Here is a 66,145-nt window from a genome sequence, read left to right on the forward strand (position 1 = left end):
GAGAAAAAACTCTTCAATCATTTTCCAATTTACTAGGATGAAGATATTCTTCTTTTCTTGCACACTTTTAACTTGAATGAGTAAAGAACCTAACTCTTGTCTGTGTATAGTTTCAATTTTTAAACAGCTTTCTCAATCTGATGTTTTTAGATCTGTTATAATTCCCTTCAGGACCTTGTTCATGGAAGCCTCTGGAAAAAACAGACTTAGAGGCAAAATGCCTGCTCAACCCAGTATTTTTCAAGGGACTTTTCAGAAGTAACTTCAAAAATTAATTTTAAAAACTGACACATTTCACTCTATGTTGTAACATTTTGAAAACTCAGTTTTAATAATTTATTTAGACCTTAAAAATGAACAGATAGATGAACTAAGACATATTGAGCTCAGACCTTAGGACTCTTCATTATTGACAGCATACATGGTAATTAGATCATCTGGTCCTGTCAGTCTCCATGACGCCTATAGACCGTGCAAGCCAAGTATGTAAAGTGCCAATGTGGAAAAAGACGATTTGGACATTTTATTTAATACAAAGCAACTGAAAGATGATCCTCTGCTGAAATGAACTCAGGGTGAATGCCTTTGTAGTGCATTAATGCCACCACGGCATTGTCTGCTTGCTTCCTGAACAAATAAGTCATCCATATGAAAATATTTTGTTGGCAGGAGCTAAATTCGTATCTAGCAAAGTTTTTAAAAGCTGGTAGTTAGCACACTGAGCTCTGAATTTGGGTGGGCAAGCCATCTTGAATGCTCTGGCATGGAAACCCTGCCCTGATAATCCCTGAGCTAAAAAAAAGATGCAGAACACAAAAGGCATCCCGACAGCGGGAACTGGCAACACTTTCCTTTTCTGTGACCAAACCAGGAAGATGCGTCATTGCTGAACCATCTCCACTTCTCCTCTCCCATCAGCCTTTGCTGCCTTGTAGAATTGTATCTCGCTGGTCTTCTCCAAGAAGAATTTAGAACTCTTTTTTTTTTTTTTTTTGAGAAGACCCAGAATGCCATGCTACTTTTCTGAATATGTGGAGACGGGGAGGTTTGATGCTGGTTATGTGCAGGAGAAGCAACCCCCCTCATGAACAGAATTGTGAAGTTACCACCCTCTGGCATTTTCCAGGATGTATGGGTAGAGGATGTGAGGTTGTAATACAGGTTTGTTGTATAAAATCTATAAAATACAAACAATCCTATTGAACGAATAAAACTTATCCATAATCTTACTACCCAAAGACCACTACTGTGGCATGTAATCTTCCAGATATATAACCCTGGAGGGGGAGGATAGATAGATGATACTACAAACCAAGACTTTATTCTTTTGTGATTTGCTTGTTTTGACTGTCAATCATTTATTAATACTCTCCCATGTCAATTAATACATTGCTACAAAATAATATTTAGTAGAAAAATAGTATTTTAGCAGGAGGGTGAGCCAAATTTATTTAATAAAGCCCTTACAGTTACACATTTGATTGTTGTCAATAGATTTTTGACAGGCAAATTTGTGCTGATCATCTTGCACAACATGTGCATAAATATTTGTACACTGCTTTGATTTTTTTCTTGGTATGAATTTACAAAATACGGAAGAGTATGCATATCTTCAAGCTCCTGGTATATGATTTCCTCTGAAAGACAGATGTGGTATCATAGGGACAGTGAGGAGTGCTCTTCCATATGGGATCACATTTACCATTGATCAGGGACAATCAACCAAATACGGGGTTTAATGTTTTGATAAATAAATATCTAATAGTTTAATAAAGAGAATCTGCTTAGGAAAAATAACACAAGTCTTTTGCTTTTGAGGGAAACTTCAGCTTTCCTAAACCTCACAGACTAACCTTAGCAAACACAGCCAATCCATTGGGCCAATGTACTGTGTACTTGGGTCTGATCATCTGTGACAGTTGAAGGTGGCTTGGGGAAATGGGTTCCCCATCTTTAACAGGTTTCAAAAGCTACCTCCCTGTCCTAGGGGGAAAAGGGGGAGCATGATCATCCTTCCTCAAATGGAATGTAAGGAATCCAGATCCATGCTCTCTCTTTCTACACTGAAGCCTCATCATAGACATGACAACTTTGAACCATGGACCTTCCAGTTATGGCTTCTATTCACAGAGTACAACTGCTTTGCTCTTCAGCACTTTTCCATGAATACACCCATGTTATCTCTCTCCTATATCATTTTTATAATCCTATATAAACTATATACCTCCTACATATATTCCTTCCTTGCCCTCTTTTACATTCCACACACGTTTCCTTATTACACAAAATTCCTCCATCTGTAGTTTATTCTCTGTCTGAGTCCCCTCCTAGATGACCTGGCTCTAAGAAAGGGCAAGAGCTAGAACACTCATGTTCTGGGAGTAACTTTGAGGATGGTAGGAAACACCTAAAAATGATTTAATATGCACAACACTGAGGGAGATTAAAGAATAGAAAGGACTCGACTTTTAATCCTTTTAAGTTTATTTTTTTAAGGTTAATTATTTATTTGAGAGAGAGAGAAAGAGCATGAGATGGGGAGGGACAGAGGGAGAGGGAGAAGCAGGCTCCCCGATGAGCAGGGAGCCTGATGTGGGGCTCGATCCCAGGACCCCAGGATCATGACTTGAGCCAAAGGCAGATGCTTAACTGACTGAGCCACCCAGGCACCCCTAATCCTTTTAAATTTAAAAGTTTATTTACATGAAACCATAATGATATATCACAGTACACCTACCAGGGTGGTACTGGTGAGGATGTAGAGAAATTGGGACCCACTGAACATTGCTGGTGGGAATGTAAAATGCTACAGCCACTATGGAAAATGGTTTGGCATCCCTCAAAAAGTTGAACATAAAACTACCATACGATCTAACAATTCCACAACTATGTATATACCCAAAGAATTGAAAGCAGGGACTCAACAGATACCTGTATGCCAATGTTTATTGCAACATTAGTCACAATAACCAAAAGGTAGAAATAACCCAAGTATCCATCAACAGATAAGTGAATAAACCAAATGTGGAATATACCTGTAGTGAAATATTGTTCAGCCATAAAAGCAAATGAAGTTCTGATATGTGCTGCAACATGGATAAACCTTGAAAATGTTATGCTAAGTAAATGTATCAGACACAAAAGTACACCTATTGTATAATTTCACTATAGGAAATATCTGAATTATACAAATTCTTAAAAACAGAAAGTAGAATAGAGGTTACCACAGACTGAGAGGAGGGAGGAATGGGGAGTTATTGCTTAATGGTTACAAAGTTTCTATTTGGGGTGATGAAAATGTTTTGGAAATAGATAGTGGTGATGGTTGCATAACATTGTAAATGTAATTAATGCCGCTGAATCATACACTTAAAAATGGTTTAAAATGTTATCACGATTTATATATACGTGTGTGCCTTATCACAATTTTTGAAAAATCAATAATGTAATGTGCTAAAAACCATTGAGCTGTACACTTTAAATGGGTAAATTGTATGGCATATGAATTATATCTCAATAAACTGTTTTTTTAACTTCTTTTCTAAAAATGCTCCATTTCTTCATCTGAATTACTATATTTAAGAGGAAGGCACAAATAAATTTGAAATATATTTTATAGTTTTTGGAATTATGTTTCAGGGGCTTATTTTCCTTTTTCCTAGGTACAGTTCCTGGTAGTATAGAAAAATGCCTTACCTGCACTGTGCTATATGTTGACTATATTTATTTACAAGAGTGTGCATTCCTGTATATAGTTGCTAAACTTACATTATTTGAATGAAACAACAGCTGATACTAATGGTTTCCATCAGAGCTGGGCTTCCTTCCTTGACAAGGTGAAAGCCAATGTCAATGAAACTAAGCAGAAATCAGCTAACCAGAGGCTGAGATAACAGCAGATCCTTCATTATTAAAATATATTCAGAAACAGTTGGGGGAAAATAATATATAGCCAGTTTTGCTCCATAGCGGAAAACAAGACCCAGCTTTTGGAGGAAATCTTTATTGTCCTTCAATATCAAGGATATGGAATAAGACCAGGAAAAAAGAATGACTCAGCCTTATGGTACAATTCATCTGTTTTGAGGATGAGTGAGAAGCTGCATGACCCTTCATCCTGCATTTATTGGATAGATCATTTAACATCTGACCTCTAGTTTCTCTTAACTTCCTACCTGCAGTTTTTCTTAGTTGAAATAAGAATAAAGAAATCAGGGTAACTGTGAAGATCAAATGAAATATTTTGTCAAGAGAGCCATCAGTGTTAGTTCTCAGCAATGAACTGGAAACATCAAGTGACATTCAGCCCATGAGAATTTGTACGATCTTTTCCAGATTCCCTAGGCAGGAGCTAAGATTTTATTTTCTCTTTCTTGCAACAAAGCCTTTAATTCCCTCCAACTGAGCCACACTACTGAATGGGAGCCGCGTGCCAAAAGATGGCCGCCATAAAGAACAGCTGCTCATCCTTCTTCTGTGAGTCAGACTCAACTCTTCTTGTCAGATAGTCATATTTATTGTCACAATGTATTCCTGTAGTAGTTTTCTATTGCTTCCATAACAAACTACCACAAACTTAGTGGTTTAACATAACACAAATTTATTGCCTTACAGTTCTCTAGGTCAGAAATTCTACATGGTTCTCACTGAGCTAAAATCAAATTATTGGCAGGATAAGTGCCTTTTTTGGTGGCTCTAGGAGTAAATCTGTCTCTTTAACTTTTCTAGTTTCTAGAGGTCACCAGCACTCCTTGGCTCATGGCCCCTTCCCTCCATCTTTACAGCTCACAGACATACAAATGGCCAACAGACATATGAAAAGGTGCTCATCTTCAGGGAAATGCAAGTCAAAACTACAATGAGATATCACATTGCACCTGTTATGATGACTATTATTGAGAAGACAAGGGTTCACAAGTGTTGCTGAGGGTATGGAGCACTATTAATGGGAATGAGACTGTAAATTGGGCACTATTGGTGGGAAGGTAAAGTGGTGCAGCCACTATGGAAAACAGTAGAGAACTTTCCCAAAAAATTAAAAATAGAACCACTATTTGATCCAGCAATCCCTCTCCTGGGTATATATATCCAAAGGAAATTAAATCAGTATCTCAAAGAGATAGCTGCACTCCCATGTTCATTGCAGCATTAATCATAATAGTCAGGATAGTGGAAACACCCTAAACATTTATCAGTGGATGAATAGATAAAGAAAATGTGGTCTATAATTTATACAATAGAATATTATTCACCCATAAAAAAGAAGGGAATCCTGTCTTTGTGACAGTGTGGATGAACCAGTGTGGGAGATATTATACTAACACAGTGGAATATTATTCACCCATAAAAAAGAAGGGAATCCTGTCTTTGTGACAATGTGGATGAACCAATGTGGGAGACATTATACTAAGTGAAAGAGTCCAAGCAGAAAGACGATACTGTATGATCTCACTCATAGATGGAATCTAAAAAAGTTGAACTCATGGAAGCAGAGAGTGGAATGGTTCTTTCCAAAGGCCAAGGGATGGAGGGAAATGGAGAAATGTTGGTCAAAGAGTACAAACTTTCAGTTATATGCTGAATAAATGCTGAGGATCTAATGTAAAGCATGCTTAATAATAATTATATGGTTAATATTACTGTATTATATTATTGATATTTGCTTAAAGAATAAATCCTTAGTGTTCTTACTATAAAAAAAAGTGGTAACTGTGAAATGATGGATTTCATGTGTTACCTTCATTGTGGTAATCATTTCACAACACATATATTAAATCATCACATTGTAGATCTTAAAAATTCACATTGTATAACTTAAATATGTATAATTTTTGTCAATCATACTTCAATAAAGCTGGGGGAAAATAGAAAACAAATTTTTAATTAAAAAAAAAATCAAGTGCATGATGGTACATCTCTCTGACCTTGCTTCTTCTGTCTTCTTTTGCTTTCTTCATCAGCTTTCTTTCTCAAACCACAGCCAGAAATGGTTATCTGCTTTTAAGGATTTATGTGGTTAGATTGGGCCCATCTGAGTCCTCTGGGATCATTTCCCAGCTCAAAATCTGCTCCTTTATTCACATTTGTAGAGTCCCTGTTGCCATGGGAGGTACCATATTGCTAGCTTCTGAGGATTAACTGTGGGCACCTTCCACCTCTTGATGTCCCTTCCAGTCATATGATCCTGTGCATCTGGATTTTCCTCCTTGTATAGCAGAAGAACAATCGTTGTCTCCGCACAAGTCCTTTTATAGTAACCTCTGACCTTTATAAAATGCCAGTTGACTATCTCAGGTTGCCCCCTTTATATGTCATGGTTCATTAATAATGGGTACTCCTTGTCTCACTTGGCCAGACTAGAGGAAATCCACAGCAAATCCTTGCTCCAAGCCTGTGAGTCAGGCTTCTACTGAAATTAAAGATGGATGCAAGACTCTTCTGGTTATCTTGCTAAACTCTTTATCTTCTCACTTTACAGAAGGCTAAGGACATTTGTGGAGACCCCTTTGCTTTGTTGCTAGTACTATGGATTCCTGGGACAGCAGAGTCTCAGCAGGGTTCTGGCTGTGAAGGATGTAGCCTCTCTCTCTGTATTTCTAGCACCACAGCTCTTCTCCCTGGCAGGATGGTCTACTGTGGGAGTCAAGGAGAGAATCCAAACTCCCAGTACATCCAGCAGAAACACCCAGGATTGTACCTTTGCAGGCAAAGAAAGGAATTGCTCCTAAACATACCTTTTCTGAGTAAGACAGACCGGAAATTAGATATAATTTATATAGTTTTGCTACTTACACTTTTTTTTTTTTTGCTACTTAACACTCTTAAAATGCCATTATCCACTCTAATTTCATGGAGGAAAACACACCAAATGTAAGAACATTTTTCTATTTTACCAAATAAATAAACGAACATAATTCACACTTATGTGTCTATCTCCCTCACAAGACTGTGGGCCCCTTCGGATCAGGAACAATGTCTTATTCAGTGGGTACTAGTTACCCACCACAATGCCAGGCACATAATAGGGACCTGGTAAAAGATGGTTGAATAAATAAATAACATATGTTGGTAAACAACCATCACTTACTTTTTTTATTAATTTATCAGTGACTAAACCTATTTATAAATAGATGATTTTGTTCAAAAATATTAAACAAGCACCTATTATGTTTCTGACACTGTGGTAGTTCTGGGGATAGAAACATGAAATAGATACATTGAAAGAAAATAAGTCCTAGAGATCTAATGCACAGTTTAGTGAACACAGCAAACAATATTGTTTCATAATTATACAACTTACAAAGAGGTTAGATCTTAAGTATCCCCACCATAGAAATGATAATTGTGTGAAACGATAGATGTGCAAATTATCGCTACATCAGCAATCATATCATAATACTTAAATGTATCAAACTAACATGTTTTACATCCTAAATTTACAGTGTTATGTGTCAAATACCTTTTAATAAAACTTTAAAATTAAAAATACATGAAACAGAGCTGCAGTCTGCCAGGTGTGAAAGAGGCAAAGACAAAGAACTGTATTATAAGGTGGGCAGTGCTATGAACAAAATACATCACAGCAGAGTTGAAAAGCCCTCAGTCGTGCCCAGCAAAGAGAGAGATGGTCAAAGAAGGATTCAGAGAGGAGGCTACGTTTGTGCTGGCTATTAAAGGACAAAGAGATAGAGCAAGGAGTTTAATGAAAATGAAGAAAGCGTGAGCAAGACCAAAGGTAGACAAGAACAGAGCTTGCTTAGAAAATGGCAAAGATGTGTGGAAAGACCAGAACATGGTGGAGCCAGCCAGTGAGCAGCAGGAAATGGTGCTGGAAAGGGGGTCAAGGCCAAGAGCACAGCGTCTTGAATGCAGGAGCTCTTGAATGCTTGTGCTCTACTCTGGCTGAATAACCCCCTTCAAGGCGTGTGTCCAGAAAAGAACACCACTGTATCTTGGAGAGATGATTAGTACAGGGGTGAGGCAGCTGGCCTGCAGGCAAGAAAGCTGGGGGATTATGGCCTAAACTAGGACAATGGATACGAGGAAGGGTTCCTGCTTCCAGAGACTCTCATAGTGCACACACCATTTCCAGGGCTCATGGATCTGTGTGTGAATGTGTGAGCTCAGGTTATTCTATGGTCTCATTCATGCGATCCCTACTACATCTCATAAAGCCAACCTTAAAATGAACTTTTCTATGCAAAAAAGCAAACACATGACTTTTCACAGTTGAAATCCTTGCATCTGCTTAGACATATACTTAATAAAGAAAGATTTTGTCCTTGTTTGCTCCAACCTTAATGTTGGCATCTGTGTGACACCATAAACTGAATTATCTCTGCTTTATGAGAAGAGAGATTAGCATCGTTGGGCAGAGTGTGACATTCTTCAACCATTTGCCACCACTCTGAAATGCCTGATGTCATATGGAGGTAAGGACATGGTACATTTGCTCCTAGTCATCTTTGCTGAGCTTACAGGCAGAAATGCCATTTGGAAGGTTTATATGTTTGACCAAGGAAAATAAATGCTTGCTTTTGGATGGAAAACGAACTTTACCCTTCATATTATAAAGTACATTGTAAATTACTGCAACTCTGTGACACAGAGTGACACCCAGTTTATCTGATTACTTCCATTTCCTGCCACATTATTCAATTTATAAAAAGTAAAACAAATTATCAAAACTTTACAAGACCAAGATACACTAGAGATTCCTTTTTGTCATCCCTAAAAAGCAAAATTGTGAGTTGTTATTGGTGTGGAAGAGAGAACATGAGTGATTTTTTTTCTTGTCTTTATTTTTCTTGTCTTTAATAAGTGGTATTCTAAAGCCACCCTTTGCATGTGTTAAATACATTACATTTTCATAAAAGAACCTTATGAATGAGCAGCACCAATTAAATTCTACCCGATCTGACTTTCAGAGGTAAGATCTCTTCTGGGGAGGTCCAGTTCTTCAAGCCAGGGCCCCTCACATTCCAGAAGAACCAAGGCCTCTCACCTTTTCCATGGTCCCTGCATAATCCTTTGTGAATTCAGAGTAACACCGTTTTCTCAGTGAGCAGAAATTCCGTGCTGCCAGTCTGGCTCAGCGATATTTAACTTGCAGTTTGTTTTGGGTTTTGTTTGGTTTTTGTTGGTGTTGTTTTGTTTTTTCAAAGCCATTACTTTTGGTTTGTGGGCAAAGGGCAAGTATGCTCACATTGCCCTTGGCCCTGGAAATCATTGCCTCCTACAGGGTCGCTTGGCAATGCTGTGTAAAATATTGATAAATGTCCGTATCCTTTGGGTTTAAATCAACTCCAGGAAATTTAAAGTAAGGAAACAAAAGGGGGAAGAGTAGCGTATGTACAAAGATGTTTATATTAATATGACACTAACTAGCAATGGGACTAGCATGTTCAACAATAGAGGAGTTGTAAATTATGATATAATCCGTGATATTTAAACTTTGCTTAGACAAGACGGTGAGGCCCTGAATTCATTGAAATGTTATACATAAGCTAAAAATGTCAATGGATTTAAAATATTTTAAAGAGCAACTACTCAAGATGAGGCAAGAAATAGGAGTAGGACCGAGGCCTTCTTGTTTGTGCCCTCACCCCCAAACCACCTCTGAAAAATTCACAGGGCACCGTGACGCAACGTGAAAACCACTGTGGCATCATTTCTTGTCACTAAAAATAAGTGCTTAGCCACAAAGACAAAATGTTTGAGACAATGCGTATAAAGTAAGGTTGAATGGGAAGAGTGCAATACATACACGCTATACATACTTATATACATACAATTGTATAAACGTGGATAATTAAGAAGATTGGAAAGATGGTGGAGAGATTAATATAATTGGCCTTATTGCTCAAGGCTGTTTTAGAAACTTACACCTCTCTTTAGTGGAAATGCGTCTATCAAAGTCATGATTAGCACTAATGCTTTAGGCAATGAACTTGGCCCTTCCTCAGCATTCCCATCTGTGAAATGGGAATCATTATGGTATTTGTGTTGTGGGGATACAGTGAGCCTCAAATGAGTTGTGTACAGTGCTCAGAACAGTGCCTCAAGAAATTTTAGCTGTCCGTGGTAGTATTGTCATTCCAGCACGCCCAGTCATAAAAATTTTTGAGGGAAAAAGAGAAAAATTCAGATTTAACCACCTGTCCATCTGCTTGATTTTCTGCTCAGCACAGTAAACGCCCACCCACACTGGCTATAGAAGGCTGCCCCTGAGCTAAGATCCGGCGCAGCTATAGAAATATCCCAGAAAACAGTGCCCAAGAGTGCGTGTATGTCCCTATTCCCCTACTTCTTACATACTTGATAAAAATAGCACTTTCCTTCTGGAGCCTGTAATGTGATTAACAAAATCAGCACACCTAAAATGCCATTCTTCTTGCATATATACTGAATTCAGGAATTTTTACTTTAGGCTGTATATTTTCATTTAATCTGATGTTCTGTACACACATAGATCAGAGAAGTTACTTTTAAAAGACTCCAACATTTAAGTACATTGACCAAATCTTTAACGGGAAGGAAAGATCCATATCTACACGGATGTTACCTGCCATATAAATATAGGGTCAGGAGGATGCGGTTGGCTAACATCCCCTCTCCACCCCCTCATTCAAACCTCTGATTTCTGAGGCTGATTCTGGTGTTTCAGCCTTCCATCAACGTAGCAGCTTCTTAAATACAGAAGTAGTATTTATTTTTGTATTAACTTCAATTGGTTAATCAGCAAACCCTACTGGGTTACTTGATGTCTAAATATGTTGATTAAAGCCTTACACTTTTAATATGGTTTTTAAAAAATGCTTCCAAGCTTATGTTTTCAATAAAACAATCTCTGGACCCCTCCTACCCCCACTCCTTTTTTTCTTTAGAACTTCTTAAACTTTCATTTGGAGAGTACCATGCATTAGCAGCGACATCTAGTGTCTGAATCGAAGAGGAATTTGGCACTCCTAGATTGTTCTTGTATCTCCCACATTGATAGATTGTACTCAAACAATAAGATGTATTGAGTATGCAAGGACCTGTCATAATTCCTTTAAGTACCTAATCTCATTTAAGATGCACAAAAATTTCTATGTTGATACTATTTTTGTGTGTGTATGCATGTGTGTACATGTGCGTGTGTGTGTGTGCACGTGTGTGTGTGTGTGTGCGCGTGCACGCGTGTGGATTAGGAAAGTAAGACCTGGAGAAGTGAAGACACTTGCCCATGCTCACTTGCCCAATGGCTCCCAAGCCATTGCACTTCATCCTCCTTCCTTCCTTCATGGCCACTGCCCTTAACCTCCAGTCTAAAAATATGCAGGAAAAAAGTGCTCAGATTTGACCTCAGTGATTCAGTTGCAAGAGGGTAGGACCAGAAACCCCAAAAGCTTCTCAAAAAGTAAAAGACATATCTTTAAGAAAAGACAAAGAAAAAATTACTTTTTAAAGTTTTTTTTAAAGATTTTATTTATTTATTTGACACAAAGAGAGAGAGAGAACACAAGCAGGGGGGGTGCAGAGGGAGAAACAGTCTCCCCGATGAGCAAGGAACCCAATATGAGACTCCATCCCAGAACTGCGGGACTCAATCCCAGCACCCTGGGATCATGACCTGAGCCTAAGGCAGACACTTAACCAACTGAGCCACGCAAGTGCCTCTACTTTTTTCTTATATGAGAAAGCAGTAACCTAATTTCTCTAGAATCCTAAATCCAGAAAAATCCTGTTCATGCTCCCATAACTTTTTTTTAATAAAATATGTTTTTGGATTCCCCTAATTGTAGGAATAGTCTCTGAGGAGTGGAGCCATGTAGGTGATGGAGGGTCATATAGGCGATCTAAGGGAAGAAAGCCGGACTGAGCAAGGCAGTAGATTGTCTTTAATGAAATCTCCCATCCTTGAAGGAACAGTGTAGTCTTGACCCAATAGAAAACCTAGAATTTAATGAGGATTGAAGAAAGAATACCAGCTAGTTTCCTAATGCCACTGTGAATCTCAACAAGAATGAGGCATGCCAAAGAGGAGAGTGTGGTAAAAATGACAGCAACATTTGTAAGTTTCGATAAGAAAGCTTTTAATAAATAAGACCTCGATATCCACTGATAGAGCGTAAGCATTGCTTGAAGACCTCAATCTAGTCCATTCCCTTTGCAAAGAAGGAGAACAACATTCACAAATGAGACTCTATGCCATTTGAAAACATAGAAAAGGACGACATATTTATAGAAGTGAAGAGTGACCCAGGATTAAAGCAGGCTTGACTCCAGGAAATTTACATCCAAACTTGCTTCCCCCTGGGGCCACTTCCCCTGATTCTGTGCTTCACAGAGGTAGACAACAGAGAGTAGGTTACAAAAATGTTTACTATTAATGAACGCTTCCTCAGCCTTCTCTCCCCTGGCAGGCGCACAGACAGGGACCGTGGAATCTCTATGGTGCCCAGAGGATTAAGCAATAACCAGAGCAGGTGGCAGAGATGCTCCCAGAGGGAATGGTGGCCAGAAGATGCACCTGGGGGGAGGAGAGAAAAGTGTGGGAACAAAATAGAAGAAAGGACACCGTGGGTTGACCTGTCTTACTCATGAGCACCAATGAAACACTCCCAGCAAATACTTAGAAGTAAAGGAGGAGTGGGAGTCTTTGGAAGGTACTGGAATCTGGCACTAGCGGAGGGGAGTAAAGCATGATCTCGCGTTTTAAAGACCGTTTGTGTCCAATCTGGCGGGCACTGGCCAGTCCGTGCCCTGGAAGGCAAATCGGCTTTTCTTTTCCAACAGCACCACCAGGTGGTCAACAGAAGGAACAACCCCCTGCTGTCTAAATCCCTTTTTCACCCTTTACGGAGATTATGCTCACATAAATTTTTCCTCTTAGATTTTCTTTAATGCCTGTAAAAATACTCCTTTTCTTCCTCTGTGTATTCTCCCTTTAGAACACCATTTTCTGCAAGAACTCCTTCTCACCATCCTCTCCTGTGCTTCTTTTTTCTTAGTGTGTGTCTCACTCCAGCAGTGTTCTGGAAGATACAGAGTCCAGGGCAAAGTGACCACCTGAGTTTGGAAATATGGCATCTATTAAATTGTGAGTGAGAGTCTTTGAGTGAATCAACTATCTGACAGTAAATTTATACCTTTGAACACTGCATGAAAACTTTTAGAAGACTTTTGAAGTACTAAAGCCCTATTGAAAATAGTCTGGGAACATACATGCATATATGTTGCTGCATCAGCTCAACACCTTAAAGGCTGCAATATCTTTTAAAAGTTTTTGGGCGCGCCTGGGCGGCTCTGTCTGTTAAGTGGCTGCCTTCAGCTCAGCTCATGATCTCAGGGTCCTGGGATCAGGCTCCCTGCTCAGTAGGGAGTCTGCTTGTCCCTCTCCCTCTGCCCCTTCCCCAGCTCATGCTCTCTTGTGCGTGGGCTCTCTCTCAAATAACTAAGTAAAATCTTTTTTAAAACCTTTAAGAAACAATGCACACTGTATAGAGTACCAAAGCTGACATATAATTTTACACCCAGTTTTCTACAGAAGCACAAAACTAATCCAGAAAATCAGAGATTATATTGTGAATCTCTATGCTATTTTATTTATTTTTCTTATTGAGATATAACTGATATAACATTGTATAAATTTTAGGTGCACAATGTGTTGATTTGACACATTTATATATTGCAATACAATTCCAGCCTTAGGTTTGCTAACACCTCTCTCACATTACATAATTATCATTTCTTTTTCTGTGGTGAGAACGTTTCAAGTCTAATCTTTCAGCCACTTTGAGATGTAGAGAGCAGGTGTGAGCGGCATTGTTGACTGTCATCACTAGACTGTGTATTAGCTCTCCAGAATGTATTCATCTTCTAGCTGCAAGTTTGGAAACTTTGACCAGCTATGCTATTTTATCTTTAAATTTTTTAAATCCTTAATTTTTTTAAACTGTGTTATTTTAAATATACATGAAAATATATTCATTTGTTCATTGAATAAATATTTATTGATGTCTAGCATGTGCCGATCACTATTTAGGTTTTAGAAACACTGGCTCACAAAATAAAAACCCTGTTCTTAGGAAGGTTACATTCTAGTAGGAGTGGCAGACAGATAACATTAGAAATAAATACTATTAGGTTAAGTGCTGTGACAAAAACAGCCAAGCAAGGTAAGGAGAAAGAGTAACAGGGCGCTACTTCAGAGAGTAGGGTCAGGGAAAGCCTCTTTAAGGAGGTGACACTAGAATGAATGAGGGAGGGATCTGTGGAAAGATCCGGGGAAGGGCATTCCAGGTGAAAAAAATATCAAATGTAAAGGCTTGAAAAGGCCTGTTGGCGAAAGAGTGAGTATCTGCACCAGAGTGCAGTGGGCGGGACAGTGGTAGGGACTGGGGACAAAGGCAGCCGGCACGGATTACATAGAGCCCATCGTCAGGACTTTGGCTGTTATCCAGAGTGAGAGGAAGTCGCTGAAGCATGGAGCTCAAGGCAATGAAGCCCTTTGAGCACTCTGGCCGCTATGTGGGGGAGTCTGCGGGGCCAAGACTGGAGGCAGGAGACCAGCTGGGAGCCATAGTCTAAGAGCAGAGCCCGTAGGACTTGCTAACAGGTTAACATGGCTTACAGAGAGGGGTGAGAGATGAATGTGTTTTGAGTAGCTGGTGGTGCCATTTAAGGGATGAGATGAGAGCCCTGGAGAGTAGGGGTTGCCGGGAAGAACACAGGATGGCACGTGGACTCGAGGGATCTGTTTGGACATGTCCGTTGTTAGATGCCGGTCAGAAATCCCATGGAGTTGTCGTCTAGGCCGTTGGATAAATTAGAATTTCAGGGGAAAGCTGAGGCTGGAGATACAAATATGGGTATCATCAGTATATTTAAATGTTGTTTATAAAGTCATAGGACTAGAAAAAAATCATCCAGAGAGAGAGTGAAATAAAGAGAGAACAGACTAGAAAAAAAGTCCCTGGGGAAGAGGGAAGAAACCAGGAGGTGTGTCTCAGAAGCAAAGTGAAGAGATAGAAGCACACATACACATACATACTTGTGGGTGTTTATGTGCAGGTGTGAACGTGTGTATGTATCTTTGTGTGTATGTTTGTGTGTGTGTGTGTATCCAGTGTATCCACATCTAGTAAATAATTAAATTCATAACTGAGCACTTAGTATTTCTCTGATTCCATGCCAAGACTAAAGGAGAATAAAGGAAAGGCGGAGAGAAGAAGATATTTTTTGGCTTTGATTTATGACTTAATTAGAGAATATTCACATGTAAGCTTTCCTAAATGACGTTATTACAGAACAACAGCATGTGATTAAATTTTGCCAAGTCTTTTGGAAGATACTGTCTGACCTGGTGATAAAATGACACGTTTATAATAAACATCAGTTATAGGGACTAATTAGAGAATTAACCTGTAATTGGACATCAGCAATTAATAGATATATCTGAGAGAGTTCCTTTATTAAAAATATTTAAATATTTAAACCTTCTCAATCTTACTGATTTTTAAGAAAGACACATTTTCATTGTATATGACAAGGAGTTTTTGCTTGGATAGGAATGAAGTGTATCCTCATAATAAAGAAAATAAATACAGCTCTCTTTTCCTTTCTTCCTTAATATTGGCTAGAAAGCCAGATTTGGCTCTCTATTTTCTTAATAGAATTAAGTAAAAGAATAATTGGGGCTCAAATTTCACACTCCTGTGATGAGTGAGCAAATTCAGCTTAAAGTGTGTCTCTGTGTAGTTGCAAATCACACAGAACCTTCCATTGTTTTAGGCAGGAGCACTTCAAGCTTGTGTTTGTCCAGGCTCCAGTTTCTAAAGGGAAAAACACAGAAAGCGTATCAACTACACAACAACAACAAAAAAAGGAGCAAATAGATGTGGATTTAGGAACTGTTGTTTCACTGCTTGATCTCAGGATGTCCGAGTGACAGATGGAGAAACCCAACACAGATTAGTCCCTATGCCAAGAGAAAAGGGCCCTGTTAGGGAAATGATATTCCAGAGACCCTTGGGGATCAGGGCTGCAGGAGTTTTATGGATCCCAAAGATTTTCATTATATAACAACCCTGAGATTGTCTTCAAAAGTTTTTATAACTGCACGACCTCTACTTAGTCATGGACTTGTGATTAGTCTGACTCATATTTCTCACAGCCAATGCCTGCCATCTGCATTCCTGATTTTATTCTTTTGCTTCTCGTCCCAGCTGGCTGAGAAAATGCTGCATCTACCTATATCAAAAGCTAACTTTCCCTAAAAGAAAATTCCCATGAAAAGAAACAGGATGAAACAAAGAAACAGGCTACATTGAAATCTTTTAGATATGTTGTCTCATTCTCTTTGTATTCTTTTTTATCCATTCAATGAGTAGATTTAAACAATACCATTTTCAATCCTTGGGAAGTTCTACAGAGACTTTCCCAACAAAAACTTGAGAATAAGGAAAGTAAATTTAAAATTCTATATATCAGCTAAATAGCTCTAAGAGTTGGGCTTTGTAATCTGTACATTATGGATAAGAACAGATATTTAAAGACTCTCCTTAAAGGGCAGAATGGCCCTCAGATCTGAAACTCTCACTTGGTGAATGTTGACATGTTGAAAGAAAGGATGTACCAAGTAGGGAAAAGGTTGATTTGTCACAAAAAAATAGAAAATCAATTCTACAGAGGTATATAATAATAGAGTTTATCCAAACACGATCCATTGTTAAGAAAACAGTAGCCAACAGATCAAGTATTTTAGTTCTCCTGGCCAAATTATCCATATTTGGGAGATAATGGCAGGGAGGTACAGCCAACAAAATTCTATTCTTATCGTCTAATTTTGAAAATCACCCCTTTTAGTGAGCTGGATGTGTTAAACTATTCCAGGTCTACTGATATAAGGCTTGTACTTCTTCTATTTATCTTCTTTGTCCTGAATTCCATACTCACTGAGCAAACTTCTGATTTGGTTTCCTATGTGTGGTGACCTTCCTAGTGGAATTCAATAAATACTCTTTGAATGTAGTCATGGTGATCCGAGTTCATATCAAATGCATACTACTCTTCATAAATTAATAACTTGACTTTTTTGCTTTATATAATCAAACTTGTGACCTCACTTATTATGAGTCTGCCCTTGAAAAGGGAATTCACTGCAGTGACAAAGTAGGCTTCTAACCTTGCAGACTTGAGGGCTTGGCTCTAGACCTGGAGAACTTTATTAAGGTGTATCAACCTAGGAGACTCCTTAGAAAGTAGCCATCTGGCCTACACGTGGCCACACATACCCTTCTGCATTGCTATGACCTGGCAAGAAAGCTGAATTGTAACTAATCTGCCAAGATAGGTTATTACTCTTTTCCAAGAGAAGTAGCAAGAACTGGAAGGCAGGGCCCTGAGGAGGTAACTCCCTAAGGGTAGAAGGAGGGATCAGGGGAAGGGGAAGGTCAATCAATGTAAAAAATGAGATTGGGAAAAGATAAAGAATCCTGGAGTTCATGGTCAGGACCATCCATAATACACAATAAGAAAAAGACAAAGGGCTGAGAAGAAATTTTTCAAAACTGAGGGCTTACAGCAGGAGAAGTGACAGCTTGCTAAGAGCAAGAGGAGGTGGGAAATTTCTGTTGGCAGAACCCAGGGAACTATGAGGCCGGGACTTCAGGTGACTACAGTAAGTCATTTGGACTTGAATTCAAGGAGTGAACCCAAACTTAGAGGAAATTATATTGTTCCTTCAGCACCGAAACAGAAATAAGTGCAAGTTGCTGGGCCTTAGATCTGATGTTGGGAAGTAAAGAGTACATCCAGAAGTGCCTGAAGTAGCATGAGTAATCCCATGTCAAATAATGTGAGACTAGAATTTGCCTTTTTACATCTCGGTAATATGTGTGCATATCCATATCTGTTTTTTTTTTTTTTTTTTTGCAGCATTAATAGAACTTAATCACTGTTCACTAGACCTGATCACACCTTGTTTGTTTGTTTGTTTGTTTGTTTGTTTGTTTGTTTGTTTGTTTAGATCACAACTCTTTTAGAGCAGAGACGTGCTGAGAAGAATGAAGGATGGGACACCGGATCAAGGCATGCTCCACAGGGGCGGCACTTAATCCTTTTGGTCTCAGGACCCTTTACCCTTGAAAGTATCTGCTTCTACAATTAATCTGTCAACTGTTTGGTTTGAACCACTTGAAGGAAATCCAGCTTCACACCAATACGTAGCTGGAAAATGGAGGAGTTGAGGCACCTGGGTGGCTCAGTCAGTTAAGCATTTGCCTTTGGCTCAGGTCATGATCTCGGGGTCCTGGGTTCAAGTCCCACATTGGGCTCCCTGCTCAACAGAGAGCCTGCTTCTCCCTCTGCCCCCCACTCCACTTGTTCTCTCTCTCTCTCTCAAATAAATAAGTAAATCTTAAAAAAAAAAAAAGAAAATGGAGGAGTATATTAATAGCCTTTTTGGATAATTGTGGATATTCTTCTTTAGTAAAACACCAAATTTAACAATGTTTTCTTAAATATTTTCTTAAAAGTTACATAAAAGTAAACTGTATGAATAAACTTTTCCTACTTTGTTCTACTAAAATTTATTGGTCTATCTTGCATTGTAAAGAGATATTTTATCTGTGCATGAATTTGTAACATCATGCACTGTTTATTTAGAAAATATTGGTTCACCAAGTTATGCATATCTTCAAAATGTTGGCACAATTTGTTATACAATATCAAAAAAACACATTTTTAAAAAAATTACCACTGGTCTCATCAAAAATGTCTTTGAGAAGCTGGCATGCTTACAGACCAGATATGTTTTTCAAAATCCTAATTTTCTCTTTAAAGTTCTAATTTTATCATTGCCAACAAATTTTAGTTGTTTTTCTTGAAATGAGAAGCTCACTTTGCTCATTTCCAAGAAAATATTTGTCAGTTATCCAAGTCTGAATATCCAGTTTGTCAGTTGCTCTTTTAAATAAAAATGATGCTCAATGAAAAAAGTGTCAGGGTACCTGGCTGGTTCAGTCAGTAGAGCACGTGACTCTTGATCTCCTGGTCGTGAGTTCAAGCCCCACTTTAGGCATAAAGCTTACTTAAAAAAAAAAAAAAAAAAAAAAGGTGTCTAATTCAGTTTGCAACTCAAACCATTGCATAAATGCTTTTCCGAAAGAAAACTACAGCAGAAGTTCTTGCAAATTTTCCATTATGTTACACCAAATAGTAAAAGAATGTGTACTCAGGAATTGAGAGTAACTATTAATCTCAACCTAATTTTCAATAATATGAGTACAATTATTAATTTTTATTTAACAACAAGGACATTCTTAAGAAAAATCGGCATTTTAAAACTATGTATGGTGGTAAAGAAAAAAAATGACTACTATCACCATTTACTGCCACAGCCTTGATTTATGCCAAGAAACCAGCGATTTTACTCATCAGTGCAAATGTCAAAGCAGTGAAAAAGGCAAGGGCAGAGAGGCACAGAATGAGAGAGAGAACCCCAAGCAGGCTCCACACCCATCGAGAGCCCGACACAGGGCTCCATCCCACACCCCCAAGATCCCGACTGAGCCACCCGGTTGCCCCATTATATTTTGGTACTATTATAAAATAAATTTGAGTGCACCGACCCCTTGGAAGTGTCTCAGGGGTCCCGGGGTTCTGCAAACCACTTCAAGCATTGCTGGTCCACGGCACAGGTTGTGGAAGAAAATTATCTGGTTGTCCAGATGATGGCAGTAGGTTTTAGTCAGAGGGAAGAGGAGGACTGCGGCGCTAACAAGGAAGGGCATGATGTGTCCGGAGACCATCCTGGGAGAGGGTATACCCATTTAATCACAATGCAACAACTATAATACACACCTCCACCCCCATTTATCTTGGACTCATTTCATAACTGATAAACTAACATTTCCTTAGGGAACAAATTGCTTGAGTTTTTAGGTCAGTAACCTGTGGGCTCTTGTTATTTCACTGAAGAAGAATGGATTTCAAGATGTGCTAATTTTACGTGTAATCAGAGCACTTATTACTCATTCATGTGTATATTTATGTACGTTTGTATTTATTTATTTTTGTAGATTTATTTATTTATTTTAGACGGGGCGGGGCAGAGGGGGAAGGAGAGAGAATCTCAAGCAGACTGCTCGCCGAGCGTGGAGCCCCACTCGGGTCTTGATATCACGACCGGGAGCTCAAGACCTGAGCCGAAACCGTAAGTTGGCTGCTTAACGGAGTGAGCCACCCCGGCGCCCCTCATGTGTTCATTTATTAATGCTTTCAACAAATACTTCTTGAGCCACCTGTAAAGACAAAGGCACTGTGAATTGTAGGCACGATCAATCCACATAGGTTGCTAGACAAAGAAGCCTGAGAGATGAGGACGAAAGCGAACAGAGACATCTCTGGCTCCTTGGAACTGGAGAGAAGCCAGTAACAAACAGACCACAATGATCAGAATCCAGTGTCTCTACCTGTGAGCCCTCTGTGGAACACCAACTGAATTGGGTCAACGAGTAGCTCCTCCTCACTGAAACTGCCAGGTTTGCCAATCCCAGGTTGGGTCCCTAGCTCTGACGATCCCCATCCTTCCTCATTCCTGGGGGAAAGTATCGATTTATCACTGTATCGAAGCACTAGCAGGAAAAACGTTTTAAAAATCTTGTGCCCTTATTGAAATGCTGACCTTGCATTTGGCTTGAGAAACTTCATTCTCTTTTAGGTGGATGATGGTTATTTCCTGAAAGGTCTGAATTAGCTCATGAGTTTTTTCTTTTCAGACCTCTCTTCAGCCACTCGTTAAGTGCAGAGTAGACATTTATTGTTTTTGCCACCCAGAATCATCTCTCCCTTCCTCTGGTACTAGCTCCCCATTTCCTTTCGCTGTAGCTGCCCTCCTCTGTTCTTAGTCTGTGTGGCTTGGGAAGGGGCCGATGTCACCTGCTTCCCCAAACCAACGTTCTATCTGCTGGCCATGATGACTTGATTAAGGATGGGCTGTGACTTGATCTAGGCAAATGGGAGTCAAAGCCAGAAAATTTTTTGAAGTTTTTGAAGAAAGAAGCTCTCCTTTACTGTTGGTGTGGCTTACAGGACGTGGTTTAGGAATAGAGATGCAGGTTTCCAACCCTCCATTATGAAGGGAGGGTGTGACTGCTAACAGAGCCCACAGAGGTAGAGACAGCCAAGAAGGAGGGATACTGAGGCCTGATCTCAGCCCCGGCTTCACATTACTGCTTTAGCCATGTAGTGTTGGAGTTCCTATTGTTCTCAAGCAGAAGAGTCCTCACTGATATATCTCCCCACCCCCTAGTACCAAATACAAATCTACATAGAGAACCAGAGAATCCAATTTCCAAAATATCACACTTGCAAATCTTCATGCCTTTGTTAATTTATCCAGAATTAATTTTTCCCCATCTTTTCCATGTTTCCTTAGCACTCTACAGATAACTGAAATTAAAATACTTAATAACATTTCATATGTTGCAATTTATTTTTATACTTGTCTTAGATTTTGAGCTAAGAAAAGGAACCATGTCTTAATCATCCTTATATCTCTGGTACCTAACAAAACATTTACCACATATGTCTGACAAATTGTGGTCAAATTAAATTTCCAGAGTGGGAGAGAAGTTTAACAAAGGTCTTCCTTCTCTGGAGACTTCCAGCCCAACATCAATCATTTGCTTGACATGCATAATAGAGATTCCAGCCCTTGGTGCCTTGGCTGGTTTTAAGCCCATTTCTCCTTAGATCCATTCCTGGACCTTTCCACTAATCTGCTCTATATGGCAGAGGGGAGGATTTCTCATATTTTCACATTATGTGGCATCTGGCTAGGTTCCACCAATGGGCATTAATGGAATTTGGAGAACAAAATAAAAGGAGAACCCAGAGTATTTCTCCCCTTCTCTCTGCCTCAAACCAGGTCTCAGGTAATGGCTGTGTTTCTAAAAACTAACTAGATCCTGCTAGTCAGACCTACTTTAGTGTCAACTTCATCTGGGTTGCCATGGCTCCTGAGCTCTAGGAATATTGCCTCCTTCTAAGGAAGGTGAGAGCAACCTGCTCTTGCTAATTTCTAGGTTGCCTCCTCACTGTCCTTTTGGTCTTTCAATATCATCCCTTGCCTGCATAACCAATTCCAAGCATTGGTTCATCTGATCTCATTGAGACACTATGAGATGACAGGAACTAGGGTTTCCCTGTTTGTTATAATTCCTCCCTAGGAAGGTAGAGGTGAGTTTCTAGCCACACCAGAAAAATCTCCAAGTAACTCAATTCAATAAACTGTTTAAGTCAAAGCTTAATTCACATAAAATTTAATCAGTCAAGTTAATAAAAATATCAAAAGTTTTGAGTTAGTGTATGGCAGCATACATTTAATTTCTATTGTAAATAATACAGTATTTGATGTTTCCAGTATGGACAAACTATGCTGCAGAAAGAACAAACACATAGAACCTTAATTCATCGGGGTCAGGTTTTTTTTAAAAAATATATGGAAATGGAGAACTAGAATGAACCCTGCAACGTTGGATTGAAATCGGACATATGAGTGTGATACAGATAAATGAAGAAGTATAGGTGTTGAACCTGTATATACACATTATGTTTGTGTGTATGTGTTCATATGTGTGTGTACACATTCCCAACTTCTGTCCATGGAGAGGATCTAGGAGTAGTAACACTCCAATAGCAATGAGATCATCTAGTATCCAGACTGGTTTTCTCAATACTATTCTCCACTAAAAGAAGACAGGGTTCCTTGGAGAAATGGTAGATCTCAGGACTGGGGAAGGGAAAGACTGAGATGAGCCAGGAATATCAAACTGCTGTCAGAAAGTAAGGAAACAGGGACATGTCAAAAGGACACAGAAGTCATCCTGAAACTGCTCCTACTGACCAGATCAAGAAAAAAATGTGAATGAGAATAGATAAATGAGATATTAGTGATAATAGCAACAATGATAATAACAGATTATAGCCCACTGAATAAATTAGGAATTGCTAAGTCCATGCTAGAAATAAATTAATTAATTAAAGATTTAAGGAGGAACTGGGTATTTACATGATCTCAGAGCACATCCTCACACAAATATTTGTTAATTTACAAAGGCTAAAGGAGTAATTTTGCAATGGAAAAGCCTAGCAGACACTGTCTTAATCAAGTGATGAAAGTGAATATTCTCCATAAGAGGACAAATCAAAATTGGTTGCCTGATAGAATGGAATGAGAAAAGCCCAGCATCCAGCATTGCTTTTGTGATATTCCTGCCATTGGTATTTAACCTGAATCTACTCACAAGGAAACCTTGAACAAACCCAAATTGGAGGACATTCTATAAAATAACTGGTTTATAATCTTCAAAAATGTTAAGGTAGTGGAAATCAAAAGACTGAAGGATGGTGCCCAACTGAAGGAAACATGACAGCATGAACAAGCTATTCTCAAATGGATTAGGTGGTAATAATAAAGCAATGTTAATCTTATGGTTGGTGTTTTGTTTTGTTTTGTTTTTTCCTCAAGTTTTTATTTCAATTCCAGTTTGTTAACCTACAGAGTAATACTAGTTTCAAGTGTACGATTTAGTGGTTCATCACTTACATACAACACTCAGTGCTCAGTACAAGGGCCCTCCTTAATACCTATCAGCCATTTAACACATTCCCCCCACCTTCCTATCTTCCAGCAACCCTCAGTCTGTTCTCTATAGTTAAGTCTGTTTTATGGTTTGTCTCTTTTTCCCATATGCTCATCTGTTTTGTTCTTAAATTCCACATGAGTAAAATCATATAGTATTCGTCTTTCTCTGATTTATTTTGCTTAGCATAATACTCTCTAGCTCCATCCATGTTATTGCAAATGGCAAGATTTCATTCTTTTTCATGGCTAATATTCCATTGTGTATATATACCATCTCTTCTTTAACCATCCATCAGTCAGTGGCCATTTGGGCTCTTTCCATCTTTGGCTATTGTTGATAATGCTGCTATAAACATCAGGGTGCACGTATCCTTTCGAATTAATATTTTTGTATCCTTTGGGTAAATACTTAGTAGTGCAATTGCTGTATCATAGGGTAGTTCTATTTTTAACGTTTTACAGAACCTCCATACTGTTTTCCAAAGTGGGCTGCACCAGTTTGCATTCCTACCGGCAGTGTAAGAGAGTTAAGCTTTCTCCAAGTCCTTGCTAACATCTCTTGTTTCCTGTGTTAATTTTAGCCATTCTGACCAGTGTGAGATGATGTCTCATCATGGTTTTGATTTGTATTTCCCTGATGATGAGTGATGCTGAGCATTTTTTCATGTGTCTGTTAGGCATCTGGGTGACTTCTTTGGAAAAATGTCTATTCATGTGTTCTGCCCATTTTTTAACTGGCTTGTTTTTGGGGTGTTGAGTTTGATAAGTTCTTTATAGATTTTGGATACTAACCCTTTATCAGATATACCATTTGCAAATATCTTCTCCCATTCCACAGGTTGCCTTTTAGCTTTGTTGATTGTTTCCTTTGCTGTGCAGAAGCTTTTTGTCTTGATGAGGTCCCAATAGTTCATTTTTGCTTTTGTTTCCCTTGCCTCAGGAGATGTGTCTAGTAAGAAGTTGCTACAGGCCAGGTCAAAGAAGTTACTGCCTGTGTTCTCCTCTAGGATTTTGATCCTTCCCTGTCTCACATTTAGGTCTTTCATCCATTCTGAATTTATTTTTGTGTACGATGTAAAAATGTGGCCCAGTTTCGTTCTGCATGTTGCTGTCCAGTTTTCCCAACAGCATTTATTGAAGAGACTGTCTTTTTCCCATTGGTTATTTTTCCTGCTTTGTCAAAGACTAATTGACCATACAGATGTGGGTTCGTTTCTGGATTTCCTATTCTGTTTCTTTCATCTGTGTGTCTGTTTTTGTGTAAGTACCATACTGTCTTGATCACTACAGCTTTGTGATATAACTTGAAGTCTGCAACCGGGATGCCTCCAGCTTTGCTTTTCTCTTTCAAGATTGCTTTGGCTATTCAGGGTCTTTTGTGGTTCCATACAGATTCTAGGGTTATTTGTTCTAGCTCTGTGAAGAATGCTGGTGGTATTTCGATAGGGATTGCAGTAAATGTGTAGATTGCTTTGGGTAGTATAGACATTTTAACAATATTTGTTCTTCCAATCTGTTAGCATGGAATGTTTTTCCATTTCTTTGTGTCATCTTCGATTTCTTCCATAAGTGTTTTATAGCTTTCAGAGTATAGCTCTTTTACCTCTTTTCTTGGGGTTATTCCTAGGTATCTTATGGTTTTTGGTGTGATTGTAAATGGGATTGATTCCTTGATTTCTCTTTCTGCTGGTCCATCACTGTTGTATAAAAATGCAACAGATTTCTGTACATTGATTTTGTTTCCTGTGACTTTACTGAGTTCGTGTATTAGCTGTAGGAATTTTTTGGTGGAGTCTTCTGGGTTTTCAGTATAGAGTATCATGTCATCTGCAAATAGTGAAAGTTTGACTTCTTCCTTGCCAATTTGGATGCCTTTTATTTCTATGGTTGTTTTAGCTATATTGTAGTTATGTAGGACAATGTCCTCACTCATAGAAAATATATACTAAAGTTTGTGTGATGATGGAGCAGTAGGTTGACAACTTACTCTCAAATAATTCAGGAAAAAAAATGTACTGTGTGTGCATTCTTTCTGTGAGCTTGAGATTATTTTCTATATAAAAAGTGTAAAAATATAATCTCATTCTGTGTCTTGCATATACGAGTCCCTGATACAGTTCAAAGTTTGTCTCATTTTCTTTATTGTGATTGAATCCAACTTAAATTGAAATACAAAATGTTTAATGAACATAAATCCAATACATGTGGGAAAACAAAAGAGATCTGTACTAGTATTTACACTCTTTAATCTTTTTAAGAGATAACAACTTCAGCATACACTTAGACCTTTCACCCCTATGAGATAAATAAATTAACAATCTTCAAGATAATCAGTGCTATGTAGACTTTTTTAGTCTACTAAAGTCCAATTTATAGCACAGAACTGATGCAATACTGTAGCAGAAACCATAAATTACAAAGTAATAACTCTCATGCAAAGTAATTAGAATCCTCATTACACACCCCTTCAAACAGAACGACATACTTTCCCTGAGGAAACAGACTTCTTTCTCCTACTAAGATACTTTACAACATGCCTTTCCAAACTAAATAAACACCTTTCCATCCAACACTGGTATTTTTAAAACCGTTAAAACATCTGGTTACACAAGTAGATTTAACAATTATTCCTTTAAGAAGAAACCATTTTTAAGAGATAACTTATATTTTACTTGTTACATTAACTGATAGTGCATTTAATTACAAGCAGCAAGATAATCACCAAAGATATCAAATAAAAACATTTTAAAACGTTCAATTCATTAAATATTTCCTAGATGGCAATCTCCTGCAAGGCTTAAGCTAGATGCTGTAAGGGAAAACAAAAATGCCCAAGGTATCAGCATTAGACTTCAGGAGTTATCTTCTGCAACCAAGTACAGCATTATTACACAATTTACTGATACTCAGTTATCCTATCAAAAAGACTATGGCAGAATAATTTGAATTATCAAAATCTACATCCAGAGGAGGAATGGTGTCTGAAACAAAGTAACAAAATCAAGGAAACTCAGCTAAACTTCCCTCAGATGACAGAAGTGTCCCATGTGTTCAAGTCTTAAATGTGGTTAATAGTGTCACTCCACTTGCACCAGAGAGAGCAGAAGGACCTTCACCATCCTCCTTCACCAAAAACAAACAAAAATATATAAGAGACAATAGGTTAAAATGAATTATCAAGAGCCAACTTAAAAAATTACTTGTGAGATTTAGGGACATGTATAAAAGGGGAGATGGCTTTGCCATGGAAATGGGTTGGAGGGTTTGTGGATGGATTGTGTATTTATATGAGACCCAAATAAATATTTTCCACCACTTGACAGAACAGTGACCTACACAGGATTGCTCCCTGCTCTGTTGCCAAAACACAGGGGAAAAGTAAGCAACCTATATTCCTCATGCCCTTGGGCTGCTCCCCCGTCTGGTACCTTCCAATCTGTTAGTTTCAAACCATGTCAATAAACTGGCAAGAACTGCATCTAGTCAATTATTAACCTGTTTATCATTAACATTACTGCATGAGTGTGATATAGGGCATAATTCATTAAACAGTCATTGATATCCTGAGGAATTTCCAACAAAATTGGATGGCTTAATTTTGAGCTGTGGAGTAGACACAGTGAGTAGTTATATCCCACCCCTCCTTAATGCCCATATCGTTCATTTTATTAAAGGTACCGTGCAATGGGGATCAACAACATAATCAAAACAAAAATTCACTTTAAAAGGAATAAATTGGAATGATATCAAGACATTAAGCAGACTCACTCATCTAGAAAAAGATATCACAATCTTATCATTCTGGAAAAGATTTTAATTTTTTTGACCAAACATTACTGAGAGATATGACTGATTTAATTTCTAGGGCAAGGGATACTTTTTAATGCTTTCGGAAGTTTCCCGATGCCTGCCATATTTTCACATAAGTTGAAGCAGATGCATTTTGTGGGTCTCAACACACGTCAAACAATTGTTTACTGCTTGAATGCCCATGAGTGCAAATCTGAGATGGATGAGTTATGTTAGTTTGATTACAGAGATCTGATCTTTTTTGTGGTGCTGAAGCTGAGAGCAAAATGGTACCCGTAAATCAGAATTCTAGGAAAGAGCTGTTTGCAGGGATTTTTGTGTTTTGTTTTTTTCTCCACAGACATGTTTGGGGTGGTCCGCTGGTGACAACTTTTAACGGAAAGAGGCTCTCACTTTTCGGCCCTTCAGAGGCTGTGGCGGGCGGTGATTGCTCAACAAAAAAGCCGCTGCTTCGCCCTCCGCCGTGCAGAGGAGAGTGCGGAATGTGGCCAACTGTTAAGAAAAGAGCAGAGTGGGCTTCAGCACAGAAAGTCACACCAGTGTTGGTGAACTGCCCTCCTAGAAAGTTATGAGACATACAGCCTCTCCTCTACCAGGAACTAAAATACTGCAGGAAAAGTGTTCTAAATTATGAGTCATATATATAATAAAACACCACTTCTGCTAAGTTCTCACTGCTATACAAATACCTGTGGTTTCAAAAAATCAAGTACATAAGGATTCTTTATCTGAGGATCAAAGTAATATGAGGAAACAACATTTAGAATGTGGTTCAAAGAGGACATATCTAGGAATCAGAGAATGTCACATACAAAGGCACAATGGGACGGTGGAAAGGTCACTGTATTGGCTTTCAGAGACAGGTCCCAGTCCTGGGTCTGGCAGACCAGCTGGGTGACCTTGGGCGCTGCTCTTCAGTTGCCCCATCCATAAAGTGAAGCATTGGATTATATGATCTCAATGGGTAATATTGGAATGTAACTCTCAGAATTACATTGAACACACACTAGTACTCCAGTACAACATGGCCTCAATTTTCATGGCAACCTTGTGGTGCTCATCCTATAGAATTTTGATCTTTTAAGTACTGTTTTCCTTAAGCAATAATTTTGCTCTCACCATACTTGAGCCTTGCAAACAACTAACCATGGTAAACATGTGGGCCCTTCAACCTCTGATAATGTTTAAATACAATTTCAGGGATATAGGCATATTTCTCATCAAAAGGGCTTACTTTTTCTTATTACAGAAAAATGCTGTTACAAACTTCATACAACACACAAAGTACCAAGAAGAAAATAGAAATTACTAGTAATCACATCACAAGATATAATCACAGTTAACATCATGGAGTGTATCCTTCCAGATGTTTTTATATACATAAACACACGAACGCACACGCACACGCACAACATGTTTTATTATAAAAACAGGCTTAACTATCATGCTCCTTTGAAACCTTATTTTTGTACTTAATACATATCCTATATATCTTTGCATGTCAATAAACATAAATCTATGCCACTATTTTTAATTGCTGAAGTTTTCTACTCTAAGCATGTTGTATAAATTATTTAACAATTCCCTGGTGATTTAATACTATTTATCAAGATTTAGCACTGGTCTATAGTAGTAAAATGAAGACTGGGTAAACTAGCTGAATAATTCTACTTTCTTGAAAATGTTCACCAAAAATCTATTACCAATTAACTCAAGTAGGTTTCTGGTGTTTGTTTTCCTATTTCGTTTGAGCAAAGATAAATTATTAAATTATTGAAAATAAAAGCCTCCATTCTTGGGATGCCTGGGTGGCTCAGTTGGATAAGCGTCTGCCTTCAGCTCAGGTCATGATCCCAGGGTCCTGGGATTGAGTCCCACATCGGGCTCCTTGCTCAGTGGGGAGCCTGCTTCTCCCTCTGCCTGCTGCTCTCCCTGCTTGTTCTCTCTCTCTCTCTGACAAATTAAAAAAAAAAAAAAAAATCTTAAAAAAAAGCCTCCATTCTCTAAGCTGTGCTAGTCACCTAAATGCAGAATCAAGCAAATTCACACTAGGATAGGGGCACCTGGGTGGCTCAGTTGGTTAAGTGTCTGCTCTGCCTTCAGCTCAGATCATGATCCCAGGGTATGGGATAGAGGCCCACATCAGGCTCCCTACTCAGGGGGAGTCTGCTTCTCCCTCTGCCCCTCCCCTGCTTGTGCTCTCTCTCTCTCTCAAATAAATAAATAAAATCTTTTTTAAAAACTCATACTAGGACACATCTATTAAGTTTCCGTCATCATCATTTAGTTGAAGCCTAAAACATTTCTTGTACAGTACTAGCCAGGATGGGAGGCAGAGGTGATGGAGGTCCTCCATAGGCAAGAGTTTGTCACCGCACTCCACGGAGATAGGTTCATGCATCATATACAAGCAGCCATCTCTTTCTACAGGCGATACTTTGAGGGGTCTTTTAAAGGGTATCGATATGGGCAAGATAAGACAAATAGTTACAACTTACTATTACTCATATTTCATTAGACCAGATTATAGCTAGAGCCAGATGAGATTTGAATAATTCTCTGGTAAAGTCAAGCAGCAGAGGTAAACAAAATCTAACCTCTGGAGCCCCAGGGAAAACACTCAGCCTTCCACAGATCATGGGGACCAGGTCTGTCTGGAGTGGCCTTTCCAGCTGGCTGTGCAGGAATGCCAAGGCCTGAATCAGGGCACCAACTCGCTGGCCTCAGCAAGTACAACTTGCCTCCCACTGAAGCTGCCCATTCCTCTGAAGACCTTGGCTATTTTTTTTTAAGATTTTATTTATTTGAGAGAGAGACAGCAGGAGCAGGGAGAGGGACAGAGGGAGAAGCAGGCTCCTCACTGAACAGGGAGCCCGATGGGGCTCAATCCTAGGACCCTGGGATCATGACCTGAGCTGCTTAACCGACTGGAGCCACCCAGGCGCCGCCCCCCCGACCCTCCTTTGACTCCTCTGCAAGTTGATCATGGCTCCCTACCTCTGTAACACCTTAACCTCGCTGAAATTTACTCTAGATCTTTCTCTGACCTGCCTGCACATTTTGGTGAAACTCACTGAACCTGCCCTGATGTCTCACCAAACCCCTTCCCATTCTGGCTCTGGGTCTCCCTCCCAATCACTCAGCCCAGCTAGGTAGACCCTGCATCTGCCAGTCCCTGCTCAGATTTGCTTCTCTTGGCTCTGGTGTCCTCCGCCGCCGCACTAACCTCAAAATGCACACCCTGGCTGGCCCTTACCAGTCTCATCACTCTCTGGGCCCCTGGGCTTCCTGCAGACAGAAAATCTGCCGCTCTGTCACGAAGGCTGATACCATCTACACGAGTCCAGGCAGGAGTCTCCCCAGATCAGCCTGAAGGCTGAGGTGGGTATGACTTGTTTTGCTGTTTTTCTTGGCTCTGATACTGAAATGTTAACGTCCTTATAGAGCTACCCCAGTGAGCAGAAATACTCTTTTCTAATGTTTTGTAAATAGCTTTGCTTATGTCACTCTGGTGCTCAGATGTCTAATAGCACTCCACCGCCTGCCAAAGCTGGATGATAATAAAAGTAAAATCTCTCTTACAGAACACGGTGGGCCAGGTATTGCCCTAAGTCCTCTACATACATACCTCATTTAATCAATGATATCCTCTTATCCCCATTTTCAAGATGAGGAGCTTGAGGGACAGCTAGGAAGTTTCAGCAAATAAGCCATCTGGCATATAAGTCATGCACTAACCACAGCACTATACGGCATCTCTAACTTTTTTTTTTTTCCTATTTTCCCCTAATCTCTTTTCATGAGCTTTTTATTATGGAAACTTCCAAACATACATAAAGCTAGAAAGAGCAGCAGCATAAATCACTACAAACTCAGCACCCAGCTTCATCCATCACTAACACACAGCCAATTTCATTTCATCTACACTCTCACTCATTCTCTCTTTCCACCTCCCATCCTGCCCAAACTGGATTATTTTGAAGCGAGTACTGAATATCATGTCATTTCAGGTGTAAACACTTCAAAATCGATCTCTAAAATATGTAACATTTCTAACTCTAATAAGGTCCCCAAAACAAACTGGTTAGCCTGGCTTTGGGACCACCGGGTCCCGACTAACTAGGTTGTCTCCGATTACTGCCACACACGGGGCCTACTCGAAGCCAGGTTTGTGAAGGGTGGCCCCAGAGCATCTGAATGAAGAGACTTTGGGGTGATTCTTAAAACTTCAGGTTACTGAACCCTACCCCAGACCTTCTGAATGAGAATTTCTGATAATGCCCAAGGATTCACAATTTGACAAGCTTCCCCAGGTGATTGTTGTATACACTAAAGTTTGAGAACCTTAGGTACAAAGGGGCCCACATTTTCTGCACCTCCTTTTCTTGCCTTTATTTATGGTGTTCCTTCTTGAAACTGCTCCCTTTCCTTTACTACCTCCAACCAGTCACCGCCCTTTCCCTGGCCCATATATCAGCTCTTTCATGAAGTCTTTTCCGGATTTCTCCAATAAAATAGTCTCTCCCCTTTTAAACTCCCTTTACACTTTATTTCTCTTACATACCAAGCACAGCCACTGTGTTACCATTTTTTACGCATTTATTTTATCTTGTCTATTAGATTATAAACTACTTGAGGACAAGGGACATTTTTAACACTTCTTTGTATCTTTTGCATTATGCCTTGCAAGAGTCAGCAATTACTAAACAATTCTAGAACTGACTTGCATTGTCTCCTATAATTTAGAACTTTAATGTCAAAGCTAATTATATGGAGTTTTTTGGCATAAGTCAAAATTAATGTTCAAGTGAATGAATTCTTTCCCCATTTCATATTTAGTCTAAAGATGAAGAAGAAGAGTATTCCTAGATCATTATCATTAATTACATAATACAGCATTTTACTATTTTAAAAGGACATTAGGTGTTGCTTCCAGATCTGTTGGGCTAAGACCCTACAGACAACCTCCCTGTGGAAAACAACTCTAAAACCCAGACACGAATACAAAAAGCAACAAGTCACAGGTACTGGAGAGTGCACAGAAGCAGAGGGACTCAGGTGGATAGCCTGTGCTTCTCTCATGCAAAGGAGAGCTGGGAGCTCTACAAGTGAGTTCCTGTCTCCCCAGCTTCTCACCTGAAGCTGAGTAGAGTCTGCAAGGTGCACAAAGCTGCAATGGAACACACCGGTCTTACAAGCACAGAGCCAGAGAGAGGATACTCAAACTCTATAGCTAAGAACCACACACGCTGTACTGAGACCACAGCTGCTGCACAAGAAAGAAAATTAAGAGCTCGAGCCCTGCCAGAAAAAATTACCTACTCACACAAGGGAAATAATATTCATCAGAAAAAAATAACTAAATCCAGAATCAGCACAACTTCATGTTCATCACATCTAGAATACAATAAAAAATTACTTAACATACAAAGAAGCAAGAAAATGGAACACATTCTCAAAAAAAGAAACATCAAGAGAGTCTGACCCAAGATGAACCAAATTAGGAACTTACAAGGTTTTTTTTTAACAAGGATTTTAAAATGACTATTTTAACTACCTGAGGGTTGTACATTTTTTAAAAAAGCATCTTTAATGCAGAGTAGTGAGAAGTCTCAGCAGAAAAATAGATATAATAAAAGAGAACCAAACTGAAAATTTAGAACTAAAATATAGAACTGCTAAAACAAAAAATTACCTAGATAGACTTTACAGTCAAACTGACATGACAGAGGAAAGAGCGAATGAACTTGAATACAGATCAATAGAAATTATCCATGGTGAAGAACAGAGATTTTAAAAAAATATCTAAAAAAATAGTCTTGGTGAAATCAGAGAGGGAGACAAACCATAAGAGACTCTTAACTCTAGTAAACAAACTGAGGGTTGCTGGAGGGGAGGTGGGCAGGGGGGATGAGGTAACTGGGTGATGGGCATTAAGGAAGACACAGGATGTGATGAGCACTGGGTGTTATATGCAACTGATGAATCACTAAACTCCACCTCTGAAACTAATAATACACTGCATGTTAATTAAATTGAATTTAAATTAAAAAAATTTTTTTTAAATAGCATCTTGGGGATCTGTTAGATGATATTAAAAGTTTAAATATATGTGTAATTGAAATATCAGAAGGAAAGGAAAGAGAAAATGGGGCACAGCATACATAAAAGTTAACTCATAAGTCATCAAAAACTTAAATGTGAGAGCTACAACCATTACTTAAAGTATGAAAAAAATATTTTGTGGCATATAGTTAGGCAAAGATTTCTTAAACAGGACACCAAAAGCACAAACCAGGAGTAAACTGATAAAAATGGACTACATCAAGGTTAAGAACTTTTGCTCTTCAAAAGACAGAGTTTTAAAAAAAGGCAACCAACATGTTGACTGGGAGAAAAGTTCTGCAAAACATGTATTTTAAAAAGGGCTGATGGTATACAGAACCTTTGCAATTCAATAATAAAAAGACAAACACCCAAATTAAAAAGGAGCAAATGATTTGAACAGATATTCACAAAAGAAGATATACGCACAGCCAACAAGCACATGAAAAAACGTTCAACATTACTAGTCACCAGATAAAGGCAAATTTTAAAAATCACAGATACCCATTAGAATGGCTAAAGTTCAAAAGACTGACAACACCAAGTGTTGACAAGGATGTGGAGGAAGTAGAAATCTCATATATTGCTGGTGAGAATGGAAGATGGAACAGTCACATTAAAAACCAATTTAGCAGTACCTTATACAATTAAACATGAAGATACCACATGACCTAGTAAATCTAGGTCATGTCTAACTTCACAAAACATGAAAATATGTGTCTACATGAAAATGTATATGCCAATTATTCCTAACTTCCAAATATGTACAGCTATTATCCATAATAGCCCAAAACTGGAAGCAACCCAAATATCCATCAATTGGTAAATAGATTTTAAAATAAGGTGGTATATCCATATCATAGAATATTACTCAGTAACAAAAATTGTCAGTGAATCTCAAAAACATTATGCTAAGTAAAAGAAGTCAAACACAAAAATCTACATACTGTATGATTCCATTTAAATAAAATTCTAGAAAAGGCAGAATCCGGGGCGCCTGGGTGGCTCAGTCGTTAAGCGTCTGCCTTCGGCTCAGGTCATGATCCCAGGGTCCTGGGATCGAGCCCCGCATCAGGCTCCCTGCTCCGCGGGAAGCCTGCTTCTCCCTCTCCCACTCCCCCTGCTTGTGTTCCCTCTCTCACTGTCTCTCCCTCTGTCAAACAAATAAATAAAATCTTAAAAAAAAAAAAAAGGCAGAATCCGAGTGACAACATCTCAGTGACTGCCTAGGGCTATCGGTGAGGAAGGAGATGGAGTGCAAAGAAGCGTAAGGAAATTTTTTGGCTGAGGGATCTATTTTATATCTTGATTTAGTGGTTGCTGCATGGTAATATACAACAACAAAAATCATCAACTGCACACTAAAACTCATGAATTTTATTGTATGGAAATCTCATAACAAATGACAAAGAGAATTTTTTTAAAAAGAGTGTAGAATCAAAAGCAAATATCCTGCACATTGAATTCAGCAGATGAGCAAGCCAATTTAGATAATTCAGGATAACCCAAAGAAACTTGGCAGAACAGTTAGCCTTCCAAAGAGAATGACAGATCTGCTATCAAAACTATCTGAAAACAGCGTATCTGTTTACTGGTCTGGCAGTTAAGTTAAGCATTTCAATAAGTGACTCTGGGGACAAAAATGGGCTTGAATCAAATAAAAGAAAATGAAAACCATCTGGTTTGCCCTTTTGGTCAAACAGTGACTGGGAAAGAAATAGCAGTAGAAAAACCTAGAAAAAAAATGGCACTAAAAAAAGAAGTTAATCTTCATAGCTAGTGACATTATATGGTAGAATTGGAAAATCCATAAAACAATGTGTCCGAGGGACTTCAAAAATAAAGAGCTGCCAAAATTGAGATTAGAAATTATCTTTTGGAAAGTTACTCTTAAGTAAGTGGTATACACAAAAGACATGTTCATTTCACTTTATAGAAAAGAGGTAAGCAACTGAATAATCATCTCAACCCTCTCATGTTTTGGATTTTCTTAACCTTTTTATTTTAGAACAGTTCTAGATTTACAGAATTATTGCAAAGATAGTACAAATAGTTCTCATAAGCCCCATACTCAATGTGCCCTATTATTAATATCTTACATTAGTATGGTACATTTTTCACAATTGGTGAACCAGTATTAATATGTTATCATTAACTTAAGTCCATCCTTTATTCAGATTTCCTTTGTTTTTACCTAATGTCTTTTTCTGTTCCAGGATCCCACCAGGAAACAACTTAGTAGTCATATCTCCTTGAGCATTTCTGGATGATGACAATTTCTCAGATTTACCTTGCTTTTGATAACCTTGACAGTTTTGAGGAGTACTGATCAGCTATTTTGTAGAATATCCCTCAGCTGGGCTTTGTCTGATGTTTTTCTCATGGTTAGACTGGGATTGGCCTTCTGAAATACCTTTGGCTTCATTTTTTAACTCTTAAAGTCACCATAATATCATATTAGAATAATTTGGATTAATATTATTATTCAGATAATCATTTCCATCTGGTTAAAAATGAAAATGTCTGGGGCGCCTGGGTGCCCAGTCAGTTAAGCGTCTGCCTCTGGCTCAGGTCATGATTTTGGGGTCCTGAGATCAGCCGTGTCCAGCTCCCTGCACAGCGGAGAGTCTGCTTCTCCTTCTCCCTCTGCCCCGCCCCCCTGCTTGTGCTCTCTCGCTCTCTCTCTCTGTCTCAAATAAATAAATAAAATATTTTTAAAAAATGAAAATGTCTGAAAGTATTCATGCTAGAGTAGATGTAAGTGAATTTAAGTAGATCACAGTGAATTATCAATCATACTAAAGCTCTAAAATATAGTTATTATTTTATATATTCTACCTTATAAAAACCACACTAATAATTAATATTAATTAATTGAGCCTCAAATTAGATACAGTAGTGAAACCACAGCTAGGTAGGCATAATTCCTAAACTTACAGCAGGTCATTTTTGATGAAGAGCTTTATGTATTTTAAGGAACTAAATTATATATTTTGATATATTCTCTTCCAAATGGCAGGTGGATTTTAAAAAGTTATTTTCCAAGTGGCTTTAAGGGATTAAAAATATCCTTGAAATATGAGGGAAAACATGATCTCCTATTATTACTTACTACCTTGTTATAATTTATTAATTCTTACTCTTATCTTGTTCAAATTTAACAAAGGAATATAAAAGTGAACAGTTTAGCACATGGAGGAAAGAAAAAATGTACTCCGTTTGTAAGGTCACTGAATCAGTGACAGGTCCTTTTTCTCATGACACAATGCATCTTATTTATGATGGGAAAAGTCACAGGAATTTCCATGTCAGTCAAGCTCTGGACTTCAATCCAGGCTTTTACAAAATATTTTGATTAGTATGTCCCAGATTATTATTTGGCTTTAATCCTAAAGATAAGGCCAACAGAAGTTGGATGTGTTCAACACCCCAAGGGAAAATGTTACCTGACATGACCTTGGTAAAGGTGAACCAGCTCTAGTCCTTGACTGGGAGTAAAAATTAAACAGCTAGGCAGGTGGGCAAGCCCAGAACAGAAGCACTTGATTAGCTGCAAAAACTACTAGACTATGTTCTTGCTAAGATTGTGCAGCAAGTAATTCAAAAAGGAAAACAAAAAGCAAAGAAAACCCACCTAGTATAGCACCCACAGAAGACATCGCATCCACCTGTCAGATGGGTCAGTCACACAGGTCGTAGACCCAAGCCGAGTTTCCGGGCATCAAAGAGAGCCTGAGCCTGCAGACGGCTTGCAGACTCAATACGTTAATCAGAAAAACAAGTGAGGAAATGTCTTCACTAAAACAGCACAGGTAGGTACCCAACAGCATCTCAGTAAATGCTTAAAGCCCCTCAAGCAGCCCCACAAAAGTTTTGTCGACAAAAGAGAAGAGACCCATTGCTGTTGTCACTGCTCACTTTCTGATTGCGACATCATCTGTAGGAGGAGCAGGTCTAAGGACTGAGGTCAAAAAGAAGAAAGTCCCCTTCTAAGAGTAGCCCTTCTCCTGATTTTCCCGTTTATATACCAACCTGTTTATATCTCAGCCCAAAAAAGAAAACAATTATAGCCTTTAAATTCCCTCAGTGTCTGTATGCACATTATGTTTCAAAGACTGGGGAGAGAAATCATCTAATCACAGAAGGTCAAATAAGAAAGGGACATAAGTTTTACTGGGTCCAACTACCTATCTGATTAATGAAGGGAAAACACAGGCTTCATCATGCCCCAGAAATTAAGGGCAGGACTTTTTTTTTTTTTTTTTTTTTAAGTTTTGGTCCAGTTTCCTCTAGTAAATCAGGATCAACCTTGAAGAAGTGACATACCTGTTGAGAGCTGATATTTATAGGTTGTTTTAAAACGATCCATGTGACACTCTCAAGAAGAGGCGGGACTGTAAGGGAACCAGGATATGTCCAGTAGTCCCAGGACGGAGGAAGCAGAGATAATGGGTCAAAATTTGTGAATCGCGTTTGTTTACCCTGGTGGAGAAAACAGAATTCCCACAAATTACAATGGGAGAGCTTTACAGAGCCCTCAAAAAAAACAAAAACAAAAACAAAAACAAAACACATGCATCCAATGAAAGACTATCTTACTGGAATTCTTCAACTCATGGAATTATTTAGTATCTGCCTTTGTATCTTAAAAAAAAAAAGTTTCTACCTTAATCTAAAAATTTTAGATGAGGTAGCATATTAGATTTATTTATTTAAGAAGCACAAGATTTGTTTAAAATGTGTTGCAGTTAGAGCGCCTGGATGGCTCAGTTGGTTAAGCGACTGCCTTCGGCTCAGGTCATGATCCTGGAGTCCTCGGATCGAGTCCTCGGATCGAGTCCTCGGATCGAGTCCCGCATTGGGCTCCCGGCTCAGCAGGGAGCCTGCTTCTCCCTCTGACCCTCCCCCACTCATGCTCTCTCTCTCTCATTCTCTCTCTCTCTCAAATAAATAAAATCTTAACAAAAAAAAAAGTTTAAGATGTGTTGCAATTAAACGCTGATTGTGCAACACTCCAATACCAGAAACTAATCATGCATAGATTTATTAGTAATGATTTTAGATAATTTAAGCCCCTTCATCATTTTCAAAAGACAAATGACAATAGGTTGATTCTGCTCTATTGGTCGAGTATGTTCCAAACCTGCTTCAAAGCAGATAGCATATGCTCTAAAGCTGAAGTTATTAAAAGAAGGTAAGAAACTTCAGGAGAGAACAAGGAATACATTAGTCATTAGCAAATAATATTTCATTTTACCTTTTCTTTAATAGAATCCAAAATGTCAGTAATCTTTTGCAGCTGAGAATTATGTTCACCAATCTGAAAGCACGAAATTTCAAAAGAAATAGTTACTGTAGCAGAACAGGTCTGGTTCACTCCATTTCAGTCACTGGTTTTGAACTGTTTTTTTTTAAAAAAAAAACCTACGCCCAGCCCAGAACAAACAGAGATTGTTTTATAATGAAGCTGTCTTTTACCTGCTGGCTTTATCATGCCAGAAGAATCAGAACAAGGTAATGTTACAGGCTGCTTGGCTGAATTTTAAGCTTGATTCCAAAACTAGTAGTAACAGCTACATAGTTTTTCCATTTTATGAATGTTTAAGATACAGGTTAGCTTAAGAGAAAACTCCCTTAGGAAACTCTAACATAATACCTGCACTATTCAACCAGATGTGACCTTCAGACCCTAGATCCAAACTGGCACTTGTGACGTCAAAGCATTAAAAGAAAGTATCTCCAGGGACACCTGGGTGGCTCAGCCTTTAGGCGTCTGCCTTCGGCTCAGGTCATGATCCCAGGGTCCTGGGATGGAGTCCCACATGGGGCTTCCTCCTTAGCGGGGAGCCTGCTTCTCCCTCTCCCTCTGCCCCTTCTCCTGCTTGTACTCACTCTCTCTCTCAAATAAATACAATCTTAAAACAAGAAAAAGAAAAGAAAAGATCTCTCACTTTCAGCCTACAATGATTTGAGGTCCTGCACCAAGACATATTATCATGACTAGAAATCATCATCAGAAAAATATATGTACCTCTTTTCATTATCTGGGATGTCCTGACTCTACCTAAGGTTTTAAGTCCTTCAGGATTCAAGTATAATCTCTTGCCTCACTCACATTCCACGGCCACCAGCGGACTTGGCAGCCAAAGGGAAGGAGCCGCAACCATTCATCCCACCCTCCATTCTGCCCTATACTCCCCCAGTCCCAGCCCCACCGAGTTCCAACATCGCACGCAGAGTCTGGTGGCAGAGCAAAAGCGCCCGCCCTACAAGAATGCGGTCACAGTGGGAGCTGAGCGGCCCAACCCACCCACGGGGATTTTAACAAGGATACTTACTTCACTACGTGTGACTATGAGACAAAGGAAAAGACAACAATTTTTAAAAACTGGTCAGTGTGTTTGAGACAACAAACCACCGTGGTAAAACTAGCGCTTCAAGGATCAGGGGCGTGAACTTAACTCTGTCCTGTGTCTCTAAATACTGTTTAATCAGGAAGAGCCTATAATAAAGATTTTCTTCTCAGAATCTCAACTGTTACTCCAACTATTGTTGCGGCTCCCGCTGCCGTTTCTATTCACATAAAAATGATCAATGGACAATAAGAGGAGACGTAAGACGATTCTCCTACGATACTCCTAAGGTAGTTCTGGGCTATTAGGTAAATCATCAACTAATACATAAATGTTTAATATTAATTTCAAAAGGAAAACATTAACACTTAGAAGGAGTTTACTATTAAAAATGGTAGACTATCCTTTCCACAACTGAAACTCTTTATCCAACATGGCTGATGAATTATTTAAAATGCAATCAGGGGATTCTCACCTGTAAAAATACTCCCAAGACAGCTAGTCCATCTGGCTCATGAGCTGCCTCAACAAAGCTGGGGTATTTGTCTGAATTCCAATGAACAACATGGAGCTGAAAGGGAGGTATGCAACATAATTCAAATGTTATCTTTTAAAAGTCCTTAAAAACATAAATGAAAATAAAATATTTATATAGATGTTCCTGGGCTGTGCACTCATGTGTATAATGTATTCTTCACAGAATCCACCTATTTGCTGTTGTCCAAAAGCCAAAGACATATACCATGGCCACTGTAGTCTATGGTATACTATGGGAAAGTCTACAGCACTAGTTAGAATGTTCTGGAGCATCCTGCCAAGCCCCTCTGGCCCGAGCAATCTCCAACCATTGCTCCTGAGTGACTTAAGGCTTCTTCCTAGCCTTCCAAGGGTGGGACTGCAAGAGAGCAGCCTCAGGTCAGATCCCAGCTGGTAGCAGAGTCCAAGAAACAAGCTTAGGCTCACAGGAAGAGGGAGAAGTCAACCAAGGGTTTGCAGTGACGATTCTGCTGCCAAGGACAGTACCAACTGTTCCTGAAACTGCCTAGTCAGATGTTCACCACTATACTTGAAGGCTTTTTATGACTTGAAAGTTCAAATTCTCCTTAAGAAAACTATTTTAGGCAGTATTCACACATGTATTGCCAGCTATAATTATGTTTAGATCCTTTGCTGATAGCAAGTTTTAATAGGGACAAAGAGGCTTTGTCTAGGAACAGGAACTAGGAACCAGACATGTCTGAGGATGGAAATGAGAGGCAGCTGGTGCCGAGTTAAGGGAAAGGAAAGAAGGGGAGAGGGAAGGAGTTGGAGGACCTGGAAGTCTAGAAAATAGAAAACACTCCTACTTCACAACACTGCCCTCTTGCAAGTGGCCTCCTGCAAAAACCAAATGAGTCCTATATGTTCTGCCATTGTAAACAGTACAATAACCCAAACACACAAACAACTGTGAAAGACTATAGAATAACAATAAGGCAGAAATCCACCTTGGAGAGATCTTCACTCCTGATTAAGGGGAAGAACACACTAAGATAGACGCCAAAGGGCAATATGCCATGCTCAAACAATTTGGCCAAGATCGTGAGGACACCATGTTGTCCAAGAACCCCTGCATGAGGGACTGACTTCAGATTAAATCACCTTTCAGTGAATCCTTTTGGCACCTCAGGGCGGAAACACATATGAAGGGTTTCATGCACAAATCACCTTTCTAGCTGTCCCTTAAAAGAGAGAATTGAGTATGTTCAAAGACATGGTTTTAATCCCATGCTTTAAATATAACTTCATATCTTATAGGCAACTAATATGGGGGAATTTCTGGATAAATAAGAATTATCACAACTATAAATACATGAGCTACAAAACCATAAAATAGTCCACCATCTATAAACAATCAAGGAAGTTTGTGGGATATGCAGACTGAAAATACAAAGGTGGATCCCTGTGGTGCCATGTTCTAAGTTGGTGTGAGATAGTTGGAGGAGGAACGAAACCTTCAAAACACTGGATGATGAAACAAAATTCATTTGGCTTACATGAGATAGAGACATTCCACTCTAAGGGAGGGGCTGAAAAGAACACTAAAGTTGTTTTCAATGGCTCTATGCCAATCCATCAGCTCACTTATTAAGAGATGACACCAAAGATATAAAAAGATGTGAAATGATGTCTTTAGGTTCACAACAACAACTGATTAGAAAATGAATATGTAACTAAAGAGAGATGAATCTATATATCCTTTTGCTGATTAAAAAAACAGCAACTATTTAGGGGTGCCTGGGTGGCTCAGTCGGTTAAACATCTGCCTTCAACTTGGGTCATGATCTCAGGGTCCTGGGATCGAGCCCAGCGTTGGGCTTCCTGCTCAGCAGAGAGTGTGCTTCTCCCTCTGCCCCTCCCCCACACTTGTGCTCCTATTCACTCTCTCAAATAAATAAAATTGTTAAAAAAATAAATAAAAAACAGCAACTATTTAGAATATTATGGGAAACTAGAGCAAGAAGTTCTTTTTTTTTTTTCAAACAAGTCTTTCTCTCTCCCACACACCTTGCCTAACTGGCACAAATAGCTTCAGAGGGAATGATATCACTTGTATTAGCGTTTGTATTTGGTTTTTTGGAGTTTTGGGTTTTTTGGTTTTTTTTGTTTTTTTTTAATTTTATTATGTTAGTCACCATACAATACATCATTGGTTTTTGATGTGGGGATCCACGATCCATTGTTTTCGTATAACACTCAGTGCTCCATGCAGTACGTGCCCTCCTTAATACCCATCACCGGGCTAACCAATCCCCCCTCCCCACTCCCTTCTAAAAGCCTGTTTGTTTCTCAAAGTCCATAGTCTTAATGGCTTATCTCTCCCTCCAATCACCCCCCCATTTTTCCCTTCCTTCTCCTAATGCCCTCCATGCTATTCTTTATGTTCCACAAATAAGTGAAACCATATGATAATTGACTTTCTCTGCTTGACTTATTTCACTTAGCATAATCTCCTCCAGTCCCATCCATGTTGATGGAAAAGTTGGGTATTCTTCCTTTCTGATGGCTGAGTAATATTCCATTGTATATATGGACCACATCTTCTTTATCCATTCATCTGTTGAAGGGCATCTCAGCTCTTTCCACAGTTTGGCTATTGTGGACATTGCTGCTATGAACATTGGGGTGCGTACGGCCCTTCTTTTCACTACATCTGTGTCTTTGGGGTAAATACCCAGGAGTGCAATTGCTGGGTCATAAGGTAGCTCCATTTTTAAATTTTTGAGGAACCTCCACACTGTTTTCCAAAGTGGCTGTACCAACTTGCATTCCCACCAACAGTGTAAGAGGGTTCCCCTTTCTCCACAACCTCTCCAACATTTGTTGCTTCTTTCCCTGTCCATTTTTGCCATTCTAACTGGTGTAAGGTGGTATCTCAGTGTGGTTTTGATTTGGATTTCCCTGATGGCTAATGATGATGAACATTTTTTCATGTGTCTGTTAGCCATTTGTATGTCTTCTTCAGAGAAGTGTCTGTTCATCTCTTCTGCCCACTTTTTGACTTGATGATTTGTTTTTTGGGTGTTGAGTTTGAGAAGTTCTTTATAGATCTTGGGTACCAGCCCTTTATCTGTAGTGTCATTTGCAAATATCTTCTCCCATTCTGTGGGTTGCCTCTTTGTTTTGTTGACTGTTTCCTTTGCTGTGCAGAAGCTTTTTATCTTGATGAAGTCCCAAAAGTTCATTTTTGCTTTTGTTTCACTAGCTTTTGGAGATGTATCTTGAAAGAAGTTGCTGTGGACGATGTCAAAGAGGTTACTGCCCATGTTCTCCTCTAGGATTTGGATGGATTCCTGTCTCACATTGAGGTCTTTCATCCACTTTGAGTTTATCTTTGTGAATAGTGTTAGAGAATGGTCGAGTTTCATTCTTCTGCATGTGGCTGTCCAATTTTCCCAGCACCATTTATTGAAGAGCCTGTCTTTTTTCCATTGCATGTTTTTTCCTGCTTTGTCAAAGATTATTTGACCATAGAGTTGAGGGTCCATATCTGGGTTCTCTATTCTGTTCCATTGGTCTATATGTCTGTTTTTGTGCCAGTTCCATCCTGTCTTGGTGATCACAGTTGGGGTTTTTTTTAAAGATTTTATTTATTTATTTGACACAGAGAGAGAGCACAAGAAGGGGGAGTGGCAGGCAGAGAGAGAGGGAGAAGCAGGTTCCCCGCTGAGCAGAGAGCCCGCTGTGGGACTCGATCCTAGGACCAAGGGATCATGACCTGAGCTGAAGGCAGCCGCTTAACCAACTGAGCTACCCAGGTGCCCCAGCATTTGTATTTGAATTAAAACTCAAACAAATAACAAACTCACATTTCCTGACTAACAATGACAGCCTCATTGATTTAAGTAAATGACAAGAAGTCGTAGCCACAACAAAAATGGAAATGAGAAGTTTCTTCCCTGTTGGAAAATAATTTCTTTTTTTTTTTTAAGATTTTATTTATTTATTTATTTATTTATTTGAGAGAGAGAGCGAGCATGAGCACAGGGAGGGGCATAGGGAGAGGGAGAGAGAATCTCAAGGAGACTTGGTGCTGAGGGCAGAGCCCAATGGAGGCCTCGATCCCAGGACCCTGAGATCATGCCCTGAGCCAAAATCAAGAGTCTGACCCTCAATCACTGAGCCACCCAGGTACCCCAATAATTTCTAAATAATAGTATTATTCAACTCCAGCATTTTTAACTGCATACTATTGATATGTAAATTATGTTTAGCATGCCAAAAATCACCATTAATGTTAAAATTATAGTTTTACTATCAACGACATATTTAATATGCTTATTATATAATCTGTACAAACTGTAATCAGATGAATTTTAAATATGGAGTGGATTATTAGCTACTTTTTATAGATGCATACCTCTTAGGATAAGGTTTTCCATTATTTAGATCAGTTTAATCTCTCTATATAATGTTACAAATCATCAGATTAGACCCAAAGTTAAGTTTTTACATGGTACACTTTAAATGGTTTTTTCCTTTCATTTCTTTTCTTCTTCTTATTTTCTAAGAGGGTACAACTCGATGATAGTCATGAAGTTAGGTACAAAAGAGGCTGGAAAAACGAATCTAAGAATCATTTCTACAGCTGAGCACAAAGGGATTTTTTTGAACCTGAAACCAAATGTCAGTGATTCCCAAATACCTCCAGCTCCATCCTGGACGTCTTCCTTAAATTCCAGGTCTGTATACCTAACAGCCTTCTTGAGCGTGAGCTAGACTATCTAATAGGCACCTCAAACTTAATGTGTGCAACAACAGAAAGTCAACTTCTCTTGGCGACCTGCTCCTCCCTGGAATTGCCCATCTGAGTAAATGGCAGAACAAGCCTCATGTTTGCACAAGCCAAAGTCTTAGGAGTGTTTTTAGACTCCCTCTTTCTTCTTTCACTTGTGACACCTGTTTCACTGGCAAGTCCCACTGACTTTCTTTCCCAAACATATCCTGGACTCATCTACTCTCTTCATCTCCACCACCCCCATAGCCCAAACCACCATCCTTGCTCATTTGAAATACTTCCATAACCTTCTAATTTGTCTCCCTGTTTCCACATTTGCCCAACCTCTTTTCCACACAGCAGCTAGTTATATTTTATAAAATATAAAGTAGAACATGATATTCCCCTGCTCAAAATCTTCCGTTGTCTTTGTCTCAATACATTAAGGATAAATTCCAAACTTCTCACCTTGCCCTACAAAGCCCGACAAGGCATGGTCCTTGCCTGCCTTCCTAGGACACAGCCTATAACCTCTCCCTCATTAATTCCAATCCCAGAAGCAACGTCTTAGGGTTTTTAAACATACCAATGTCATTTCTGCCCGAGGTTATCTGTATTTGTTATGCCCATTCGCTGAGAAGCTATCTAGATTTTCTCATGGTGAGTTTTCCTAACTATTCAATCATACTACCAGATCCCATGGTATTGTTCCTATCAAGGAACTTACCATATACCATTTATTTATGTGTTTATTGTCTACCTCTAACATCCCACCAAACCCTGAGGTCTGACCCAGACTCCCTCATTCTCCATCAGCACAATGACGCCCCCCCCCAAACCAAATCAATCAACAAATCCCACCGAAGATGTAATGGCCACCAGCACTCCAATTAACTGCACTATCATCTATTACCTGGAACTTCCCTCCTCCTCACTGACTCACTTATCCACTCCTGCTTCAACCCAATTTATTCTCAAACTGTAGCATGAATATTTTTAAAATGCAAATATGATCACTTCACGATTCAAAGCCACTTAATGGCTTCCCACCACACTCAGAATTAAGTTCACAAGCCTTACCATGATTGATCTTCATAAAATCAGGCCCTCCAGCCTTTCCAACTTTACCTCTGGCACCTCTCCTCTTTGTTCTTCATGCACTAATCCCACTGGCCACTCTGTTCTTCGAGTATGTGATGTGCTTTTCCACCCCAAGTCCTCACACATGAGTCTATGCAGGGCCCCTGCTATATCCTTTGTCTGGCTCACTCCTGCTCATCCTTCAGGTTTAGGGTTGAGGGACCCTTCACAGGGAAACATTCCCTGGCCCATCCTTACTTCCTTCCAGCACTCCCTTCAGGATGAGCAAGAGTAAGCTGGACAAAGATGGGCGACATAGTGGGGTCACAGTGAATTCTTAAAGAGTGAATGAAGTCATGAACAAATAAAGAAATAAAATAAGAAAAAGCCTTAAACACATATTAAAGAATATGTGTTTCATAAGTTGACTGAAGTATGAAACTTCAGTCAAAGCTTAATCTACTTCAAAAAGGAAAGTCTATAAAGATGTCTCTTGCTCTGCAGGTCAGAACTCTGAGCCTCCGGAAAATTTCAGGATAGGAGTGCCCTTTTCAAGAAACAACTTGCCAGCTCAGATAAAACTTCTCTGAAAGTATACTTTCAGGTTTATGACACTAGAAAGTATCACCATAAAGCATTGTAACTAATTTTTCTTAGTTGCTTAGGAAAATTACAAAGCCATAATCCAAAACCAGCTCAATTCCCATAAAACCTTCCAGATTTAGAACAATGTGTTCAATTCAGAACACAAAACTTTAGAAAGCAACATGAAAACTATTCAGCAGATGATATAAACTGAGGCACCATACAGATTCAGGAGTCCCACTTTCTAATTCTTGGCATCGTTTATCCTGTGCCATGGAACACTTTGGATATACATTTTATTCCCCCATCCTGAAAACAGAGCAGGTCCCATACCCTAAGCACTTGGCTTCAAACAAAAGTGTTTTAAGTAGACAAATAGATGATTTGGTTGATAGGCTCAAAGAATAGATGTACATGTTAATGGAAGAGCAAAACTGGAAAGTTCTCTTGGTTGGATTTCTCTGAACAGCAGAACTATAAAGGAGTGTCTAAATTCCATAGCTCAGTAACCATGAGAAAATGAAAAAGAACTTTACTTGCCTGGTAATGCTCTGTTTCACCTAGAAAACTCACAAGCCAAATTACTGTCACTTAAAAAGCTTTGGTTGTGTCATACAATAATTCACTTTCATCTCATGGAAAAGTTGGGTGTTAGCAATATTTAACAGTATTAAAATTTGAAGTATATTATGCTTTGTCATTTAACGGAGGATTAGAAAAAGTAGGGTTTTATTACTGAATATAGTTATAAAGGAGTAACTTCCCAATTAAAAAAATGTCAGTGAATGCTTTATTGTGTTATGACTTCAATAATTAACAGAGATTCCCTTTTAGACCTGTAAATATAGAGGTAATGTAGAGTTTAGGAGAGTTTGTCTTCGTTTCTTTTCCCTATAAGGAACTTTACCATTTACTATCACTTCTACAAAATATGATATTAGTATTCACCTGTGTCTGGACCACAGTTGGGCCCAAATCAAATGTCTCTTTCTCTGCCTTCTTCCTGGACTTTCAGGAAACACAACAGATATTCTAGAAAGAGTTTGTAATTTGGTATCAGACAGATCTGAGTTTAAATCCATCTCAACTGCTTCCTAATTGGATAAGTTACTTACTCTCTCCAAACCTTCAGTTTACTCATTTCTAGAAGGAGCACGATAACCCTAAGCTCTCAGAGCTGGTGTAAGGCTCAGAAGGACCACATTTATAGCTCTCATACTGATAAACTCTCCTATTGATGAAATAAAGCAATCTTAGACACTGATTCCTAATTTGCTCAGGATTAATTTGGAGTCAAGAGTCAAATCCCACCACTTAGGAAACCACTGAATCACGAATATATGTCTGATGGCTTACCTCTGCAGCATATCTCACTCCATCCACCACGTGCTCAGAGCCATGATCATCAGAAGACCCCCAATGAAGGTGAAACTGTCGCAAGCGGTAGCTTCCAAAGAGAGGACCCCCAAGCAGAACTAAACACCAACATATTTTAAATTGTTAGCAAGAAAAAAATATTTACACATGCTGCTACGATTCATATCATCTCCCCGAATTATTCAACATGCCCATGTCCTCCGAGGAATTTTTTACAAATGTGTCATTTAGTTTGCAAAAAGGCATACAATTTTTAGGTATATGAGGAATGAAAACAAACATTTTAAAAGGTTGGAGAGTCCACAATACAGATTTTTATGGGACATCTGGGAAATCACAACAGACACAGGGGTTAGAAAGTAGAAGAAATTAGGAGTTCCTAAAAGCAAAGAATTGGTCTGTTTATTGGAGGATGTCAGCCTCTCTGAATGTGGTATGTAAAGAGGGCCACTTTGAACTTGGTGGAGCAGCCCAGCACTATGCTTAGAAAACAGCCTCCAGCATTGAGAAGACGTAGGCTCATGCTCTTACTGTGTGATCTTGCGTCAACTCTAACTTCAAATCTTTAGCTTTTATGTCTGTCACCTCAAGACAGTAATACTCCCTCCTCCTAATACTGTTTTGAAAATAGAAGAAAAGTTGAATACAAGGAACTTATCACTGCCTGGCACTCAATCAGCATGCTGGACATGTTAGCTTTTATTACTATTTTATTGTTAGGATTACTACAAAAATTGGCCAAGTAAGCACATCTTTTGTACTTGAATTCTATCTTTCCAGGGAAACCTGGAATACAGGACAAAATTAACTCTTTTTTGGCAACAGAATCATATCTTAAGTATATGGAAGAGCTTCTTAAGAGAAAACATAGCTCTAAACTATCTCCTCCTAATTAATTTTTACTGGGCATGTTTAAAGGATATGGTGGGGGGGATAAGAAAGCACTGAATGTTCAATACACCTTATGCATTACTAATCTCCCATCAACATCCAATGGAAGTGTTAGATTGTGAGATGCAGCCTTAATAATAGTTTGATTTAAATGACCCTACTCTTCAGAGATTTCAGATAGGTAGAGATGCAGAGATAGAGATATCTCAAAATTTGTCAGGAATGATCTGTCTTATATAAGAAGCAAAAGATGTTATGGGGTGCCTGGCTGGCTCAGTCAGTAGAGTATGTGACTCTTGATCTCAGGGTCATGAGTTCAAGTCCCATGTTCCACAGGGAGCCTACAGAAGCAAAAGATGTTAAGGCATATCCCATGCAGTCTTCTAGACACAGCAAGGGAAAAAATGGAAAATACATTTGCCTAAAGCACACCCCTCGTTGAGCTATACTGAGGGAGAGAAATGGTCTGGTTGTATTAACCAGTACAACTGAATTCATTCCTTCCTTACTCAGGTGGACTCAGCTAAAGTTGAACATCAATGATTAAGAGTTAGTGTGGTTGGAATCAACAAAACTGGGGATAGTCCCAGCTCAGCTACTGAATTATGTAATCTTCCAAAACTCACTTAAGCCTCTGTGGGCATCAGCTTTCTTGTCTATATTTGTGTTCGTTTGTCTGTCTATTTTTAATTAGGAGATTAGACTGGATGCTCTTTAACTTCTACAGTTATCAAAACTACCAAGGAAAAAAACTGAGCATTTGCAATAAAAATTTTTTGGGAGGTCGAATGGTTGGAGGTTTCTTTAGATTCATTTGGATCCAGATTTCTTTACAATAAATAAAGATAGCTATTTCCAAAGCCCTCTGAAAAATAAAAGAGAAGAAGCATTTACATCAGATTCTAGGGCTTGCTCTTCTGTTAGTTACACTGTTATAAACAGAGTAGTTTTAGGGTTTTGAGTCTCCCACTGAACAGTGTTCTCGAGAGCAGACTCTGATTCAGTCCCTCCTGGACGCATCACCTAAGCACAGTAACTATCACAGAGCAGATACATGATAAATATTTGATGAATGAATGAATAAAACATTTGATCTGTCTTTAAACAAGCAGTTTCAAAGATGATTCACAGATAAATTAATTTAAAAGGCACATTTCCCTAAGTGACTCCATACAGCATGGATGCAATGGCATTCCAAATAAAAAGAAATCAGTATTGGTTTCAGGAGTGGAATTTAGTGATTCACCACTTACATATAAGTTACATATAACACCCAGTGCTCATTACGGCAAGTGCCCTCCTTAATGCCCATCATCCATTTAGCACATTCCCCCCTCTCCTTCCCTCCAGCAACCCTCAGTTTGTTCTCTGTAGTTAAGAGTCTTTTATGGTTTGCCTCTTCTCTGTTTTCATCTTATTTTTCTTTCCCTTCCCCTATGTTCATCCGTTTTGTTTCTTAAATTCCACTATGAATAACATCATATGATAATTGCCAAAGAAACTAACAATTCTATTGTCCTTTTTTTTTCTTACTGTAGCATAATAAGACCTGAGCTGAAACATAAATTCATTCCTTATATAAACATAAAAAGCAGATTAGAGAGCTTGAGTAATCAATGTGGAATTAACTTTGGGAGAAGATGCAAACAAGCTGACTCAAGAGAAAGAAAGTGATACCAAAAACACACATGGTTAGGGAAACATCCAAGAATAATGGTTGATCTCTGGAAAGCCTACTCAGAATCCAGGGTTTAAAGCCAGATTAGCATAGCTCTGCTAGTTAAGCAACAAAGACTGCCTTACACTCTACATATTTGGACTCCACATCTGAGTGTTTCCACTAAAATACCCAAACTGGGACCATGATCAGCAAATGTCTACTTGTGAAGAAAACATTCTCTTGGAGCAGAGCTCTTCTGAAGAAACGCAAGGTGGGGAAAAGTGAGTCAAAATAGTACGGTTAATTTTTTTTTTTTAAAGATTTTATTTTTATTATTTATTTGACAGAGAGACACAGCGAGAGAGGGAACACAAGCAGGGGGAGTGGGAGAGGGAGAAGCAGGCTCCCCGCAGAGCAGGGAGCCCGATGTGGGACTCGATCCCAGGACCCTGGGATCATGACCTGAGCCGAAGGCAGTCGCTTAACCGACTGAGCTACCCAGGCGCCCAATATTACGGTTAATTTATCATTGACTTTGAGATAGTCTATAATAAAATAATGAAACTATAACATAAAATGAATAATGGTGACAAAAGTTATTTTTAAGGAGAATGACTTAGTGTTTTCATGTGTCAAATCATTCATCTTCCTCTGCAACCTAGATGAGTAAATAAATATTATTGTCTCCATCTTATATCTGAAAACGAATAATCATTTCTCCAAAATCACAGCTGGTATACAAGCATAGTCCACTTATCTTTTCATTCAGAATTTTTCTAAAATCTTTTCCAAATAAAACACTCATATAAGAGGTCTACAGAGATTAATAAACCAGAGTTAAATGCCATAAAAGTTTGGGAAATTTTTTTTAAAGTTTTTATCCATTTATTTGCGAGAGAGAGAATGAGAGACAGAGAGCACGAGAGGGAGGAGGGTCAGAGGGAGAAGCAGACTCCCCGCCGAGCAGGGAGCCCGATGCGGGACTCGATCCTGGGACCCCAGGATCATGACCTGAGCCGAAGGCAGTCGCTTAACCAACTGAGCCGCCCAGGCACCCCCTGGAAAATCTTTAATATCTTAGTAAAAGGGTCCTTGTCATTTGTTATACGCTACAAAGACCAACAATGTTGTGAAACTAGAAATGTTTCTAGATTGTTAGAAATTTGCTAATCCAACTCATTTTCTGAAACTACACCGTCGTCAGTGGCCTTAAATGATAAGCAGGGTTGCAACAAAATCAGAAAAAAAAATCTAAAAATTAACACACTTATCTTTGCATGTATTTACTGTCTATCCCACCAGCACACAAACTCTTTTGAGGCAGAATCTGTCTTGTTCTCTTGTATCTCTAGTGCCTAGGACAGTGTCTGCATCGATAAATACCACGAACATAAAATAGGAAAAAGACCTCATCTATAGAAGCACTTCTCCATAAACTTTGGTTTATAAGGTGGCTACTGAGTAAGTGACCTAGGAATCGCTACAGAACATGTTCTTATGACTGCGAATCTAACAAAAGTCATAGCCTAATCATTGTGTAGTAAACATTTCTGTGAAGTAAAGCTAAGTGAATAGCACATCTGTATTCTGCTTGGAATCTAGGAAAAGAGGAACCAAACAGCACAAATCTGCCAGGATTATACTATGAGAGAGAGACCAAGGCCATCGATGTTTCTGGTCACTGGCGCCTGAATCCTTTATGGAGCCAGGAAAGTCTTCATTAAGTCTGGCTTCTTTTGTCCTGAGCATATGCACACCATGTTACTCTCCCATTGCTCATTCATTCAACAATTCTGAAGAGCTTACTATGGGCCTGCAACTGTGTTCAATACTAAGTATGGGATGCTGAGTAAGATCATCCCTATCCTCAAGGAACTTACAGTCTAGTGAGGGAAACATCATTACACTAAAGCTTTGTAATATCTACATGTCACAGATCACCAATTCAGTTTCCTGCAGATCTTGGCTTCTGGGAGGGATCACACAACTAAGGTATCCTTCCCCCATATCTTTTTCTGTTTTGTTTTTCTTTTTCTTTTCTAATGTATAACTTCAGATCTTGTGAATTTGGTTGATTTCAGGTAGTTACCTAGAACCACATAACTAGAACTTGATAACTAGATTGTAACTGAGAAATTAATAATTTCTAGAGATGAAAATTAAAGAATAAGCACTGAAACCATCAAGTCACTGGTGTTCCGAGGAGGCCTTTCTTAACGAGAAACCAGCTTCCTTTTGACATCTTTAAAAAATTTCAGCACAACATACCTCATATATGGTAAGGATACAGGCCTGTTATGTATTATGCTTTATTATTATTAGTTATTAATATTTATTAAGCACTTACTCTATGCCAGGAACCCTCATTTATTAAAATATAAAAATTAGGACAACAGCCTTTAAAAATTAAACATTCAAACAATGAATAATCCACTAATACTTAGGTGTCAAATGGTAAATATTAATTGATTTCTGGTGGTTTGTAATTTTATTGGGATTTCACCTATGTAGACTAATGTATCAATTTTATTGGGATTTCACCTATGTAGACTAATGTATCAGTTTTATTGGGATTTCACCTATGTACACTAATGTATCAATTTTATTGGGATTTCACCTATGTACACTAATGTATCAATTTTATTGGGATTTCACCTATGTACACTAATGTATCAATTTTATTGGGATTTCACCTATGTAGACTAATGTATCAATTTTGTTGGGATTTCACCTATGTACACTAATGTATCCTGTATCATAATGCCATATCAATTTTCTAGGTCCTCCAGGAAACATCATACCAAAAAAAAATGTTTTTAACTGGAACACACATTTACTGAGTACCTATTGTGTGCAAGGCACCATGCTAGATAGATGAGTAAGACATAGCTATTGCCCACAGGGAGTCTTGAGCTGAGTGGAAAGAGAACCAACTGGCAGTTACAATGCAGTGTGGGAAGTTCTGTGATAGGACAAGCCTGGAGTGCCACAAGAAGAGTTGTGGGGCCAGTCGGGTGAGATTCCCAGAGCTGAGATCCTGTCTGAGTACAAAAAGACCAGGAGCTAAGGTGAGAATGCCCTTGCCTTTCCTTATCAGATTATTTCTCTCCTACCATGGCCAACAGGACTTCTTCCCCCCAAATTTCATATCCTCCTGCCCCCTTTTTACTTTATTTATTTTTTAAAAGACTTTATTTATTTGACAGGGAGAGAGAGCACGAAAGCAGGCAGAGCGGCAGGCAGAGGGAGAGGAAGAAGCAGCCCCCCTGCTGAGCAGGGAGCCCGATGCAGGATCCTGGGATCAGGACCTGAGCCAAAGGCAGATGCTTAATCGACTGAGCCACCCAGGCTCCCCTGCCACCTTTTTAAAGGTTTATTAAAATTCCTATGGGTGATGCACCAGAGGTTAACCACACAGAATGCAACTTCCCAGACAAAGAAGGCCTGCAAGGACCATGAGGAAGGTTTCATGCCTGTGGTTTCTTGATTGGTGGGATTCAGAGTTAATTTTGGTCAAGAATGGCTTCTTTACAAAATGGAAACTGTCTTCTTCAAATCAAAGTGGTTTGCTACAGAAAGTATCTTTGTGTTTTTTATAGTTTACCAAAGAAAAAGAAAAGCCAACAATTTAGTAGTGGTTTCTACTTTTTCACTGATTTAATACCCAGAATCACCATGAAACATTCTATTTTAATTTATCTTGAGAAAAAAGAATGAGAATCATGACCCATATTTATGTAGTTTCTGTCTCAGAGGGTACAAAATACTTTACAGACATTTCCAATTAACCCTGGTAATTTCACTGTGATCTAGATAGGATAGAGGCCTTCACATGGGGGAGAGGGCACACATTACCAATCACAGACACAGTGTCAAATCTGGAAACACAAACAAACTGATTTCCCTGGGTTAACCCAAAGTAGAGGGAAAATGAGAGGAAGAGGGAAAGAGACAGGGAGAAAAAGGAAGAGAGAAAGAGGGAGAGGAAGGAAAAAGGGAGAGGGAGAGAGGAAACCTAGATCATCATCAAGCAAATTAGACTAGGAATTTTTTATGACTAAGGCTGCCCACATTTATAAATAAAAATGTTTTGGGGCATCTGGGTGGTTCAATCAGTTAAGTGTCTGACTCTTGGTTTCGGCTGAGGTCATGATCTCAGGGTCATGAGATCAAGCTCCATGCTCAGCAGGGAGTCTGCTTGAGATTCTATCCTTCTCCCTCTGCCCTTCTCTTCATTCATGTGTTCTTTTTCTTTCTCCCTCTCTCTAAAATAAATAAATCTTAAAAAAAAAAAAACAAACTTAAAGTTTTAGGTGAAGTGCATTTAATCACTTCTTATTCTAAAACTAGGAGTGAGTAGCCTCAAGTTTTTATGTTTGAGATATAAACTGTACCAAACTATGATTATGGGTGGTATAAACTTTATACTCAGAAGCCTTGGACTATTTACAATGTACCCACCAATCATATCTATTAATACAGATTCATAAAACTGAGGGCTTGAAGAAAAGACAACTGAATATAGTATATAAAAAGCAATGTCCCCCCTTCCCCAAAAAGTTAAAAATACCATGTATTAATCTTTCTTTGTGCATTTTTCCTCAATGCTCTGATGAAAATACATCTTTTATGAATTTGACAAATATGAGAAGTTTTGTGGGCTTATAATTTTTGCTAACAATATAGTGTCACATAAATACAGTATATTATTACTAACCTAAATCTGAGCTTAATGAACAAGTGAAAACCTTCTTCCAATTTAGGATTTTTATAATTTAACTATATTTTTCATTAATAGAGCAAATATAGCAACATCCTAATATTAGACTAAAAATAAAAATAATTTGTCAGAAGCCTTAAGAGGTATTCCAAAATTCAGGCGCCTGGGTGGCTCAGTTGGTTAAGCATCTGCCTTCAGCTCAGGTCATGATCCCAGGATCCTGGGATCGAGTCCCGCATGGGGCTCCTTGCTTAGCGGGGAGCCTGCTTCTCCCACTGCCTGCTTCTCCCCCTGCTCCCCCTTGTGCTCTCTCTCTTTCTCTCTTCTGTCAAATAAATAAATAAAATCTTAAAAAAAAAGTATTCCAAAATTCAATTCTCTCTAATCTTCTCTCTCAACTTAACTTTAAACTGGATATCATCCATTCCTTGGGTAGTAGATATGCTTGAAGAAGGATTAAATGTTCATCTTAAGGAAATTCTCTTTTTCTACTTCATTTAGTTATCAAATTAACAAATAAACTAAAGTTTTATTTGGTTGGTCCGTGACATTCACAGTGTGAGAGACATTATCTCATGAAATAGTCAAATAAAACTTTTATTACAAGTTCTAGCAAAGTATTGATAAGGAACACACAATGCATAGGTATTTTAAATATGAAAGATAAGAAATCACAGTCCAATCATCCAAGACCCTCATCCCCCACCAAAAAAAAGAACGAACCTGATTTGTCCTCTGTGTCATCAAAGTCAACGCTGAAGGAATGGCCACTATTACTGATGATTTTGGCTGAGTTTGCATCATACTTGATACTAAGAGGTCGCAGGGAAGAGTCATATTTCACTTCTTTGGTTTTAATCTCAATCGGAGATTGCTGATCCCCGTCAGCAATAGGGAAAAATTTATTCCAATGAATAGGACCTTAAATATATAGGACCAAAAGAAAAGGACTAAATAAGTTATTTCCTTTACCAAACAAATGCACTGTGCTTGAGTTGAAGGAAAAACAAGTGAGATCTTCATCTTCAGGACTTTTACATCTAATTTTTGTTACAAGACTAGTTGTTTTTATTATGGGTATGAAAACCTCCTGTTTGCCTTAATTCATTTGCAGCATTCAACTAACCCTTATGGACAAAAAGCATGTAAGTTTTATTTTTTTTTTAAAGATTTTATTTATTTATTTGACAGAGAGAGACAACAGCGAGAGAGGGAACACAAGCAGGGGGAGTGGGAGAGGGAGAAGCAGGCTTCCTGCGAAGCAGGGAGTCCAATGTGGGGCTCGATCCCAGGACCCTGGGACCATGACCTGCACTGAAGGCAGACGCTTAACCGATTGAGCCACCCAGGGGTCCCCAAAAGCATGTAAGTTTTAAAAAGTACTTTCTAGGGGTGCCTGGGTGGCTCAGTTGGTTAAGCGTCTGACTCCTGGTTTTGGCTCAGGTCATGATCTCATTGGTCATGATCTCATGGCTCATGAGATTGAGCCCCATGTCTGCCGGGCTCCCTGCTCAGCGGGGAGTCTGCTTGAGATTCTCTCCCTCTGCTGCTCCCCCACCCCCACGCACATGTGCTCTCTTTTGATCTCTCTCTCTCTAAAATAAATACATCTTTAGAGGGAAAAAAAGTACTTTCCAAAGGTACCTTTCTACCAAGCTACAAACAACAGCACTATTCATCACTGAAAACAATGAGATTTAGTCTCAGCTCCAAGAATGATCTGTGATAGCTCCAGCAGTCAACAAGTTCATGGGATGAAAGAATTAATGGAACTGAGAAAGCTGTGTAGCAAAAAAAGGGTGCAGTTCTTAAAAATGCTATCCCTATTTCTTTCTTCTATCACTCACTGGTGTCTTCAGGTGTCACCCAGGCCTCAACTCAGTTACCTCTGATGTGCAACAGGCATACTAAGGAAATACCTAAATTTTTCACACAGCATAATCCAAATAAAATGGCTGCACCATGTCAGGAAATGTAATATTGTTGATTATCTTCAGGGGAGTCAGGTAACAATTTCTTTCTTTCTTTCTACATTTCAGAAGGTCCTTCTGCGGTTATTTTGCCAGTGTCACACTTGAATTCCAACACAAGAGACAATTGTCATCCTGATCCTCTATTCAAAAAGTCAAAATTGCATCTAGTTCCCAAGTAGGACACATGTTTGGTAAACTGACATGAACCAATAAGCGGGCAATTCCCTTGTCTAGACTTTTCATTTCTCTGGGAGACTTGATTCAAGTTCTGCCTCCCAAAACCAAGAGCAAGACTGTAGCTTCAAGGAACCTCTAACCTGTAGTGACTACTCAATTATGCCTACTATGCCTGCAATTTCCACAGCTACCACCAGGGCGGCAGAGCACAGGGCTACTGACTAAGCTTTTCCCTCTTTCACTAATCGGATTTCTCTAACATTCAAGTACTTATTAAAATGACACAGCATGACAATTAAACATTTGTTACTGACAACAACAAATACTTTTAAGGATAAGATTTAGAATGACGTTTCAAAAATGCAAATACATTGCAATTACCAACAGCTTCAATCTCTAAATTTAATGCTCCTTATTAGTCTCCAATTTTGCAAAGGAGAAAGCTTAAGCTCTTTCCTTCACATATGCTTCAGGTACAAAAAGTCAGAGCATGAATATATAACAACCATACACACAACTTAAAAGCTCTTCTCTTGCGAATCTGACACTTTGGACTTCAAAGCAACTTGAACATCAAAAGTCCTTGCTTATAACTTATTACAAAAAAGGCATTACATTTCCTGATTTATTAAGAACTCCAGTTTACCTTTCTAGTACTCTTTCTCTGCACAATCTAGTCCTTGCTTTAAGTGAGAAAAGTTTCCTATCTCACTGTCACCAAGCATGACTTAACCTGATGAGAATTAGAGTTTGAATATGTGATGCATATATCACAAAATGGTGTTGACATTTTTCTTTCTCTTCCTAATTCCTTTCCTCTCCTATTTCCAGTCCTTTATAACAAGAATAATTTTTAAAAGTAGAGGCAACCCAAAATAAAATAAAAATAATCCCACTTTGCATAAATTATTCAATATCATTTATTAACCACCATAGTGGGTTCATTTCCCTGCCTCTTAAAGAGGCCCCTTTTAAAAAATTTTTCCAAAACATCCAACTTTAAACCCATTTAAACCTAGTTCTTAAGTAGAGATATCTAGTGACTCTTCCACTGATTCAAGGACTGTTGAGTATCTATAGAGACATGTAGTTTTCAGTAAGTGTCACATTCCCTAAACTGAACCAATGAAACTATCACAGGTTAGTGCAAGAACTTACATGTTTTTGGTGAAGGTGGTCCCCCAGTCCAATGCCTCAACTCTTGGTGTTCCATTTTGTCATTGCTACTATAGCCAGTTTAAGTTTCCTTTTATCTGCTCACTCACTGCTTCTGTCAGTCTCAACAGAAAACAAGCAACCAAACTTGCCCAGTCAGGATTCAACATATTTCCAGTAGGATTTTGGCACAGTTGATCTACTTACAGGCACGGTCCTCAGAAAGCTATCTAAAAGCAGGAAATGGCCCTATAAATTCTTAGCAGAAATACAGAATCTCTCTTTGGTAGTGACTTTTCAGGGATAGATTTTTTAAATTTCTGAAGATGAGCTCCATTGGAGTCACTATTTTCTAACATATAAACGTAGTAAAGAGTAATCAGTACTCATTGACTGAAAATACCCTTCTTCTTCCTAACTATAATGAGGGCACTGTTGCTACCCAGGAACTATTAAATAACAAAAATTAAAATTATTCCAGCAGAGAGGAAAATTAAAAGAAATTTGTTTTGTGTTTTTTTCCCAAACATAAATTGGAAAGTAGCAAAAGTGTGAGATTATAATTATAGTTTCAGTCAGAAAGAAATTCACCTAAATTATACCTTTTATTATTAAAGTTCTAAATTTCACCTGCTGCCATTTTTAAACTGGCTAGCTAATCATAACTTCAAAAAGGCTACAATTAGAAAAGAAGATTTTCTCTTTCTTTGTGAAAATAAACTTTCTATAAAATTTGACTGTAGGGTACTGTTCAATAATATATATGTTAATCCAAGGAAAGTATTATTATTATTGTTATTATTCACAGATCTAATTTTGACAGTGAGTCATTGTCAGGCTTTCTTGGTTTTATCTTGCAGTTATTTCAAATAATGGTTATTTTGATGATTTAGTATATAGAAGTATACATCTTATTATTACTGACACTCCCATCAATAAATACATGTTCACCAACGTGCTAAAATTTGAATAATCCTCTGTCTCTGCAAGGATGAGTGTGGGAAAGGGAGAAAGAGTGAAGAAGTAGCCCGAAGTATTACTTCATTTTTTTTTTAGAAAGAACTTAAATCTTCCTAAAGCTAACAGTACCAAACTGCCATGGCAATATTTTATAGTAACAGCTATTAAGAAAATTGCAGTATTTTGGTTGCCAAGAAGGCAACTTAAATCATCAGGGTTGCAATTCAATTATTAAAATTTCTTAAGTATAGCTTCAAATGTTTTCCATGACTTGTTTTCCTCCAAGTGAATAGTGAACTTGTCAATTCATTAAAGTATGTCATCAGACTTCTAATCTCCGTGCCTTTAACTGATAAGTAGTTGTTACTGGGGAAAGTCCTCGGCTTTTCAAAGGAAAGTGAATGGACATGTAACGAAGATTTCGGGGTCTGGGAGTCTTCACGGGGCTAAGGCACACCAACTCTCACCCCCACGATCAACACCCTCCAAATAACGCTTTTCCCCGTCTACACAAGACTAAGCCTTCCCTCCACTTCCTGCATTCAGCTCTGGGGAAAGCTGCCCAATTTAAAGAGGAACCAAAAAGTTTCTCGCAAGTGCGTGATCAGCAGTGTGTGGGTCTGTCCCCTACAACCGCCCCCTGAGCAAAGCCCTCCCTCGGATCTGCAGAAAGCGCTCACCGTTGTGTTCGCCGTAACCCCAGCTGAGGCGCGACATGGTCCCTCGGGGGAGGCAGAGGAAGGTGTGGCAGGGCAGCGAGAAAAGCGAGCGAGCGGGGCAGGCGCGCGAGCTGGCGAAGGGTCCGCCCGCAGCCACCCGGCAGAAAGGGAGCGCTGAAACCCCGGGGCCAGGGCGCTAACGACCTCGTCCGCCAGGGGGCAGCGGCGTGCAGGAAGGCGCCCGCACGCGTGAGGGCGACCCGGGGCGGTGGAGCTGAGCTGGGTCCAGGGGCGCAAGTTTGAACTCCAGAGGAGCAGAGCGGGCGTGATAGAGAGGCAGAGGGGGAAGGGCGGAAGGAGGGAAAGAAAGAGAGAAGGGTTTCCAGAGCGGATTTTCTGCCTTCTGAGAAGTAGTCACCCCGGAAAGTCTTGCTCTGAGGCCTATCCTGGGAATAAATGAATCACCTGGGCCTGAAGCTGTCAGGCTGGAAGGTGGGGCTGCTGGTGGCGATGAAGTCGTTGATGGTAGTGGTGGTGGTGATTCCAAGTACAAAACAAGAATGACAATGGCAACGGCCACAAAAATAATGTAGCTGCTATTCATTAAAGGCTTCCCCTGGGCCAGTGTCTGAACCAAGACGTTTACCCACATTTTGCCATTAGATCCTCAACATTCCTTTGAGATTGCCCCAGAGGCTTAAGAGAAGCTAAGTAACCTGCCCCAGGTCTCCCAGCTAATAGGGGCTGAGAGTTCCTACTAAAAAGGGACAGATGTCCCTTCCCTTCCCCAGCCTGGCGACCCCGCCCATTCATCCTGTCCCCTTCCTGACTCTCACCTCTACAGGCTGTGGCTTGAGGAGTGAGGGAACCAACCTGATTATTGATTCTTGGTCCAGAAGTTCTGCTGCCCTTTTGTCCCTGCAGAGAGGAAGACGTTCAGTCCATCTTGTCTTGGATGCATGGTAGGCTTGCTGTCCTCGGGCTGAAAGCTGAGCTGAACTGACTGCAGAGCCTTGAATTTCTGTCCTGGAGTAGTGGGTGTTCTGGGCTCAGAGTGAAAAATAAAGAGAACTCTGAGACCTGCCAGGATTATAATTACTGTTCCAGATGCGGGAGGGTGTGAGTTGGGTCAATTTGAAATTTCAAATTGAACTGTGCAGTGTTATTTATGGGCAAACTAATGCAAAGAGCTTCTTAATGGTCATGAGCCTTCCATAAAAGATGTAAGGGTGGCTCTTCAACTATCATCTTCCACTTTCTCTTGCCATCCACACAGCAGCTGTATAATGTGGTAATTGTAAGTCCTAGGAGGGTACCTCTTTTGGTAACCACCGTATTGTTGAGGGACCACTAAATAAAGATCAATTTGAATGATTCTTCTGACCTAAATACCCCATAGTGCAGCCTGCACCTCCTTCTGCTTTTGTAATTTTTAATGAGGTTAGAATGCAATGGAAAAAAAATTTTATACAGCCTGGGCGCCTGGGTGGCTCAGTTGGTTAAGCGACTGCCTTCAGCTCAGGTCATGATCCTGGAGTCCCGGGATCGAGTTCCACATGGGGCTCCCTGCTCGGCAGGGAGTCTGCTTCTCCCTCTGACCCTCCTCCCTCTCATGCTCTCTGTCTCTCATTCTCTCTCTCTCAAATAAATAAATAAAATCTTTAAAAAAAAAAAACTTTAAAAAAAAATTTGTATACAGCCATAAGTACAATAAACTTTATGCTCCTCTTACACCTAAGGGAAAGCATAAGCTTTCTCTTCCATATTCTCTGGCACAATTGGATTCATTTATGCTGGCGTAATAGTGGCCAAACTTATTTTTTAGATTTTATTTATTTATTTGACAGAGAGAGACACAGCGTGAGAGAGAACACAAGCGGGGGAGTGGGAGAGGAAGAAGCAGGCTTCCCGCCAAGTAGGGAGCCCCACACGGGGCTTGATCCCAGGACCCGGGGACCATGACCAGAGCCGAAGGCAGATGCCCAAAGACTGAGCCACCCAGGCGCCCCAGTGGTCAAACTTTTAATAAAAGTTTTATCTATATTCACTTTCACTACAAAGGACAAAATACATATATGTATATATTTATATGTGAACACATATTGAAGTACTCTTCTCCAAAATATACAAAAAATTCTTGAAACTCAACAATAAGAAAACAACCTGATGAAAAAATGTCCTGAAGACCTTAACAGACATCTTACCAAAGAAAATATACAGATTGTAAATAAGCACAAGAAAGATGCTCCACATCATATGTCATCAGGAAAATACAAATTAAGACAATAGGGAGATACCACTACATACCTATGAGAATGGTGAAAATCCAGAACACTGACAACACCAAATGTTGGCAAGGTTGTGGAACAATAAGAACTTTCATTCATTCATGATGGGAATGCAAAATGGTGCAGCCACTTTAGAAGACAGTTTGGCAATTTCTTACAAAACTAAACATACCCCTACCATATGATCCAGCTATCACAGTACTATGATTATGTTAAGTGAAATAAGTCAAGCAGAGAAAGTCAATTATCATATGGTTTCACTTATTTGTGGAACATAAGGAATAACATGGAGGACATTAAGAGAAGGAAGGGAAAATTGGGTGGGGGGAATTGGAGGGAGAGATGAACCATGAGAGACTATGGACCTGAGAAACAAACAGGGTTTTAGAGGGGAGTGGGGAGGGGGGATTGGTTAGCCCGGTGATGGGTATTAAGGAGGGCACGTACTGCATGGAGCACTGGGTGTTATACGATAATAATGGATTGTGGATCACTACATCAAAAACTAATGATGTATTGTATGGTGACTAACATAACATAATAAAATTAAAATAAATAAATAAATAAATAAATAAATAAATAAAGGGATAAATACAAAAAAAAAAAAAAACAAAACAAAACTCTGTATGAGGGGTGCCTGAGTGGCTCAGTCGGTTAAGTGTCCAACTCTTGATTTCAGTTCAGGTCATGATTTCACAGTTGTGAGATGAAGCCCTGCATCAGGCTCTGTGCTGGGCATGGAGCCCGCTTAAGATTCTCCCTTATTCTCTCTTTCTCCCTCTCTTCTTCCTCACACCCTCTCCCTCTCTAAAAGAAAAATACTCTTGTTTATTACAATGATGAATACATTTGTCCAAAACCACAGAATATAAAACACCAAGAGTGAACCCTAAGGTAAACTATGAACTTTGGGTGATAAGTTCATCATTTGTAATAAATATAGCCTCTGGTGGAACAAGTTGATAATGGAGGAGGCTAAGCATTTTGGGGACAAGGGTTAGAGATTATATGGGAACTCTCTGTACCTTCCTCTCAATTTTGTTGTGAACCCAAAATTACTATAATAGTCTTTCTTAAAAATTAGCAAAATAAACCCACAAAATACTAATGGAGTCATGTAAAACACACACAGAGGATGTAGCATGTAGGAGGTCCACTGTCAAATTTGGGACAACTTGGCCATCAAAAAGAATAATAATAGTAATAGATTGTAACTTCCACTCCCCAAAATATCCATGAGTCCACCGTGATACTGAAAGAAAGAGAAAGAGAGAAAATGGTTCTTTATGAGAGAATGTAAGCTACTAAATACAGATAAAGTGATAGAATCATAAAACAATCATTTTTGCAAGGCCAGTGTAATATTTGGCTCAGGCAAGGATCAGTAATGGGTGCTAAAATTTCTAGGTGAAATGCTATTGGGAATTAGGATATTCACTCAGCCTGGGATTAAGAGACAAAATACATGCCACAACCAAACATAATGTGTGACCCTCAGTTGAATCCTAGGTTGGGAAAAAAGATGCAACTGGGGACAGTTAAAGAAATGTAAATACAGACCACATGTAGGTGATATTATTGAAATGAATTATTGATGTTAATTTTCATAGGTGTGGTGATGGTACTGGCAATACTTTAGGAGATGAACGCCAAAGCAGTAGGGCCGAAGTACCTTCATGTCTGCAACTCTCAGATGCCTCAGTCAATAATTGGTGAATCTAGCTGAAGGATGTTTGGGTTCTCATGTTACTACTCTTACAATTTTTTTGTAGGTTTTATTTTTTTCCAAAAAAAGTCTGGGGCAATGGAAACCTTCTAATTCCTCCAATTAATGAACCATTAGCTTGCTAAATAACCTTTTATAACTAGGTGTGGGTTTTCTCCTTAACAAAGAGCCTCTGTGTCCAGGTTCATAACCATGAAGTGTAAACAAGTAGAGGAAAATTAACACTGACCAGAGAACCGAGGTTTCGTGACCAAACATGTGGTCATAATCTCCACTTCACTCTTGATTCAATTAGATCCAGTTCAAGCTTCCTTTGAAACAAACCATGCTTAAGTCAGCTCTTCTCTTCAATGATCACACACTGTATGTTATGAGCAGCTCTTGTAAGTTATAACTCTAGCCATAAAAATGTCATTAAGGATGGTAACATATTAAGAAAATACCAAAATATGAATTAATATTATTCTATTAGGGCATATATATACAGACTCTTCCTCTGAGATGCACTTTTTTTCAAGGATTCTTTTTAGAAACTCTGAACGTGAATCCAAGTGGCTATTATCATGACTTCTCCTGAGCAGTAAACTGAGATGAACAAGGTTCCTCAGTTACCTAGAGAGGCAGGCCACATAGTTGGGGACATAGCCCCAGTCTGCAGAGTCCCAAGTCCAAGGTGCTCCAGTCTGTGCCCATTTCCTTCATTCAAGTCCTATGATTTGCACAGCTGGGACTTATTAACCACAGGAATGTCTTATCATTTGGTATGGAAAGTGTTGGTTTTACGGAGCTGATACTACATGGGGGTTTCGATTTCTTTAATTTCCGATTCCTAAGGTTATTTTAAGGTTATCCTAAGGTTAGGATTGCATAATACAATCTCCTAAAGGGGCTGCAGGACTTGCCCAAGTGACCCAGGTTTCATGCCAAGATGGGAATACTCAGACCAAAATTGAAAAGGTAGCTTCAATGAATCACCTCTCAAATCACTTTCCAGATTATAACTTTCAGGAACTGGAGCCAAATATTTTGTCCTGTATTGTCAGACACGAACGTACATTGCCAAAACCCTACCTTCTACATTTTTGTTCTTTTGTTTAATCTCATACAGTCTTCTAACAGGAATTTATGACACCCTATTTTATAGTGTTTCATATCTTATTTGAGCATATTATAAAAGTAAATAAAGCGGGAAAGAGAAAAGGAGAGAGCTAAGATTATTTAAAAGGAAATAAATTTGTATAGACATCAGATCAGTGTTGAAAAGTCTAGATAATTCAGGGCAACATAATTCAACTGTCAAAGAATTTAATCGTTATTAGCTCGGAATAAGCTAATTTGGAAATAAGTCAATTTCACTCTTTTGCTGTCAACTCTTTGAAATATAACGACAGATAGAATAAGGGGTGCTAACAGGCATTCTGTCATCAGAATTTATAAGCCTTACCTCCCCTCTTCTGTCCTCTAGGGAAGGGCAGTCTGTTCTCTCAAGAGCAATAATCCCCATCTCACCATCAAGCAAGGTTTGATAGACCCACACACACACTCCAAGAAGTTCTCTGCCTGGATACCACCATTTGACCACGAAAGATTTGATGCACTAGCCCTACCTAGGAAAACCTCCCACTCCCACCAAACACATACGATCACATCCTTTATAACTTATGGCACCAACTCCTCTTCCTCTTGATCATTGCCATCATCATACTAATATGTTCTAGAATTTCCTCTTGTTAG

The 66,145-nt window shown here is 39.1% G+C and overlaps 1 protein-coding gene across 4 annotated transcripts; it reads right to left on the bottom strand.

The window, feature by feature from the left end:
- Positions 1-25,747: 25,747 nt before the first annotated feature.
- On the bottom strand, positions 25,748-60,554 carry CA13 (carbonic anhydrase 13). Of its 4 annotated transcripts, none has more exons than XM_045896294.3 (7): positions 60,419-60,548; positions 56,197-56,394; positions 48,182-48,300; positions 40,379-40,474; positions 38,808-38,870; positions 37,877-38,032; positions 25,748-27,937 (listed from the first exon to the last, which is right to left on the bottom strand). In XM_045896294.3, exons 1-7 carry the CDS (start codon positions 60,453-60,455, stop codon positions 27,818-27,820), a joined length of 789 nt encoding a protein of 262 aa, XP_045752250.1. In that variant the 5' UTR covers positions 60,456-60,548; the 3' UTR covers positions 25,748-27,817. The 4 variants fall into 4 exon arrangements, with proteins under 4 accessions (XP_045752250.1, XP_064444218.1, XP_054368523.1 ...); XM_064588148.1 differs by lacking the exon at positions 60,419-60,548 and adding an exon at positions 58,782-58,988; XM_054512548.2 differs by lacking the exon at positions 48,182-48,300 and having other exon boundaries at positions 60,419-60,554.
- Positions 60,555-66,145: the final 5,591 nt, after the last annotated feature.

This window comes from Mirounga angustirostris, unplaced genomic scaffold (genome assembly GCF_029215605.1).
Source record: "Mirounga angustirostris isolate CCGP_5_RB_7025 unplaced genomic scaffold, mMirAng1.0.hap1 SCAF_4, whole genome shotgun sequence".
In the NCBI taxonomy this organism is placed as follows: domain Eukaryota; kingdom Metazoa; phylum Chordata; class Mammalia; order Carnivora; family Phocidae; genus Mirounga; species Mirounga angustirostris.

Coding starts and splice junctions, on each gene's coding strand:
- CA13 (XM_064588148.1), bottom strand. CDS start 58,836: ATGGAACACCAAGAGTTGAGGCATTGGACTGGGGGACCACCTTCACCA. Junction 38,033..38,807: donor TGGATTCTATTAAAGAAAAG/GTAAAATGAAAT, acceptor TTTCTCCACCAG/GGTAAACAAACGCGATTCAC. Junction 27,938..37,876: donor TAAATATCAGCTCTCAACAG/GTATGTCACTTC, acceptor TTTTCTTAACAG/TTGGCCACATTCCGCACTCT.